General features: G+C 46.0%; 1 protein-coding gene across 1 annotated transcript; it reads left to right on the top strand.

Moving 5' to 3' along the window:
* Positions 1-36,541: 36,541 nt before the first annotated feature.
* Positions 36,542-67,055, top strand: LGI2 (leucine rich repeat LGI family member 2). The gene is given in 11 exon segments (XM_035726386.1): positions 36,542-36,628; positions 36,630-36,751; positions 38,666-38,737; positions 40,958-40,974; positions 40,977-41,028; positions 41,583-41,592; positions 43,059-43,120; positions 48,377-48,448; positions 49,135-49,304; positions 55,513-55,677; positions 61,673-67,055. Coding segments are annotated over 11 exon segments (1,647 nt in total). The 3' UTR covers positions 62,491-67,055.
* Positions 67,056-72,089: the final 5,034 nt, after the last annotated feature.

Genomic DNA, 72,089 nt, shown 5'->3' with positions numbered 1-72,089 from the left:
TGCAAGGTGCCTAAGACCACACAAGAGGGGCTGAGATGGGACATAAGCCCGAGTCTGTCCTCAGTGCCCTGCTTGTGGCAGCTCTGCAGAAAGGCAGCTGGGAAGAAGCCAGAACAGACTATAGTCAGTGGTTCTCAGCCTGGATGCACATGAAAATCTGCTGGGGAGCTTTTAAAACAGCCCTGGTGCCCAGGCCCCACCCCGGAGAGGCTGACATAACTGAATTGAGCTTCGGCCTGGGTATCAGTATGTTTTATAACTCCCCAGGTGACTCTGATGTGCACCAGGGCTGGGAACTCTGGCTGGATGGTGTGGACCTGGGGTTAAGTCCTGAGGTGACCTAGACTGAGGTAAGACCCAGAGACAGGACAGCCAGCGAGTGTGGTAGGAGGTATTTAGGGGTGGGGAGGGGGTGCTGGGAAAAGTGACTGGGATCATTACTACTCTATTCCCCATTCTTCGTATTGCTAAGTGACTCTGCATTCAAGATAGACTTTGAGAGCTTTAAACACCATGTTTCCTAGATAAAGCACCAAAAGAGAGAATCAGACCAAACTTTATGTCCTCAGAAATTTAGGGCCAGAATCAACCTGACTGCCATCCGACCCAAACTCCACTACCCAGCCCTCACTCTGTCTGGGAGCCAGGGTAACCCAGACCTTGGAGTTAATCCAGACCTGATTTTTAAAAAAGTCATTTATTTTTAAAATTATGCTAAAATCGACATAACATAAAATTTACCATTTTAACCATTAGTAAGCATACCGGTCAGTAGCATTAAGTATATCTACATGGCTATGAAGCCACCACCACCCTCTATTTATAGAGATTTTTTCACCTTGCAAACTGAAACTCTGTGCCTGTTACACAGTAACTGCCCATTCCTCCCTGCCCCCAGTCCCTGATGACCACCATTCTAGGTTTTCTATGACATTGACTACAACCCAAACCTAGTTTTATGACACATTAATTATAGCTATATCAGCTCAAATTCAAAAATAGTCACTCTGTTTGCATGAGCAATGAATTGCTTGGCAGCCATGTCAGTAACTTCAATAACATCCCTTATTATATAGGTGTTCACAGTGTGGCAGGAATGGTTCTAGGTCCTCATACTGACAGACCACCTTGTCGAGCCTCTGTGACAGTTAGATGGGGCCATACAACTGGGTCTGGCCAGTAGAAAATGGGCAGAAGCGATGCATATCATTTCCAGGCCCAATGCTGAAACCTGGTGCACGATCTACCACACTCTCTTCCCCTCCTACAGCAGCCTCATGTTTAAGGTGGCAGTGTCAAAAGATGTGGGGAACCTGAATCCTTGAATCCCTGCTTGGAGCAGAGCTACCAAGAATTGGTGCTTAACCTCCATCAAACTGGCCTAGGAGCAAGAAATCAAACAGAGCTCTTGAGCATAGTTGTTACTGCAGCAGAGCCTAGCTTAGCCTGCCTAATACACAGTGGTTAAGTCACTTACAAAGATCTTCTAGCTGGCGGTCACCGCAGTCAGGGTTCAACTCTAGCTCTTTCTGATACCAAATTTTGTGCTCTTCAGCATTATACCCTACTACTGTCACGTTATCCTATATTGCTCCCAAACTATTTATTTGAGGTTAAAGGTATGGTCTTAAAAAAAAAAAAAAAAAGATAATGCTTACCACAAAAGAAGCTAGGCATTTTAATGTTTCTCCACACCCAACTGGCTTTTTCTACATCATGCCCCCCCTTCAAAAGAAAAATAAAACAAACTTCTGCCGAGCTCCATCCATCCAATTGATAAAAATCCTAGCAGCCTCTGGGACTCACATAAGGCAGACATTTAAACCTATTCTTCTTTAAGAGATTTCTCTAGCAATTTATTTTCTGTCACTGCCTGCGTTTCTGCCTATGAAGGATGATATTTTGTTCACCTTTGGTGCCTTTACCCCATTGTATTCTGTAGTAAATGTCCCCAAACAATGCTTTCGCACTATCCAGTAGGTAGGGCTGTCTTGACTGGCTATCACCCAGCAAGTCTGCCTTTTCCTGTCTTTGGTCTAAACATTATGTCATTTCTTTTTAACATATCACCCGCCACTATCTCCTGTTGAGTGTGTGTGTGTATATGAAAAAAATAATGTTTCAACAGAGTGTTTCTTCTCTATCCCATATCCATACAACACACATCACCACACACACAGCCAGTCCAGTGTTTGATAACCCTTTTAAAACTTTGAAGAGGAAAGTATAGAAAATTCACCAAGAGATAGCACATAAATATGGGAACTTAGAAAAGCAGAGTTGGATATAGAGCAGCAAAGTGTGAAGAAGAGAAATGCCAGGAAGCTTTTCACATTATGGACTTAGGGATAGCAAGGGGAGTACTTTTTTACCCACCACTGAAATAGAGTAGGGCGTTCAGATTTAGCAAATAAAATACATACATTTACTGTAGGCTTTTTAGATATTTAGTGCTGTGGTGTGTACATTCCACAACTTACTCACTGTGTGGCTTTGGGCAAGGTGTTCATCTCTCTGGGCCTCATTTTCCCCATCTGTGAAATGGAACTAGTAACATCTACCTTTCTGGATTGTTAGAGGCATTAGCCAATTGTATGTAGAGTATGTGCCCTTCCTTCCTTCAAATCACTATTCCTGTGAGTGAAGTATTGCTCTTCAGCAAATTCTGTCCTCATGAAAGCATGGAACAGCCCAAGGCACCAGGAGCCTTCCTGAGGAAATGAAGTAGGAGGTCGGGAAGGGCCAGGGGAAAATGGAACCCAAGGGAGATGCAGAGGATCCAGAAGAAACCTTCCCTTTCCTTGAACTTTGCCTTGGGTGGGAGGAGCTGGGCTTCTGTTTTAGTGGTAGGTCCCTATTGAGAAGGTACCTTCTGTTTCCTCCCACACCACCATCTCCTCTCTGATTTGTTGATTCCTGCATTTTTCCCCCTGGAGGTCCCAACCTCTCAAATCCATTAGTTTCTTCACACGTTATTTGGGTACCTACCACATATATTCCGGTAGCAGGTGGCAGGAGGTGGTGAGTGATATGCAGGATTTCAATAAGACCAGAGTCTTAGCTAGAAGGAAAAGCTCTGATGGTAAAATTTTGGGAACTGAGAGAGGCACTTCTGAAAGGAGCAGGAGTTTTCCAGGGACTCTTGAAATTACGTTATATAATTCTTTTATTCAACTGGCATTTTTTGAGCACCTATAATGTCCTGGTCCATGTACTAGGGATTGAAGAGAAAGAGTGAAAAGACCCAGTTCTAGGCTTAGAGTTTCTTGTGGCCCGCTAAGCAAAGTGTTAGAAACAATACAATGTGGGAAGTGTAAGAGCAGGATGCCATGGGAAGACAGAGAAGGGTCAGTCAATTCAGACTCGCGGGGATCGGGGAAGAAAGACTTCCTGGAGGAGGTGACATTTGACTTGGGTCTTGAAGGAGGGGTGGGTATTCAGGAGGGGGAAGAGACCAAGGAGAAAGACATTTCAGGCAGAAAATACAGCACATGCAAAAGTATGGATCCACTCTGTAAGATCCACTTGAAAATAATAAAACGACACCCAAACTAGTGGTAGCCAACATTTCCAGAATGTTTACTATAAGGTAAAGCACTTTGCATGTATGATCTCATTTAATCCTCAGAATAGCCGCCTTTGGAGATAGGTGTTACTCATTTTCCCATTCTGCAAATGAGGAAACTGAGTCATAGGGAGTTTAAGTAATTTGTCCAAATTTACACAGCCAGTTAGGACCTGAGCTTAAAACTGAACCTAGCATTTCCAATTCCCAAAGCAAAACTCTTAAAGCCTCTTCCACACTTCCTCTGAATCTTAATTTGGAGTGTTGAGGCCAAGAGCCCAGCATTCCTTAGTCATCTGGTGACATATTTGTTGCTTTCTCTTCTCTTTCATGTGGGAATCTGGCCCAGTTTGAGATCCAGCAGCTTGGTGTGTATCAGGGTGCCTAGACTTCCTTCCTGCCCTCCCCCTGCCCAGATTTCCAGCCATCCATCTCCACAAGCACTGAATCAGAGGAAGTTTCTGGGAAAAATGAAATTGATGGCCATAGTCACCTCTGGGTCTTGAATGAGACTGCAGCCATACTTGACTTGTCATGGTCTCCCCCTTTCCACCCTGGGCTCCCCAAGCACTTAGCCATCCCAACTGATTCTTTGGCTGCTGGAGATGAGAGCCCATTAGGAGTCACTGCAGTCTGTTAATTTGCCTTTCACTGTGGGTTGATTTTTCACTTGTTAACTTTCCTTATCTCATTGCTGTAACCCCTCCATTTAGAAATAAATAATATTGTCAAGCTAAGAAAAAGAAAAAGAAAAAAATGTGTTGGTCCTGTCGCTCTTGAATTCATTGCCTTTCCTGCTCTGCTCTGTATCTGCGGGAGCTGCGCTTGCGGGCTGTTCTCCTCAGGTTCCAGTGCAATTGACTTCAGCTGTCTTTGGCCAGTGGGAGGCAGTGGTGGGAGCTGGGAGGGAGGAAAGAAGGCAGAAGCCAGGTTATTTCTTACTCCTCTCTGCCCCCAGTGAACCTAGCAGTAGCTATTTCTTCTTCATGACCTCGTTCTCCAGGGATCTACCAAGGGCCTGTAGGGGAACCCTGGCTTGGTAACACCACTTTTTCCCTTTGTTTCTCCCACCTAGGGGATGCCTCACCATCCCCTGTTTTGCTTCTCAGCTTTCTCGTCAACCGGGCAAACAATCTCCTGTATTAAATTCCTTCTGTTTCAAATACTTAGAGTGGTTTCTGTTTACCTGGCTGGAGCTGACTGACAAAGAAAGGGAAGCCAATTTGCTAAGCAATGACATCTGGGACCCAGGACCCAGGTCAATCTGTACACTATTAGCAATCCAATCCAGTCTGATTTGGTTCCATTCAATTCAACTCAATTTAAGTCAATTCAAATCAACAAATGTTTATCGAGCACCTACTTTGAGAAAGGCATTGTACTTACTAGGTAATTGGGATACAAAATAAAGAAATAATAATCATTAAAAAAAACCCTGCCCTCAAGGAGTTGATGGTCTAATGTAATAAATAGGCAAGAGAACTAAGAGTTAAGGTATTCTATGTAATGAATTGCAATAAAGTGCTTTATTAGGTGAGCCCTTGGGAGAGGAACTTCAATAGATGAGGGTTGAGAGAAGTTTCCCAAGGAAGCCATACTCAGATAGAAAGATATGGAATAAAGGCTACCAGGCAAAGAGAACACCCCATAATATAGGTGAGTAGATGGGCAATGAGGAGGTTTGAGAAATCTAATTTCCAGAAAACAATATGACAGTAAAAATCCAGCCTCTAAAATCCATCTAGACAAATGGATGAATAGAGCAGAAGATTTATCCCAGAAATAAACCCTAGGATAAGATTTTTATTTGATAAATGTAATAAGATAGTAAATAAAAAATAGCTAAAGAAATGGTATTGGGACCATTATTTAATTATCAGAGGGAAAATGTAGATTTCACCTCATGCTTTTGACCAGAAGTACTGATTGGAGAATTAACCTCTCCCTTCAAGAAGCCAGAAAATCTAGAAGACACTGTAAGTTAAAGGTAATAGGATTTTGGGATAGAAATGGACTTTCTAAAGCATGAAACATATGATAAAAAGAAAGACATCTTTGCACGAGTTAAATATCCTATGCAGTATTAAAATTAATCTAAAATGAACTGGAATTGAAAGTTTGCAAAAAGAAATATGACAAAGGATTTGTATTCTTAATATATAAAGAGCTTTTACAAACAAATATGAGAAGGCAAACAGTCCAGTGGAGAATATAAGCTAATGATATAAATGTGCAACTCATATAAAATATATGGAAAAATTTCAATCCATTAGTAATCAAAGATAACAAAATAAAACAACAAGATTTTTTTTCCCAATCACATTGGCAAACTGTGTTTTGTTTTCTAAATAAAAATGCTGCTGAAATGTCCACAATAGCCAAACTGTGGAAAGAGCCAAGATGTCCATTGACAGATGAATGGATAAAGAAGATGTGGTATATATACACAATGGAATATTATGGAATGAGATCTTGCCATTTGCAACGATGTGGATGGAACTGGAGGGTGTTATGCTGAGTGAAATAAGTCAATCAGAGAAAGACAGGTATCATATGACCTCACTGATATGAGGAATTCTTATTCTCAGGAAACAAACTGAGGGTTGCTGGAGCGGTGGGGGGTGGGAGGGATGAGGTGGCTGGGTGATGGACATTGGGGAGGGTATGTGCTATGGTGAGCGCTGTGAATTGTGCAAGACTGTTGAATCACAGATCTGTGCTTCTGAAACAAATAATGCAATATATGTTAAGAAAAAAAAAAGAAGATAACAGGAGGGGAAGAATGAAGGGGAGGAAATCGGAGGGGGAGACGAACCATGAGAGATGATGGACTCTGAAAAACAAACTGAGGGTTCTAGAGGGGAGGGGGGTGGGAGGATGGGTTAGCCTGGTGATGGGTATTAAAGAGGGCACGTTCTGCATGGAGCACTGGGTTTTATGCACAAACAACGAATCATGGAACACTACATCAAAAACTAATGATGTAATGTATGGTGATTAACATAACAATAAAAATTTAAAAAAATGCTGCTGAGTGTGGTGGTAAGAGGGTGAATTATTACATTTCTGAAAAACAATTTTGTGGCATGTATCAAAGGTCTTAAAAATGTTTATGATTTTTGTTCACATTTCAAAATCTATCCGAAGTAAATAAGCAGAGATGCAACCATCTTGGAATTACTTACAGTGAAAGGTTGAAAATAACCTGTCTTAGGCAGCTTTTCTGTGTAACAAAATCACAGCATCTCATGCCATGCAACAATTAGGATACCATGCAATAAAAGCTCTTAATCACAATGTTAAGTGCAAAGAAAAGCAGGAAACCAGACAAGAAAGGGACCAGTCTTCCTGGAGGTGTCAGGGAAGTCCTAAAGAGAAGGTGATATTTAAATTGGGTCCTGAAGGATGAATAGGAGTTTACCAGGTAGAGCAGAGAAAGGTCCAGGCAGAACGATGTGTAAATGTAGGGAAGCCTGAAGGAGTACATTTAAGGAACAGAAAGGAGTCTGATGGGGCAAGAGCTTAGATGTGCTCCTTGGGGTAGGAAGGAAAAGTGAAAGGGGAAAAGTCTGTTGGAGGCAGAAGGGTTTAGGTGCCATCCTGAGAATCAGGCAGTGCACAGTCAGTTTGGATTTGCAAGCAGAATTGTGGAAGCATTCGTTCTGTTTCAGGAAGTTCACAAGGAGAGAGACCAGCCAAGACTTGCTGAGGTTTGGCCCAAGGCAAAGGTGGGAGAGGGATTAGAGAGGATAAAGGAGTGGGGCTGCCAAGGCCTGGGTAGCCAAAGATGTAATTCCTGGATTTGCAATTTTTTGAGACAAATGAGAACAAATAATTGGAATACCCTTGACACTTGCACTCAAGAATGTGAGAGGTACTGAAGAGGAAGGCAGTAAAAATAGATACTGGGGAAGTAATGGACTCAAACAATAGAGATTCCAGAAGAATACCTTCACACCTGGTGTCAGCCTTATCCAATGAAAACAAATCCTCTCGTTCTCTCTGGAATGCATCTGGGTAGCTCAGTCCGCTCCTGAGACCCTGAGTTTCAGTACCGACCTCATTCTAGACTTTTCTCTCTCAGTTTCCGCCATAGTGACAGTGGGGAAAATGAAAGTTCATGAAATACTACCTTTGAATCTGCTGCAGATGAGAGAGTGCAGTTGGTGGCCAAAATCAAAATATGGATTTTCTGTGAACGTCTACAGTAGTCCCTCCCTAAAACAGATGCATAATTTTGGACACCGGAAATTGGCTGTGCGAGGCACACATGCGCCCCACTCAACCCTAAGCACCCTGCCTCCATTTTTGCCTTCCTTTAATGAGTGGCCATTTGCAAAGCTGATCTGAATGCCCATGACAACAGTTGCATATATTACCGTGACATCCTTTATATAATCAGAAAAAAGGAGAGGGCTGGGGGTTGGCTTGTAGGGCGGCAAGCTGTGTCCGGTAATAAGGCCTTCGGTTTATAGGTTAATTTTTCCATCAGCTGAAGAGGCTGCCTTCTCGGGCATGTCGGAGAGAGGAGAATTTATTACCCAAGGCACTGCTGTCATTGGGAATGCAGGTAAATAACTGCATTGCAAATGTGGTGTGAAGGGGACACGCTTCTGCTCAAAGTTGGCAGGCAGAGGTGTGTTAAGGAGAGCTCAAGACCTAGGAGACAGTGTGGGGGGAAAGACCACTCAGCCTATGTATTTGGACTTTTGCCATTTGGGGACCCTGTCACAGTCCCCTGGGGAGTCCAGATACGCAGCCCTGGTTAAGCCCAGGACAGAGAGCTGATTGCACGTTTTGGAGCCTGTTTCCAAACAGCCCTGTCATTATTACTGAGGGCTTTAAATAAGCAGTAGCCTGGTGACAAAGGGATTTAAAATGCCAGGAGTGTGATTGTTTAGTAAAAGCTGGCAATTAACCTCCATGACCCCTATTATCCACTGGTTTTCTCAGAATTAGGTGCCAAGCCCAGATGAAGTTTCGACCCTACATTATAGGCTAACAGTCTATATAGTGACAATTAACATTCTGGGCCCAAGTCCCCCAGGGGGCAAAGCTTGAAAAATGTCTTTTTCTAACTTGTGTTCCTCTGTCCTCCCCTAAATACTCAACTTTGGGAGACCTCTCATTATAACTTCATCTTGTGGGCACCCCATAATTTTTTAGGGTAAAGCCAAACTCTTGCAAAGATATGGAGCCTCACACAAGATTCAAATTTACTTCTCTCTGACATAGCACTTTAGTTGAGGAAGATGGTACAAGTTGGGTGGACAGCTCTGGTCTGTTAAGACCTGGTCTTTGCAACCTGATCATCCCTTTAGATCAGGAGTCAGTAAATATTTTCTGTAAAGGGCCAAACAATAAATATTTCCTGCTTGTGGTCCAATTATCCTCTGTTGTGACTTGTCAACAGGCTATATACCCACAATGGACCTGGTTGAGTGCCAATAAAACTTTATTTTCAGAAACAGGGTGTAGGTGGGATTTGGCCTGTGGGCCATACATAGTTTTGCTCACTCCGAGCTAGACCAGTGGTGTCCAATGGAAATACAATGGGAGTCACATGCATAATTTTTAATTTAGTAGCAACATTTTATTTATTTTTTATTTTTTTAAAGATTTTATTTATTTATTAATGAAAGACAGAGAGAGAGAGAGAGGCAGAGGGAGAAGCAGGCTCCCAAGGAGCAGGGAGCCTGATGCGGGACTCGATCCCAGGACCCTGGGATCATGACCTGAGCCGAAGGCAGACGCTTAACCATCTGAGCCACCCAGGCCCCCTAGTAGCAACATTTTAAAAAGTACAGTGAAGCAGGTGAAATTAATTTTAATATTACATTGTATTTAATTCATGCCTGAAAGTTTATCATTTCAACATGTGATCAAAATAAATAAGTATTGATGAGATATTTTACATTCTTTTTTTGTTATTAAGTCTTCGATATCCTGTGTATCTTACATACGTACAGAGATCTCAGTTTGGAGGAACCACATTTCAAGTGCTTGGTAGCCCATGTGGCTAGTGGCTCTCATATTGGTGAAGCCCGAGAGGTTGCTCTTGTCTGCCTGGTGAAAGCTGGCTCATTGGCACCACTTTTGCATTCCAGCTCATGGGAAGAGGCAAGGGGAGCACACACCCGGTTGTAGAGTCAAACCCCAAATTGCATATCACTTTCTTTGACCTGATATTGGTAAGAATCCAGTCACATGGACATGTCATGCTCAAAAGGAGTGTGGGAAATGTAGTCTGTAGCTGGGTGACCATATAGCCAGCTAACTCTTGGCAGGGCCCATTCTATCACTAAAAGGAACAAGGGCGGGGGGAAGATTGGTAGATAGCAAGTTTTGCCATACCATCTAAGTTGTATTTAATTGTTCAACAGTCTTCTCTTTGATTCTGAAATCATACTCTGCTCTAGGTCGGTCCTGAAAGTCCATCTGTTGGGATGGGAGGGAGGGGGGTTCCTGTTTGAGATCCCCACCCATCCCTCTGTTTTTCTTCTGAACACTTCTCCAACTCCTGCACCAACACTCCACCCGTATTTCTCCACCTGCTGTCATAACAAACTACTACAAAGGGATGGTGGCTTAACCGAAGGTGATTCTCTCACAGCTTTTGAAGCCAGAAATCTAAAATCAAGTTGCTGGCAGGGCCACCTTCCCTCCAAAGTCCTAGTGTGGCGGGGGGGAGAATCCTTCCTTGCCTCTTCTAGCTTCTGGCTGACCTCTCCTGTCCTTCCTTGGCTTGTAGACCCGTCTCTCCGATCTCTGCCTCCGTCTTGACATCACCTTCTCCTGTGTATCTATCTGTCTCTCTCCTTTTCTTATAACGATGCCAGTCATTGGATTTAGGGCCCACCCCAAATCTAGGATGCTTTTTAAATTATACCTGCAAAGACCCTATTTCCAAATAAAGTCACATTCTGACATTATAGGGGGACATGAATTTCGAGGACGCTATTCAAGCCACTACACTACCTTGCTAGAACTCTGAATTATGCCAGAAGTTTTTCAAACACCTTCCTCCACCATGGCCTAGAATTTCTGCTGCTCAAAGCCCCTTGCATGTACAAAGTTCAGGGCTGGAGAAGAGCCTGGGGAGCATTTTGAGGACCTCGCAAACGGCAGGAGGATCCAGCAAAGACTGAAGAAGGATGTGCAGAGTAGAAGGCCCCTTAGCACTGGAGGTGGCAGAAGGAAGTGGGACAGGGAAAGCAGAAGCAAAACTACCTCTTTGCATGCTTCCACTAGGATAAGTGTACCCATCATGCCTCAGGGGTGGGAAAAACATAAAACCCCGCATCCTGAGATAAAATAACAACAACAAAACAAAACAAAAGAACAGGCTCGCGCTGCCTAGTTCTAGTACTCAAAATAAATGAATCCTTGAGCATTTCCTGGCTGTTGCTGATTACCCACCAAAACACCTCTCTCCCTGACTTATGCAATGCTGATTTCCACAGATGTGAAGATGGTAGTCCTGTCTGAAAACTGCTCTCATTCCACCATGAATAGATGAGTGCAAAGTTGGTAACCTTGGTGGTTTTGCAGGTTTTTTCTTTTAAATACCTGTTGTGTTTTTTTATTTTCCGGCTTTCTCACAAAATTCTTTCTTGCTGTTGCCTCGAGTCTTCCATCCTCAGGTTCTGAGCTGTCGAGTGGTGAAAATGGTGATGCTGGCCAGGATGAGCCCTTCCTCTCGCTCTGCAAGTCCTGTTGATTTTGTCTCTTGTCTCTTCATTTTGTCTACTTCCCTGCACCTCCACTCCACCATCTTTTTTCAAGTATCACCTGGACTATTGCAACAATTCTAACAGGCCAACCTGAAGCTTCTTGCCTCCCTATAATCCAATATATATATATACCAATCTATCTATCTATCTACCTACCTACCTATCTATACACATACCAATATATAATCCAATATGTATACCAATATATAAATACATACCAAATTTATGTACACCAAGACTGTTCTAAAAAGTTTTATATACACCAGTATTAATTAATGTAATCCTCTCATTAATATCCTCATATTTCACACAAGCAAACAGAGAGATTAAGTAACACAGCTAATAAGTGGTAAAGTCAGGACTTGAACACAAGGAGTTGGGCTCCAGAGGCCACGCTCATACCTACTGCTCTGGACAATGGCCTAGTGGCCTCTGAAACCCTCCACGATGCACCTGCCACCTCACCAGCCTCCTCATTCCCTGCACTCCAGTTACACTGGCCTGCTTCCACTTCCTGTACCCCTTCTGCTCTCACCCCAGGGCCTTTGCACACACTCTGCCCTCTACTGAGCATGCTCTTCCTTCCCCTTTCAGCAGAGGTAACTCCACCTCACTTCCTGGACCTCGGTTCAGGAATGCCATGCATGATTTCCTCCAGTAGATCAAATCCCCTCAGAGAGGCTCCCAGAGCACTGAGAACCTCCTCTGCACAACATATACCCCATTTGTGCCTCTCATCAGTTTGGGTTGATTACTTGCTAATGCCCCTGCCTCCCATCTTCCCACTCCTCCAACCCACACGGAAACTCCATGAGGACAGAATTCTGCTCTCCGCTGTCCCTCCAGGGCCTGGCCCAGGCTCTGGCTCACAATATTTGCAGAATAAGAAAATGGATGAGGAGGATGCTGATGAATCACTGATGCCTGATATTAGGTTAAAAAAAAAAGTCCTTGCTGCCACAGCTTACAAAAAAATGAACAAGAGACACAAAGGACTGAAAGTATGGTTTTGTTGTACAGGGTGGTGCTGGTTATGGTTCTTGGCCATTGGCCCTGATGTGTACAGCAGAGAGCAAGCGGGTGGTCATGGAGAGAGCCTGGGTCTTGGGTCCAGAGAGACCGTGATTTGAAGTCCTTCCTCGGGGCTGATGTTCTGCCACATTTCTGTGGATTTCAAATGCTCTTTTTTTTCCTTCAAATTTTAATGTTTTTGAAAGCACAATTGATCTTACAACTGAGCTGTACACTTAATGAAGTGTATTTTTTGTTGGTCCCCGTGAAGCAGTTATGAAATCAATGGGGAGTCCCACAGTCAATGGCATTTTAGAATTGCGGTAATTCCATTTGTGGCCTTGGGTAAAGTCTTTGCTTTTCTGAGACCTAATTTCCTTATCTATAAAAGGGCAGAGTTGTCGTAAATATTGGAGATGTATATAATGGCCTCTGCACAGTGACGCGTGGCTTTAATTCATCAATAGAAAGTCTATTATGACTTTCATAAAATATGTGTCAGATGAGTGTTTTGCAAGAATAATCCATATCCTGGTATGGTCAGTGACACATTTGGCTACTCACAATTTTAAAAAGGAAAGAGAAGATTTTAGGGGCTCTTTCTTCTTTACATTTTAATTAATGCTGCACAAAACCTTTTTCTAGTATCTTTATGTTATGAGACAAGACTTCACCAGTAACTGCCGTGGGGAGAGAGGTGCTATTGAACTGGTCACTAGGGTGCACTTGTTCCTTCGCTTTCTGAAGACTACGAATAGTCTCCATAGGACTTGCTTGACCCTTACATTAAAAATTATATGAAATTTGACTCATCTACAAAGCACCTTTCTCTCTCTTAAACTCAGGGCAATTACTTGTTCTATTTCTACAACTAATGCTCTTTTCCAGTTTATTCTTGGTGGGCATTAGTCAGTGCCTCTATATTCTCGGAAAGGATTCTATTTGCTATGAACCAGGAACTGGAGTATCATATCAGTTAGTCATCTGAAGTCTTCATTTCTGTCACTGTTTGTGGTTCATCGACTTGAACCGGGACACGGACAATGACATAAATGAAGCCTTCAGATGATCCCGTGAAAAATTATGCCTTTATGAAGGACCTCCCTGTACCCTTAAAAATAATCACAAGACCAATAGCTGTCTTAACCATATTTAACTTGGCAGACGAATGAGTACTAAGAATAAATGAGAAAACATATATTCGGATTAGAAACAGAAAAGCAACTGCTGAGTAAGGGCAGAGAAGGAGTATAAAGTGGACTGAGCACATTTTTCAAGAAGAGAGTTAAATCCCTTTCCTGCTGATTGGCGGAGTCAGCCATAGCGAAAGACAGACTTCAAAGCATACCTTTTCCATAGACCAGCTTTTGTGATGTCGGCAAATCATTTTTCGTCTCTATTTATGTTGCTATGGTAAGGTTTTCCATTATCTGTCATTCCATTATTCCTCAACTCTTTTAAGAGTTGATTTAATTTTTGGAAACCGCAAAAAACATTGAGAGCTAAGTTGGGTGAATAAAGATGATGATAAAGTAGAGTAATGAGTGTGTGTGTGTGTGTGTGTGTGTGTGTGTGTGTGTGTGTGCATGGTGTACGAGATCTTCCAAACTGACCATAAAGCAATGAAACTGGTCATAGTGGGTTAAACAGTGCGCCCTCCCCCACAGAAAAGGTCCACGTCTACGTCCTACGCTGAGGAATCTGCGAGTGTGAGTTCATTTAGGGAAAGGGTCTTTGCGGAGGTAATTAAGGATCTCAAGATGAGATCATCTTTTATTATTTGGCTGGGCCTTGAATCTAATGACAAGTAGCTTCTAATGAAGAGACAAGGGGAGACAAGAGACAGCCCAGAGAACACCGTGTGAAGACAGAGGCCGAGGAAGCAGCCATGAGTCCAGGAACATGGAGCAACAGAAGCTGAGCAGACAACGAAGGGTTCTTTGAGAGCCTTCGGAGAGAGTACAGGCCTGCCGACACCTTGACTGCAGGTTTCTGGTCTACAGAGCTAAGATCATAAATTTGTTTTGTTTTCAGCCACCATGTTTGTGGTAATTTGTTATAACAGCTCCAGAAAGTTGATACACTGGCTTATTTTTTGGCTTGAAAATGTGGTTTTGAGACAATTCTCAAAAAGAAAGGAATTTCAGAACTAATCTGAGTAGTGATATTTATCATTAGAATAAGTGTCTATTTTCCTCTAAAGTCTATTTAAAATAATTTATCCCCATCTGTATCCGTCGTGGTCCAACTAGGGAAATTGAAACCACTGTGGGTATTTATAGAGGGTAAATCTAATGCAGGAATTTGCTTCTCCACTGATGAGAGAAGCCAAAAGGAGACAGAGAGGCAACCAAGAGATTCTCAGCAGCAGGAGGCCCTGGCTGGCCCTAGGGAGGAGGTGATGGCCAGAGGTCAGGGTCACCAACAAGAAGCTGGAACCATGGTGGGCTTATGGAGTGGGAGATGCTACCTGCAGTGGAGAGGGAGGGGAGAAAGGCCTTGGCTTCTCCATTCTTGTCCCCTTCCATCCTCCTCGGTCCCTCCCATTGCTGAGCTCAGTCAGCAGTTCCCTCACAGGGAAACCTAAGAAACCACCTCCAGGGGACAGAAGAGGGGAAAGCACAAGGAATGGACTGAGAACTTGGCTGCCCAGGACCTGGAGCCTGTCATGGGGACACATTGCAAGAAAAATGCTCTAGAAGGTCAGACGGCCATTCTACTTATTTCCTAGAAGATTTGGAATCATTCCAAATCTTTTATTTTATTCCTCCCTCTGTGGCAGACAGGATAACGGTCGCCCAAAGATGCCCACAGGCTAATTTCTGGAAACTGTGAATATATTACCTTATTTGACAAATGTGACTTTCTAGACATAGTTAAGTTATCCTGGATTATCCGGGGTAATTATAGGGGGCCTTCTAAGCGGGAGGGAAGAGGGTCAGAGATTCAGAAGGAGATATGACAATGAAGGCAGAGGCTTTGCCGATGGAGGGAGTGGCCACGAGCCATGGAATGCAGGCAGCCTCCAGAAGCCGGAAAAGGCAGGGGAAGGATCCTCCGCTGAAGCCTCCAGCAGGGAATGGCACCCCACCAGCACCTCGACCTTAGCCCAGTGAGACTGATTTTACATTTCTGACCTCCAACTTTGTAACATACTCAATTTATGTTGTTGGAAGCCACTAAGTTTGTGGTCATTTCTTACCGAAGCAATAAAAAACTTACTAGTTTTTTACCTTCTGTTGCAAATAGCAAAATAAAACATCCAACGTTATTATATCTCCAGCTGACACGATGTGCAAATAGCGCAAATGGGAGACTGCTCTTTCCTTCCCACTCATTTCTCAATGGACCTCTCTGCCATGGAAGCTCTGGGAAAGTTGAAGGCCAAGCAAATGATGGTGGTGACTTCGTGCAATCCTGAGAGTTACAAGCCACACTGTTTGCAGTGAAAGATGTTACAGCTATCTTGTGTTAAAAGTTTGATTTGCATCTACAAATGGTATGCCGTCGAATGCTTCTAGTCAATAGGCAATCCCATTGCATTCTGACAGATGCCCCTTTTCGACCCTTTGGCATAATCGCTTTACTTTGGTGGGTGGTTAACATTACTTTGGTGGTATTTATTAAAGCTATAAAATGTCACATGCTATTACTGGAGTGTCTTCATTAAATGAAACAGGCTTGATTCAGATAGATTAAGTGGGAAAGCATATTTAATAAAACAATAGCTCATGTGTTTGCAGGGGCTTTTAAATCTAATTAACGGCAGGGTTCATGGCATTGACATTCCTTTCTTCTTTCTCCATGCAAGGGGGCGGGTGGGGGGGAAGAAGAGAAAGACAAAGGCCAAAAATAAGGAGACAGATTCTTTTGAAAATAAGGGATAACGCTACAACCCAGCAATTGCACTACTAGGTATTTACCCAAAAGAAGTGATCCAAAGGGACACCTGCACCTCAATGTTTATAGCCGCAATGTCCACAATAGCCAAACCATGGAAAGAGTCTAGATGTCCATCGACGGGGGAATGGATAAAGAAGATGTGGTTCATACATATAATGGAATATTACTCAGCCATCAAAAAGTGAAATCTTACCATTTGCAATGACGTGGATGGAACTAGTGGATATTATGCTAAGCGAAATAAGTAAATCGGAGAAAGCCAATTATATGATTTCACTCCTATGTGGAACTTAAGAAACAAAAAAGAACATAGGGAAAGGGAGGGAAAAATAAAATAAGACAAAATCAGAGAGGGAGACAAACCGTAAGAGACTCCTAACTATAGGAAACAAACTGAGTGCGACTGGAGGGGAGGGATGTGGGAGGGTGGGGTAACTGGGTGACGGGCGTTAAGGAGGGCACGGGATGTGGTAAGCTGGGTGTTATATGCAACTGATGAATCACTGACCTCTACCTCTGAAATCAATAATACGCTATATGTTAATTAGCTGAATTTAAATAAAATTAAATTTAATTTAAAAAAAGAAAATAAGGGAAAACAGACTAATAATAACAGTAGCAACAGCAATAATAATATATGACTTAACTCTCTAGAATCTATGCTATGAGGAGGACTGTACACACCCTTTTTGTTTGGTTCGCATGACGTCATGAAAGAAGTGTGATTAGCCACATTTTGCAGCTGAAGCAGCTGAGTCTCGGTAGATCAAGTTCATCCAGGTGGTAAGCACGTGAACTGGAACTCTGGAATCAAATTTTTTCAGTGCTATATTTGGGTTTTTGGGGTTTTTTTGTTTTTTGTTTTTCAGCTTGGCTTTCTATCATTTGGAAAGGGGAGAACAACTTCACTCAACAAAAATTTATCCATGGCATGCATTTGTTAAATATTTATCACATTCATGTATGAATAAATGAATGAAAATTTCCACCCAGCTACTGCACACCTCCAGGCAAGTTACCTGCTAATTCTACACCTGAGCAATGTGATGCAAAGAGGCAGAACTGCTTCTGGTTTGGAAAAAAGTGAATGACTTGAGTTCATTCATTTGTTCATTCATTCATTTCCTCATCGAACAGACATCGCGGAGGATTTACCATAAGCCGGGTACTGTGCTGGTCAACAGGAGTTAGGGGTTAGAAAGACATAGTTCCAGGGCACCTGGATGGCTCAGTCAGTTGAGGGTCTGACTCTTGATATGGGCTCAAGTCATGATCTCAGAGTTGTGACAGAGAGCCCCATGCCGGTCTCCGTGCTAAGCGGAGAGTCTGCTTGAGATTCTTTCCCCTTCTCTCTGCCCCTACCCCTGCTCGTATGCACACACACTCTTCATAGAGCCAGGAACTTCAGCCCACCCCGATGACTGGGACAACGCCATAGACTCACAAAGCCTAGACCTGAATGGGACCTCGGAGAGCATCTTCAAGTGAAAGAGCATTCAGCTGACAAGTTGGGCTGTAGTTAAGGGTCAGATAGGCCTGGGTTCGATCCTGGATCTGCTGCTTACTAGCTAGACCTCACTTGCTGCCCTTATTCACTTGGGGAGATTAGTACATACCCTAGAGTGTTGAAATGAAGTTCAGAAATGACATAAGATGCTTAGACATAAGACGACATAAAGTGCTGGCTTAGGATCTGTCCATAGGAAGCACTTGGTCAAGGTTGAAATGAATGTCACTCTCTCTACCATGTTTTTGATTCACACGGATGGCCTCCTGCCTTTAGTGAATGTTTCTGTTTGTGCCTCATTTCTACTCGTCTGTATTGCAAGTGCTTTCAAGTTTGGTGAGACAAGGTGTGCATATAAAATGTTGGGACTGCATATTTTTCAAAACTCTTTAAAGTATAGGTTCTAATAAGTAAATAAATAAAGTGCAGCTTCCAGATCGCAAACCTCCTGGTACCATGACTTGTTGGAGCCCCCCGTCACATCTTCCAGAGAACCTTCTCCAGGCTGCTGTGAACAGTCTATTCTCTACATGCCAGATCTTGTCCTTCCCCTGCTTTCCAGAGGCTTCCCATTGCACTTAAAATGAACATGAGTCGCCTACCGTGGCCTGGGAGGCCCCTGCTGGCTTCTCTGCCCATTTCCACGTTGATCCACCTGTGCTAGCCAACTCAACCTTCTTCCTGCTCCTTGAATACAGGAAGACCTTTTGCCTTCTCTCCCTTCCACATACATAGTAGGATCTTCCCAAACTCCCTCAACCCGCCCTGCCTTATTAAATGTCACCTCCTCAAAGACAGTGCTCTGTTCCTACTCTCCAAGCCTTTGTCCGCTTGCGTTCCCTTCATGATACCGACCACCAGGCACTGACTTGTTTATCCTCTGTCTCCCACACTTGGATAAGTTCTGAGAACACTGCTGCCTTCACTTCTGCATTCCCATGGCCTAGAACAGAACCTGCCCCATAGCAGGTTTAGTAGACATAAATGTCTACTAAATAAATAAGCAAATCCTTCACAACAGTGTGGGGTTTTTTTTCCATTCAAGGAAACCCACTCAATAACAAATTATGAATATCTAATTTTTTATTGTGTATGCTTGAATTATAACTGTTTAACAACAACACCAAAAAAGCATTAGATGCTTACTGTTCTCCCGTCCCATAGACCTGTGGGCTGCATTGGACAGAGTAGCCAGAAGATAAGTGTTTATGCCCCACACCCCCAAAACACCAGCGAGGAAAACGTCCTTAAGCCCCGTGATTGCCCGTGAAAAGCCCAGACAGACCAAATGAAGAAGAACGCCAGTGCCAAGGAAATTAAATCTGCAGCCAGAAAAGGCAGGCTCTATAATTCTACAAAGAGGTGGCAGTACGTGGAACATACAACACGCACAAGGGTGTGGTTTAGAGGTCTTCAGATCTGCCCCTGTCTTTCTTGGGCACTTGAAGAAAGTGACTTGAAAGTAAAGTAGCCTGGGTAGCAAGTCTTAAGGCTGATGGTTTGTTTTGGAAACAGATGCATTGGAACTTTGATCCAGAGGCTGATATGGAAGAATGGCACGAGGCGATGCAGATCTCAGTGTGCAAACTGGTTCTTGGGTGACGGAAACATCTTATTTTTATGTATAAAGCACAGATACACAGACAGATTTCACAGGGAGGGGAGGCATTAGGAAGAAAAATGTCTAAATATTACCCAGATATAATTCACCTAACAACCCCTGTGAGGTTGGGACTGTTTGACCACTTTGTAGACGGGGAAACTGATTCTCACATAGAGTAAGGGGAGCACTCAAGCTCTCCCAACTGTAAGCAGGGAGCAGGGACTGCAAGTTCCAAAGCGCCATATTGTTCCAGAAAAACGCATTTCTCATGAAACCCCTAGAAGGTGCTTAGGTTCACGCAGTGCTGTTGGAATACTCTGTTAACAGAGTAGTAAATAAAATTGGGAGCTGGGTATCTTTCCAACTTCCCACCAGGAAGCTTTCTGATGTCTCAAGGGTTCCAGAGCTCCTGCTTTGGGGACCTGTTTGTCAACACATCTGAGACCTCCCAATTATGTTGTTAGTGTTCCGTGTCTCCTTATGAGAACATGAGGTGGTGGGGCCTGGAGGAATTACACGGACATAACAAAGCACGAGGGGAGATCTAAAGGAAAACAAGAAAGAAATGCAAAATGTAAAACCATCAGGCTCTCTCAATGTAGATCTCTGGGCCTATAAAGACAGTGAGGCCAAGCTCTGTCCCATATGGGCTGCGTGACCTGGAAAGTTACTTAACCTCTCTGAGCCTCGGTTTCCCCATCTGGGAGAAGGGTGTGAGGACTAATGACATATTCTATGAGAATGGACCTCCCAGGCTCTGCTAGGGAAGAGGCTCATGTCTCCATGTCTGGCCTGCTATACTCTAAGATGAACAGTTTCCTTTTTCTGGGAGTCCTTCCATTTCATGCCAATGTTTGATATGTCCCAAATGATTCATCAAGTGGGCAGGATGAAGCTCACTGAGTCCTAGTGTAAGTTTTCAAATGGATCCATTTTCTGTGAGCATCATAAGGAGCCATCAGCAACCACAGAACTACTAGCTGGGCAAAGAGCAAATCAGGTGAATGGAAAAATCATGTAAAACCTCACATTATTTTCAATACTCTTGAATACTTTAAGAGCCCCTATTTATATGCAATTGACATAATAATTCCTAATTACTTTTCCTCACTCATTAGAGCACATCTCTTGAGAATCTTTACTCAGCCTCCCTATTTTAAGGCTAGTTCTTTTCATTCCATGTACACGAATGTAATTAATTTCCATTTTTCTGATGCACAGGAAGTAACCCCCCCCCCCCCCACGTTACACTTCGCACTTTGGTGTCATCATTCTGCAGCCAAATGTGCCATTTTGTTGCCTTTCTTTCTTTGTCTGGTTGGTATGGGTCCTGCACTTAGGAGGCAGTGGGGACTGTTAGAAATGCCACCTGCCTTGGAGTCAGAAAGAAATAGGTGAATCCTAGCACTGTTGCTTCCTGGCTGGCTGAACTTGGGAATGCTGTTCAAGCTCTCAAAGTCTGTCTCCTTAACTGTGGGTTGAATATGGTGACTCCTGACGTGTAAATTCATGAGATCTTGTTGGCCATGATAGTTAGCATTCTTCATAGCAGGTGGCAGAAAACTCAACTCAAATTGGCAAAAACAAAATAATATAATTTATTGGTTCATGGAACAATGAAAAAAAATCCAGAAGTATGGAATGTCAGAGATTCAGCCAGCAATGTCAGTAAGTGACAACCCTCAGGTCCGCAGTGGGACAGAAAGGAGGCGGTGACCACTGGTCACATCTGCCTTCAAGACTGACGACCCACTGTGTGCCTGCACTCTGCAAATACCCAAGGAAAATGATTCTCTTGGTACTTAACTCAGTTATTGCAAAACTTTTAAGTGTGCTTTGTAAAATTTGGATACGTGAATCTACTTTCCACTGGAAATTTTATGAACTCTAAATACAGATAAAATATTGCTGATGAAAATTTAGTGCTATAAGGATAAACTATTTGAAGTATAAAATACACCAGTATATATATAAGTGTAAAGTTCATCACTGAATTCCAAAGGCTGAGAATGGAGAAAAATGAAAATATCTCGATAATTTTTATTTAGATTACATGATACAATGATAATATTTCAAACATCTTGATGTTAGGAATTAAACTGTGTCCCGCAAAATTCTTACATTGAAGTCCTAGTCCTCAGTACTCAGAATGTAACTTTATTGGGAAATCGAGTCACTGCAAATGTAATTGTTACAACGAGGTCATACCGAAGTAGGGTGACCTTGTCGGGCGTCCTTATCAAAGGAACAGCATGTGAAGAGAAAGAGATACATACAAAGGGAAGACAATGTGAAGACCCAAGAAGAATATCACCTGCAGGCCAAGGAATGCCAAAGATTGACAGTGAACCACCAGAAGCTAGGAGAGTAGCATGGACCAGACCCTGCCTTCCTAGACCCCGGAAGGAACTAACCCTGCGGATACCATGATTTCAGACTTCTCCCCTCCACGACTATCAGAAAAAACATTTCTGTTGTCTGAGCAACCCAGTTTGTGGTGCTTGGTTATAGCAGCCTTGAGGAACTAATGCAGTTGAGTCGAATAAATATATTATTAAGGTTAATTTCACCAGTTTTGTTCTTACTTTTTAAATATGTAGTTAATAAGAAGTTAAAATTACACACGTAGCTTGCATTATCTTTCTACTGGACAGCACTTTTCTGGGGGAAAAGTGCAGGTATTAAAAACACAAAGACAGGACCACTTGACCTACTTAAGGGAGCTCAGGAAAAGCTTCCCTGAAGTGGTGTTTAGACTGAGGTCTGGACAATCTTTGGGGCTTCATGAAGTGAGTGAATGGTGAATAGGGTGTGGAAGGGCAGAGGGCTCCAAGGAGAGGGAATGGTTGGTGTAAACACTCAGGTAGATAAAAGCCTGACTCTGGCCTGAGCCCTCCCCCGTAACGACATGCCCCCAGTTGCCAAAACACTCCTTTGGTGCATTCAGCTCCCATGGGGTAAATTCCTCCCTGCAATCCCACCCCAATCTGCTGAGAGGTTCCAGAGTGAAACACCATGGACATGGAATAGTAAAGAAGAATCAAAGAGAGTCAACAGTTGATGGGGAACATTGGGTGCAAATGAAAGTATGAGTAAATAATTCTAATAAACACAGATGAAAATAAACAGTTCAGGCACACGTGGAAGACGAGATGAGCCTGTTATCAAGTTTAATGATTTCAAGTTACTAAAATATGTCCCGTCATCACTCAAACACAACAACTCCAGTGTACCCCCATGAGTCAGTGGTGGCTGTGACTTCCAGGTGTCTTTTCCATGACAGCCAATGGGACCTGTTGTATTAGATAATTGGAGATAACCATCCCAACCACCCCATAAGGATTTTACTGACTCGAACCTAAGCAAGACCCACCAAATCTAATCTCTATGCCCAGAAGAGGAACCCATCCTCCCCCCAAACAGAGGATGTGAACCCAACACTCCGAGCTGAGAATGTGGATGAGCTGGGAACTTTACTTGAGAAGGTAACAGAATGAAAGGAAGGGGAGAGAGAAGAGTCATGTATTGATTTCCAAGGTCAGTCTTGTGCCTTTAAATATATCTGATTTCTTGTGAAAGAATTTCCTCTATACTTTGAAAAATGAAAGTGTAGATGGTTAGCACTAGAAGAACATCTTTGAATCAATCTAATCCTCCTTCCATGCTCTGTTGAAAGGTTGAACTACTGAAAGTTCCTACAGCATCATTCATTCATTCATTCATTCATTCAAATACCTATTTATGGAGCCCAGAGAGGTTCAGTGATTAAGGTCACAGAGTCAGATGGTGACACAGTCTATCTTTTTTGGCTGGAGCATCACTCCCCATGATGATAGCACAACAACTTTCACACTGTGTGACAGGAGCCTCCTCATCTTAGACCAGAGATCCAAGCAACTCCAGGAGTCTAGAGCATTTTTGGTCCTCCCTGACTTCTCTTTGAGGTTTTTCCTCTTCATTAGGGCCCATTCCAAGTGCTCCAATCCCAAAGCTGTGCGGGACACTCCCTCAGTCACACAACGGGGATGCTGGCATGGACATTGGTCCTTCCTTCCTTCTTTCATGTATTCATCCAATAAATATTTGAGAATCTATGATGTATCAGAGACCGTGTGAGGCACTGGGACCAGGACAGTAAAGCAAACATGATCATCTCTGCCCTTGGGCCCCAGAAACATACCGCCTCAATGCCATCCGCACATTGCTCAGTCTTCAGTATTTACTATTCAGTGCCAGTAGCTTTTCTAAGGCCTTCCGGAGACAGCAGAGAATAAGACAGGCAAGGTCTCTGCCTGCATGGAGGTGACATTCTAATGAGAAAAACAACATTAAACAAATAAACCAGCCAATGAATCTATACTATGGAAAGCAGTGGGAAGTGCTTATGAAGGAAAAGCTGTGTGAACGGATGGAGGGTCACGGAGATTCCATTTTAGATGAGTGGAGGTGGGGAGGCTTGGCGAAGACAGGATATGGGAGAAAAGATGAGAATGAAGTGTGGGGTGGTCCTCTGTTGAATGAAGATAGGTGATGGGCTGTTATTCCTCCCAAGGGCAGACGTGACAACGAAGGAGTCCTGTGTTGTCTTGGTCCCTGGCCTGCCTGCGTGGGGGAGGGGCTTCTTAGAGAGGAGGAGGTCTTCTCAGCATCCCTCCGCCTGCTCCCCCACTGATGAAGTTGTGTGTGATGTTGCCCAGTGTCCTCTTTGGCTGGAGACAGAGCAGCTTGGGGACTGCGGAGAGCCAGCCGGAAGAGTCAAAGTCAGAGTAACAGAAGGGAGACTGACCACCACTCGAGATCACATTCCTCCCGCCTCTTGGAAGTCCTTCATCCGTTTAGCAGAGGGGAGCATCATTTCCCAGAGCTGCTTGATCAGAACCTAATTATCCCTGGAGCCATGAGTTTGAGCAGTGGGGTTCCTGTCACCTGGCATTGGGAAATGGGTCAGCAGCCAGGACAGAATGTGCTCTCTGCCATGTGGGCAGCATCACCAAGCACACACCGCAGGGCCACAGCCCCGGTACACAGACACTTTCCCAACTGGACACACCTTATTAAAAAGGGAATCATGGACACTTGATCTCCTTGGGTGGAGAACGGCCATCTGGACCTACTACTTACTCTCCCCTCCACCAAACCCAGAGGGCAGCTCTTAGCCTGTGACCTTCTCAGTCTCAGCCCTGGACGCTGCCTCTTCTAACTTGCTTTTGTCTGTCCAGTGCTGGACAGTTTACGCTGCTCCTACCTTCCTGCTCGATCTTCCTGAAAGCCCACAGCTTCATAAAGTCAACAGTTCTGGGGGCTGGGGGGCTGGAGCTTCCATACAGAGACACGAAACCCAGAGGCGTCCTGCTGATTTCCAATGCCCAGCAATTGGTTCAGGGCAGAGCCAAGCCCCAGACTCTTCCTTCTGCTCAAAGTCACCTCCATCCTCTCTCTAGTTTGCCCTTTGCTGTCTCCTTCACTGGATTTGGTCTCTGTTACTGCTCCTTAAGAGGTGACTACAGTTCCTTCCTCAGCCGGTTCTTGCTCAAGCAAGGCCTCCCTGTTCCATGGAGACTTTGGTACATTTGACTTGAACCTCTGGCCTGTGAAAGGCCATGCTCTGCCCATGATTGCCGCAAGTTCCCAGGGCTTGGGTTGCCAAGGTCCCTCTGCCTTGGGTCTCTGCTCTGAGCACAGAGTCTTTGTGTCATCCAGTGTGGGTGACATGAAAGCTTCTTCTGTTGGCTTTTACCAAACAAAAAACAAAAAACAAAAAAACACTCATCCTGAAGCTTGTGTGTTTTGGGTGGTTATTCCAAAGATCAGGGAGTTGTGAGGAAGGGCTCCTAGCTAGCAGGAGCTTCTTCATCTCTCAGTCTCCATCCTTCCTTCTCTCCCCTTATTTCTCTGGCCCGCTTTAACCCCCAGCAAAACATTCTGTTCCTCTCCTCCCACGAGGCATTTAACCAACCTTTGGAGTCTCATGCTCATACTATTTTTCCAAGCAGACCCATTGTTCTCCATGGCAAACCCCCAGGTGTCCACCTCCTTACACAGCAGTGATCTCTTCCCCATCTCTCCCAGACCCCTCCCTGACCCTGCTGTCTTCTCTGCATTTCGAAGCAAATTTCCACCTGGCCCCTGGGCACGTCCACCCGGATGTTCCAGTTCTAGACCCTCTGTTCTTCTCCCCCAGACCCTCCTCCTTCTTCACCCTCATCCTGTAGGGTGCCCTCCATGGCCAGCAGTGTCTCAAATTCAGCCACGCTAGGGACAGCGTAGGAGTGGGGATGGACTTTCAAGTCAGATGACCCGACTCTGAATCCTGAATCCACCACAGCCTCTGCAACTTTAGGCAAATTACGTAAGCTCTCTGAGCCTCAGACACTCCCCCTGTATGTTGGGGATCCTAATACCTCCTTGGTGGAGATGCATCAAATCTTAAGTTAGACAAACTTATATAAAGTGCCTGGTACAAACAGGCATTACAAAAGTGCTAGCCGTTATTCTTGCCTTTGTTATGTATCAGTGGCTTTGCTCATTCTATTCCCTCCAGGCAGGATGATCCTCTCTTTGTATCTGTCTGCTCAGATCCTACCCATTCTTCATGGCCCAGCTCCAGCAATCCGGCCCCGGGAAGCTGGTCCTGGGAAGCCTTGCAAATTAGGAGAAATCACTCCCTCTTCTGTGCATTTATGGCTCTCTGTGCTACTAAATCCTGTTCAGCGGTGAGCGTGTAAGAAGAAATCACTGCTCATAGTCTCTCGGGTCCAGAAAGACCCGAAAATCTTTGATAGCAATTTTTCTGGAATTCCTCAGTTTTTTTTTTTTTAACTGATCAAGCCCAAAGGTCTCTCCTTCCAATAGCAATTGTAATATGATTTCTTTCATTCCTCCTGTTATTTATCTGTTGCTTAAGTGTCAGCTCTTTTTTTAAAAGATTTTATTTATTTATTTATTTGAGAGAGAGAGAGAGAGCTAGGGGGAGGGGCGGAGGGGGAGGGAGAGGGACAAGCAGACTCGGTGCTGAGCGTAGAGCCCAACACGGGGCTCGATCTCATGACCCCCGATATCATGACCTGAGGAGAAATCAAGAGTTGGCCACTTAACTGATTTAGCCACCCAGGTGCCCCTAAGTACCAGCTCTTTGAGGGCAGGGCTTCAGTGTCAGCAAACTTTATAGCCTTAGTCCTTCACCCAGGCTTTGCCATATTCAAGTAGCTCAATAGATAGATTGAAAGTGCCCCATAGATGCTTATGGAATCAACTGATGATGTATAAAAGAATGGAATCTAATAAGCGGCAGATATCAGCTCCTGCTAGGCAGTAAATTTCTAGGAAGCAACCACTGCTAATATTCTCTTGCGTCCAGAAAGGCCTAGAGATCTTTTATAACAGCTTTGTACCACATCCCCCGTAGTTCCTGTCAACCATCGAACCCAAATGTCTCTTTTACTATTTTTAGCAGATCCCGAGAATCACAGCTCAGGTCTCTCCTTGGGAAAGGCCAGGAGTGTGCTTAGCTGTCTCCAGCGATCAGGTCCTTTGGGATCCTCCTCGGCTTGCAAGCCAGGTCACTCTTCTCTCTGGAAACTCCTGGATTTGACTGAGCAGGGCGGTGGCACAAGGGCTGGCCATTTCTGCCTCTGGGAACTGCTGTCAAAGGCTGGCTCTGTTTCGGAGCCCCCTGCCAGGGCTGGCTGACATCTGTGGGGTCTGAATCACAGTCTAATGGTTCTCCTACCCCAGCCTGTTTCCCATCTTTTCTTTTACAGGCGTTACCCCCCTCAAGTCCCCCCCAAAAAAGCCTTTGCACTTTCTTTCTATTCCAGCTCAGCTTCTGCTTCGCAAAGATTCCAAATAGCACGCCACTGCAGACCAGTGTCCCAAGAGAGCTTGGATGGAGCCAGAAGGGAGAGTGACCTCATTTTCCGGGAGCCATGAACATTGACGGCACGTGAGGAAATACAGAATCCTGAGCTGAGCCAACATCACCAATTTCAGCCTTCAGAAGCCTTTCCAGTGGCCTGCCCATATACCAGGAAGGACAATAAAAGTCCTTTGGTTTTTATGGGGAGATCCAGCTGTAATTACATTGTCCAGAATATTACAGTAAAATCGATCAGAAAGCACGCTATTTTTGGGGAAATTTTTCTGATTTCCCAAATGAGTCCAAAAACAAGACATTATTGATGAATCCTATTATTCCTCTCAGCGGAGATATAGATAAAAATAAGTAGTGCTGCCTTGGAGTGTCCCCCTCCCCCTCAGTGGAGAACCTGTGGGATGGGGAAGGGCGTGGAGCCTGGCTGGGGGTGCTTTATCCAACTGGCCGTGTTGTGGTCTGGAGGCTCCACGATTCACCCTGCTCTCCAAGGTGACCACGTCTGTTCCTCCCTCTGCTCTTGTCAGCCTTCAGCAACTCTCTCATGGCTCCTGGGGATTGTGGCCAAAGGTCAGGTGTCCTTGGCAGCGAGGGGACTTTTGTAGGGGACCTTCATCTGCCCGTCGCTCTTTTGCCCTCAGCTAGTGCTTCCAGGGATATTTGGAGAGGTCCATCTTATAGGTCACGTATATCATCTAGAAATCATCTAGACCCACCTCTTGAAGGCTTGAAGAATGGTCCTATTCAATATGGCTTTTGGACAATAGTCCATCATGAGAGAGAAGCTTTCATCGAAGGACATTTAGGTGGTTTCCGTATCTTGGCTATGGTGACTAGTATTACAATGGACATGGGTGTGCAGATATCTCTTTGAGATTCCGATTTCATTTCCTTTAGCTAAGTATCCCCTAGTGGGACAGCTGGGATCATATGGTAGTTCTATTTTTAAGTGTTTGAGGAACATCCGTACTGTTTTCCGTAAGAGCTGTACCAATTTACATTCCTACCAACAGTGGAAAAGGGGGGGGGGAAAGACGCCTTCAAATAACCTGGGCAAGATAGAGGAAGGAATGTCACTGTTTCTGCTTTCTAGACTCTTGTGGAAAGCATTGATATGTTTATTTCCAACTCATCCCTGACCCTGGCCCCAACGCCCCCCAGCAGGATTGTGATGGAGTGACACATGGACATTGGCTGCCTGATCTTGGGGAGGCCATTTACTTTGTCCAGGCCTTGGTTTCTCCATCTGAAAACATCTTCTGTTGCAGGGTTATCGGGAAGCTGCAGCTGAGATAATGAGGGTGAAAAGGCCTTGTTAACTTTGAAACCACCGCGTGAACATCAGACCTCATATGACACCTTTCAGAGCTACTTCAGTTCTCCTGCCAGGGAGGGTAAATATCCCAACAGGGACGCTTGAGATAGAAACCCTCCCTGGACTTTGTTTTTGGGCAAGGCTTTGTCTGACATGAACCAAATGGCCTGCTGAGGACAAACTCGGGATTTACGACTGCCTTCCTCCTGAAATAACCACTCTTGAGTGTCAGCATTTGGGCCAGTGGACACACTCCTTTTCCCTTCCTTAAGTGATGGATCACCCACTCTCCCTCTGAATTAGCAGTCTTCGGGAGCCACGTAAATTCTAAGCTCTGATGATCAAGAACAAGGAGGCATGAGGTTTGTTTAAGGGGGGGATATTTGTCCCAGCACACGGCTGGATCTGGTCTTGCCCTGCTGTAAGGGGAGTATGATGGGAGGGGACTGGGCTGGAGTTGCCACCCTCCCAGCCCCTGGCGAGGCTTCTGAGATTCTGCCCAATTGTCGGGGGGCTGCTAATCCAAGTGCACAGGATGTCCACCTGGATTTGCTGCATGCACAGGGCAGGCCAATGGGAGCAGGAATCCACAACTGGATCATACTTGCCATGTCCATCATTGTATTCTCAGAGTCTAGCACAGTGCCTGGCCAGTGGGAGCCACAGAGGAAATATTCCTTGAACAATTAAACCGATCTTTCCAGTTTTCAGATAAATGCATGGATTCTCTTTCTTGGGGGCTATGGAAAGAAAGTGTTGGGGAAGAACCAAGACACTTCTGAGGTACTAGCAGGCTTTTTTTGACATAGAAATGTCTTATTTCTTTGGATACATTTTAAGCTTCTTGAGGAGAATCTATCTATATCCATAGACATATCTGTAGCCACAGTGATTTGTGGTCCTCAGTGAACAGGGAGAGACCAATTAGCTAAGTGCTTAATTAACTAACCTGTACTACTTAGAAGAATTTTCACATTCTTCAAGTGATTTCATGATTCGAGCAACCCAGGGTGATGGGCATTGTCCTCTCCCATTTACAGAGAGGAAATCAAGGCTCCGCGAAGGTGACCTGACCAGGTCTCTTTGGTGGTAAATGGTGAAGCTGGGATTCAAACCAGGCCCTCCAACAACACATTCTGTGATGCCTCCCACTGCCTCAGCGCTTCTTAGCACCAGATTCTGAAGAGTGCGGGAAAGGGCAGCATGGGGAAGGCTCTGAAGGCAAGTTCTGGACGCTTTTCTTCAGGACAACTCTTCCTGGAAGACATGGGTGGGGTGAAGAGGAGGCCCATAGCTAGGCCTGGAGGTAGCAGGGGAAGTCTTAGTCTATTTTCTGATTTCAGGGACTCTGTCTGAAATGTCCCCCTTGATGTTTAGCTTATGCCTGAGAGCTATGCTCAATCACGAAGGTCCTTGGGATTGACAGTCCAATGAATAAACAGCCACTGGGATTAAATGTGGACGCATTTCAGATATTTCCTTCAGTACACACTTTGATGTGGGCTGGGGTCAGTTGAGCAGAGAGGCGTGAGACCACAGAATAACTCAGATGCTATAGAATGGAAAAATGATAAGCCCCAAGTATCTTTAATTTAGTCTTGATTAAAATTAAGTTGAGATGAGAAGCCATAGGCTTCAATAGCAGAAATCTGGAAAAGATATATATCCTCTGAGAGTACAGAGCATTGAATTAACCATTGCTTATGGATAACAGAAGAGCTTAGAGGATATTTACAGACCCATTATTAAACATTTTAGTTACATCTGTACTCATTTGGAAACACGTCTTCTTAAAGTAGAATTTCTGTCTAAGTCTGTTTGTTAAGAAGAGCAAAGAAATTTCCCATAAAATTATCATATTGGCATATACATTTGAGATTGTGGAAGACTGTCACACAGAAAACTGTCCTTGTCTTAAGGGATAGACTTCATTTACAGACCCACTGTCTGTGACTCACAGATGTACTTCTAATCAACTCAACCCAACTCAAAGATGGGCACACGTTCTTGGAACTAGAAATGGAGCTTATAAGTCTGGCTTGTAAATATAAATAAAGAGATGTATTAGTCAGCAGTCTCCAGAGAAACAGAACCAATAAGATACATATGAAAAGATTTATTATAGAAATTGGCTGACGCAGTTTTGGAGGCTGAGAAGTCCCATGATGTGCTGTCTGCAAGCCGGAGACCCAGGAAAGCTGTTATTCAGCTTTGTCTGAACGGAGTGGGGGATGGGCAGTGGGAGAGGGATGCGGGCACACTGGTGTAAGTCCCGTTGAGTCCACAAGCCTGAGAAATAGGAGAGCCAATGCCCGAATTCGCCCTTCCTCCACCTTTTTGTTTTATTCAGGCCCTCAGTGGACTGGATGAAGCCTGCCCACACTGGTGAGGGTGATCTTTATTCATTCAACCAATTCACATGCTCATCTCTTCCTGAAACACCTTTGGGTAGACATACCCAGAAATAATATTTTACCAGTTATCTGGGCATCTTATGGCCCAGTCAAGTTAGCACATAAAGTTAGCCTTACAAGTGACTCTTATAAAATAGAGCGACTTGGAAAATAAAGTTACTCGAACTGGTTAACTTTAAAAAAAAAAAAAGCGCAACATTTCAGAAGTAGTAGAAGAAAACAGATGATGAAAATGAGAGCATATAGTAATGAGGAAGAAAACAAAGTCAGAGTAGAGAGAATCAACATAAGCATAACCTGATTCCTAGAGAAAACTAATAAAATAGACAAAACTTCGTCAGTATTGCTCAAAAAGAAAAATGAACCCGAAAATGCAAAAATTAAAAATTTTCCCTGAAAAGGGAAAGAAAAAGGACATTACAAACTTGGGGAATGAAGGCAAAGAGAATTGAGGGACACAGCTGTGGACATGGAGTTTTACCTGCTTCCTAGTTTCATCTTAGCATCAGGCATGTGGCCTGATGTCTGAACGGACTAGTTAAGATTCATTTGGTTGCAACAGAGCAAAACCCATACCTTGACTAATGAAGCAAATAAGGGAATTTATGGTCCCACATCACTGCAAAGTTGAATGGGATGGCTTGATCAGATGCCCAAACAATGCCATCGAGATGTCCCCCCCAGGTGGATGTCTTTCTCGGGATATGCAGTTTCTCAGGCTTGTGACCACAACTCCTAGGCCAGTGGGAAAGCGAGACTGCTTCTTGACATTTCAAGCAAAAGCCCTGACAAGGGATTTTGTTAGCCTTGATTGCTCCAGCTGGATGATGTGTTCTACCCTGAGCCAGTCACTGAGGCTGGGAGAATGGAATGTTCTGGAAAGCTCTAGTCTTGACATGAGCAACAGGAGATGGAAGTATTGATGAAATAAGTCACATGGATTAAATGTTGAGAAGGAGTCATTCCCTCCAAAGCAAAATCGTGACCTACTGTCATGAGAAGAAGCAGCTGATCCTGGGTGAGAAATATTCCACACTGGTGTTGGGGCGGAGGTGCAAGAGTCACCAGAAACCATGGGCAGCGTCCTGAGGGTCTTTCTGCTGATTGAGGAAACCGTATGAGATATCCATAGGCAGCCCTTTGAGAACATGACTGAATTCAAGAGGCCAGTCGGGGCAAATTTGGAATGAATTCCAGACTTGTAACACTCACTGAGTTTATGAAGAGGGGAAATGGCGGAAGGCAGAAATGGCATCCACATTTGATGAGCAGCCAACCACAAGAGTGGCATATTGGGGGTGATGTGGTCAAAGAGGGATTGGCACACTCTTTGATAAAAAAAAAAGTGAATGAGACTTTTTAAAATTTTTACTCCAAGGACTCCAATTTATAGCCATTCAAACCAAGTGCTTTTGAGGTTTGGATGAATAATTTTTCTTCCGTTGTTACAGCAAGCCTCCAAGCCAGGAGTGTTTGACATTAGGGAAGCCTTTCCAAAACTTACAGTTCTGGGGAGAAGACCAGCTGGGGGTGGGGGTGGAGTTTGGTTGGAAATAGGGAAGGGGGATTAGAAGCATGATGAGGTCTCCCGAGGATTCTTACAAGATTTACAGTTCGGCTTAGGATTTGAAGATTATTTTTGGTCTAAAAATAGATCCCCAAACTGCAATATTCTTAGATTCACGCTCTTCTGTAAGATTTCTGGTGCTCCTTTGCTGATTGCACCTGAGAGATATTTTTCTCTTGAATGTCTGTATGTCCAAAATATCATTCATTCACTCATTCATTCCTTCAACCAACCAACATGACATTGAGGACTTACTGGGGTAGAATCAATGTTTCATCCAGGGTATGAAGATTTCCCATCCACCGCCCCCCTATCATTTCCTTGCTATCCCCACTGGTCAGTTAGCTGCCAACTCAGCCGCACGTGGGTGTCTCCTGGACATTTCAGAGGCAACATCTCCAATACTAAACTGTTTATATCATTCTCCCGGCCAAACTCGCTCTTCTCGGCTTTCTCATCTCAAGAAATGGTGCTTCCATCCCCCACTGGCTCCAGTGAAACCCTGGGAGGCATTCTTGACATTTCTTCGCCTTCATGCCTAAGTCCAACCCAGCACCTAGGGGGCTCTCAATCAATATTGACCGAAGGAACTGACAGGTGGTTGAATGAGAAGGGGGATGAACAGTGCTTTGAGCAGCCCACCCCTGCCATTCCAGCCCCTGCAGGAACGCCTGCTCGTGTCATGGAGACATAGCTGGAGTAAGCGTACATCTGAATGAGCATTTTTACATTTTGAAAAACTCTTGCTATTTCCTGGAAACAGATTGTGTCTCTCTGATTGTCCATTAAGTTTTTTTTTTTTTTAACTGCTGAAGATCCTGGAACCAAACCAAAGTAATCTGCATGTCCATTTTTATATCTTAATTTATAGACTGCCCCTTATAATTTACAAGCTTTCACTTGGTGTCTCTAACAGAGCCGAAACAAATTTCAACCCAGCCAGTTCTGCTACCCTACCTGAGTCTTCCCTCTGTGCTCTTCCCCTCAGGAACTTTCTAGTTTTTCAGGTTAGGGAGAGTAAGGACAATAATAATGATGATATGTCACATTCACTTAGGGTGGGGGGGGAAAGAGAGAGGAAGGTCTGATTACCCCTCCATTTTACAGATGAAAAGATAGAGGTTGGAGATGGGACCGATAGGACCAAAGCCTTGCTTACGAAGAGTGAAGCTGGGCCTAGAATCTGAATTTCTGGAATTCCTCATGCCAAGGGTCTTTCCAGGACACTAGGTGAGGGTCTTTCCACCTCGGTACCAGTAATATTTTGGTCTGGATCATTCTTTGCTGTGCGTTGAGGGATGTTTAATAGTATCTCTGGCCGGTAGCAGCCACCCCACTGTGAAAACCCAAAATGTCTCCAGACATGGCCAAGTGTCACCGCTGATTGAGAACCACGGTGCTAGACTGTGTCCTTGCCCTTGATTAAAATGGAGGCACAAAAGTCAGGAAAATCCATTTCCTTTTAGAGCGCCTCTTGGCCTCCATCTCTCTCCTCCAATCCCAGGGTTTTGCTGGGAATTGCCCTGCCTGCAAGATCACATAGACCCCTGGACAAATACCCAGTCCCTCCTGTGTGGCATTGGGTGCTGTGCCTTCTTGGTCACAGTGAACTCCCGGGGGTGGATACAACCAGGTGAGGAAATTGAGGCTTAGAAAGGTTATCACTTGCCCACAGTTATAGCCGGTGCATGGCAGGCTGGGATACTAACCCAAACCTGTCTAGTTCTGGGGACGGAGGGTTTGCCTTCTCTACCCTCCCCCCACCTCCACTCCACTCCACTCCAGTCCACGCCACAGGGCTGAGAACCGAAATTTCTTCTCCTGGGGCAGCAGGAAGTCACCGCGCTAGAAAAGCCTCACCCCTCCTCTCCATAAAGCAATAGCCCATCCCTCCGAAGGCTGGTGCCTTCCACACGTGCAGGACACACATCCGTGATGGACGGTGGGTGCCCGTGCCTGTTGCCCTCCCGAGAGTCTGTGTCCTCAGCCCCCAGCACCGGGCCCTGCTGGGTAAAGCCTCTGTGCAAGGCCTGCCAACACAGCAGAGAGCGCCTGACTCAGCAGCCAGCTCCAGAGTAGGAGCCTCCTGGCTGGGTCCTGTGTAACCTTGGGCAAGAGAAGAACAGCTCTGAGCTCAATTTTCCCATCTATTAAATGGGAAGACCCCCTTCGTGGAGTAGATGTGGCAATTAGATGGGTGATGAATGTAAACTGATGGACAGGGATGCCAGTGCTGGAAAAACAGTGCCCTGCAATGAACGTCCAACTCCATCCGTGAAGTTGCCTATAACAAACCCGCTCTCAGCTCCCGAACTTCTTCTGGTCAGCCCGTAACCCCCATGCACCATGTGGAGTGACTTCTTTAGGGCTCTCTGCCCAGCTAGACGTCAAGCTCCCCGAGGATCCCTATGGCCTGTCCCCCCCCCCCGTCCCCTCCCACAGTGGCCAGCCCAGTTTGTGCTCAAAATTTTTTTGTGAGGGATAGATGACTGATGATTCCATTAGTAATAACCTTTTCCAGCAGGTACTGCCTTTTCTGGGTATATCTCTCTCTCTCTTTTTTGAAGATTTTATTTATTTATTTTATTTATTTTAGGGAGCGGGGAGGGGTAGAGGGCGAGGGCAAGAGAAAATCTTAAGTGGGCTCCATGCTCAGCACTGAGCTCGATGCAGGGCTCGATCTCAGGACCCTGAAATCAGGACCTGAGTCAAAACCAAGAGTCCCACACTCAAACCACTGAGCCACCCAGGCACCCCTCCGGGTATATCTTAACAGACAAAATGATTTTCCTTGGTTAGTAGCTCGGATGGTGCCCTTGATTCCCTACCCTGAGCAGTTTGGGCTCTTTGCCATTATTTTGGTTCTGCTCTGGCCATTTTCTCTGCTTCCCCCAGTTCACACCACCTTGTGGTAAGATTCAAGCTCAGTGTCTCAAATGTGCTGAGTGTAAGAGGGGCTCCGTAGGGTCCCAGTCCCCAGCCTGCTCTGATCCCCATCTCTGCCCAGCCACTTACTCCTCCACCTCCAGCCAGCTACTGTGCCTCGGTTTCCTCATCAGTGAATTGGAGAGATAAACGGGACCTGCCTCCGAAAGTTAGCAGAAGACGAAATGTACGGCGCCTCGGACGTGTGGGACCCGCAATCTCCACGGATGTCTCCTTTCACTGGGATGGGGGGCACTGCCCCTGAGCCTGCGGAGCCAGGGAAAACTTTCGGAGGTGTAGCTCGTAGCAAGCCCTAGGCCGGCCCCAGAGCAGCTGGCAGGGGCGAGTACTGCTGTAGCCCCTCTTCGGTCCTGCGTTCGTTCAGCAGGAAAGGTGGCGGGCTTCAGTCACCGCCTTCCCCTCTCGGGGGGGGCGCTGCGGGAACGGGCGCCAGACCCCGCCGAACTCAATGGCCAAATTCACTTCATTTCCTCGCTTAAAAAATTAATAAAGGCTGCTCAAAATTCTGTACTCTTCAAAGCACCCAGCCATCAAGGCAGTTACCCCGGTTCCTACTTTTTTTTTTTTTTTTGGCCTCACACTTTGTCCCAGCTGAAAGGAGCCCAGTGCCTCCCCCAAATCCTTTGGAGCCTTAGGAGCGACTGCGGGGATCTGAGCCCCCCGCCGCTCAGCCTGGCCCCCGGAGAGGGGGGGGTGTCTCCGTCCAGGGCGGCCCCTCCCCCCAAGGTCACCCAACTTTTTCCCCGGGCCCCGCGGCTCCCCGGGAGGGTCGGGAGGGCCCGGTCCGGGCGCGTGGCGGGGGGCGGGCACGCGGCCCGCATTAGTCATTGGCCAGAGCGGGCGGCGGGCGCGAGTGCTGATGTCAGGCGGGCGCGAGTGCGGCGGGCGCAGCGGCGGCGGCCGCCCAGCAGCCCCGGCTCGGGTGGGGGGGGGGGCGCGAGTGGGGGTGGCGGGCAGCATGCTGCTCGGCTGCGGCTCGGCCTCCCACACCCGCGGCGCCCTCGTCCTCGCCAGCAGCGGCCGCGGCGGAGCAGCGAGCGGCGCCCGCGTTTGCGGCGGTGGCGGCGGCGGGCGCCCGGGCAGGGAGCGGGCGGCGGGGGACCCGGCATGGCGCTGCGGCGGGGCGGCGGCGGCGGCGGCGGCGGGGCGCTGGGGCGGCTGCTGCTCTTGCTCAGTGCCGCGTGCCTGATCCCGCCGGGGCGCGCAGGTGAGGCGGCTGGCGCGCTGCCCCGCCACTTGCAGCTGTACCAAGGAGTCCATCATCTGCGTGGGCTCCTCCTGGGTGCCCAGGATCGTGCCGGGCGACATCAGCTCCCTGTGAGTGAGTGGGACCCCTCCGGTGCCCGCCCCCACCCCGCGCCCTGCCCGCCGCCGCCGGGGAGTTGCCTCTGGCGCTGGGACCGCGCGACCCTGACCCCACTTCCCAGCCTCTTTTTGGGGCGCGCTGTGGGACGTGGGTGGAGTCTCGGGCCCTGGGGACGGTGGAGGGAACCCGAGGCCCAGAGCCTGGGAACCCAGACAAGTCCCCGTGGCAGTGTTGCTTAAAGTGTGGCCCGCGTGCCACCTGCCTCAGACCCACCTGGCGGGATGGGGGGGAGGGGAAAGCTCGTGTCAATGCAGATTGCCGGGCCCGCGTTGAATGAAGCAGGGTTTCAGGAGTGGAGACTTGGAGTCTGCATTTGGCGTCCCAGGTGATTCTGGGAGTGCGTTAAAGTTTAAGAGGGGTATTTGGGGAGGGGTGGTCTGGTAGGGGCATGAATGTGCAGCCGAGCGTGACTGGAGTGAAGGTAAACAGGGGAGGGATGAGGCCTCACCGGCCCACCTCGCGTCTGGGGCGGTGGTTTACACCGTGGCCTCCTCCCGACCCTTCCACACTGCAGGTTGGGAAGAACCCAAGTAAAGGCATGCAGCCTCTGCAAGTGGGGGGCTACCTCCTGAGGCCTGGAAGAGGGGAGCACAGGGCTTGGCAGAGCTTTGGGGCATGTGGGGCACCCAGGCCAGTGGCCAAGTGCTGGAAGGCAGCCTGACTTGCCCGGAGTTCACAAGCTTCTTGCCCCTCTCTCCCCACCACACATTATGCTGGCTGCTTTTTCAGCGCTGGAGGAATTGACAGGAAGGGTTCCACCTTATTTCTTCACCTGCTGAGAGATGCTTTCAACCCGCCCTCACACAGCCACTCTCCCCCACAACTGGCTCTCCTAATGGCAGTGGAAGGGTCTACCCGGCCATATCTTTACTGCTGGGAAATGTTTCTGGCTGAAAGCGCTTCCTCCTTCCAGGCCAGGGTGCTGGGGTGATGCCCACTCAGTCACAGAGGCAGGGAATCCCAGGGGCGAAGTTGCTCAGGTCCCCTGTAGGACACTCCCCTGCTTCCCACCCCTGGCAAGGTCCGGGGGTGAAGGGGTTCCCACTGGCATTACAGAAACTCAGGATGACCTGGCTGGCAGGAACGGGGGGCCTTTTTGATTACTGATGTTGCTAAGTCGTGTGACATGGAGGATTCCAGAAACTGGAATTCCCCTTGTTAAATCCTTTAGAACAGCAGCTGCTTAATTGATCTGCCTGTTAACTGAAATAATTTTGAACGAATGTGTGGCCGGTCCTGCTGTGGCGAGAAAGGATAGGGGACCTGGTGGCAAAAATAGTCAAGCGGCTTGCCCCCTCATTGACCATTATATCTGGCAGATGGCATTGCCTCCCACCGCACATTCAAGTTCAGGTGTCTCTTGAGTTTTCCCCCAAGGCTTTCACAGTGCATTTAATCAGAAGTGCTCTGAGTGTCTTTCAGAGATGTGCTCCCAAGGGGATGCTTAATCCTACCCCTTCCCCTGCGGACATTAATGCTGTGTCTACACAAACAGAATCATGGGCAGAGGTGAAGCAACTATCCATTTTCAGCCAGGGCCTCCTGTAGTTAAGAAAAGGAAGTGAGGAGATTGATTTAAACTTGCTGAGATAATGTCTGTGGAAGGAGCTAGACTGATGGTAAAGGTTTCTATTATTCAGACTAGTTTTCATATTGATCCAGCTCATTGGGAAACGGCTTGACTCTTCTCATTTCTACCCCTGAGAAGCCCCTGGTTGACTATTTTAAGCCTCATCCTGCGTGGAGGAGTTTGAAACACAGGTGGAGGATAAGACTGGTTGCCCAGCCTGCAATCAGTTCTAAAAAAAAAAACAAAACAAAACCCCAAAACCCTAGGCCTTGTTTTGCTTCTCTTTTGCCTATAGGAGCCTGGTAAATGGAACATTTTCAGAAATCAAGGACCGAATGTTTTCCCATCTGCCTTCGCTGCAGTTGCTGTGAGTATGGGAAGTTCTCTCTGAAAATGGGGATCCTGAAGGTGCAGTCCTGGGAGGAGCCACCTCTGCCTCTTTGGTGTCAGTCCTTCCTTAAACACCCCAATAAACTCTCGGTGTTAACTGTCCTGTGGTGTCCCCACCTATCTGAGTCTCAGGCTCTTTGCTCAGTGTCCCTTCCTTCTTTGACACACGTTTTTCTCAAGGACTTTATCATAGATTCCAACACCTGTATTTGGCAAACTGTGGGACATGATTACACTGAATGATGGCCTGAATTTCACCTAAATGAAGTGTTTCCCAGACACCTCACTTTAAAAGAAAACCTACATTTGGGGGCGCCTGAGTGGCTCAGTCGTTGAGCGTCTGCCTTCGGCTCAGGTCATGATCCCAGGGTCCTGGGATCGAGCCCCACATCGGGCTCCCTGCTCCACGGGAAGCCTGCTTCTCCCTCTCCAACTCCCCCTGCTTGTGTTCCCTCTCTCGCTGTGTCTCTCTCTCTGTCAAAGAAATAAATAAAATCTTAAAAAAAAAAAAGAAAACCTACATTTTAAACTCTTTATGTGTCTCTGGAAGTAAAAGTATTTTTAGTTGACCGACTATGTAAACGATTGGGCAGCATAATATATGTTTAAATGGAAAATTTTATTTAATCATCCCTACGAGGAGAGTATTTTTATTTCTCCCTTTGATGGACAAGAAAATTAAGGCTCAGAGAAGTTAAGTAACTTGTCCAAAATCCCAGCCAGAATTCTTTTTTTTTTTTTTTAAGGATTCATTTATTTATTTGAGAGAGAGAGTGTGAGTTGGGGGAGGGGTAGAGGGAGACAGAGAGGGAAAGAGAGAATCTCAAGCAGATTTTCCGCTAAGCGTGGAGCCCCTCACGGGGCTCCATCTCAGGACCCTGAGATCATGACCTGAGCCAAACAAAATCAAGGAAATCAAGAGTCAGATGCTCAACCACTCAACCAACTGAGCCACCCAGGCGCCCTCCCCTCCTCACGCCCACCCCCAAGCCAGAATTCTTTTTTTTTTTAAGATTTTATTTATTTATTTGACAGAGAGAGACAGCGAGAGAGGGCATACAAGCAGGGGGAGTGGGAGAGGGAGAAGCAGGCTCCCATGGAGCAGGGAGCCCGATGCGGGGCTTGATCCCAGGACCCTGGGATCATGACCTGAGCTGAAGGCAGATGCTTAACAACTGAGCCACCCAGGCGCCCCCCCAGCCAGAATTCTAACCCACACTCATAAATGCTCTGCATCCAGCCACTCTTGGCGAGTACTCATGTTTTGCCCGGTATCCCAGTTCAGTTATTGTTTGCTGATGAAAGAAATGTCCAAAAAACAGTTTTCAAAAGCAAGTCAGTGATAGGCAAAGTCATGAGTACATAGCTCATTCTGTTTGTTCTGTTTCTTAAATTTGAGATGAGATTAAAAATAAGCAATGTACTACAGAAAAATATGAGGAAATAGCCTTTAGGAGGTCACTTCTCATCCTAAATAAACTTAATGTTGATATTTTTGTTCTTGAAATGTTATGGACCTACGCATAACATTGTACTTAACATTTTAAAATCTGTAATTTCTTGGAAATTTTAGTTCTATTAAAATATACTTTCCATATGCTAGGAATGCAATTTTGGATATCTCACCAAATAGACTTAAGTGGTAACTAATAGAAACCTATGTGCTGATAAAGAGTGTTCTGAAGATTTCTTAAACTTTTTTATTATTTCTCATGGGAATGTATATAGAGAAGAAAGGATTTTATTTATTTATTTATTTATTTGGTCTCAGCTGTGTGACTTTGGTCAAGTCACTTAACTTCTCTGGGCACAAATTTCCCCCTTTAAAAATCGAGTCGGATTGGGTCCTTTTAGATCTCTGATTCCAGGATTGCTTGTGCATGTTAAAGCATTCACTGGCTGTTTAGTTGTGGTGAGTTTAGAATGTTTTGAGATACAACTATCAGGTCTTATTTACTGAGACCCACCGGGGAGAAAGGGTGGAGCAGTGGGGGTGACCAGAAAAATCTAGCCAAAAGGAATCCACTTGCCACCATCCATCAGCATCTGTGAATCGGGCTGTGCACCTAATGAGCCAGTCTTAGGCTGGGAAGAGCCATGTTTGCCATGGATCAGAACATAGCGAAGAAACTGAAAGAGTTTCGCTATGTTACTCAAGGTGCCCATCTCTGCACTGAAATCCATCCTCTACTTTCAGATTGCTGAATTCTAACTCATTACCGTCATCCGGGATGATGCTTTTGCTGGACTTTTCCATCTTGAATACCTGTAAGTTCTGTGCTTTGTCTCTTTGCTGAGCCTTTGGCATGTCCATAGAATCGCTGTCTTGCTTTCCAAGCAGGAACAGCATCTCTCAGAGAGCTTAGGGGTGAAGAAAAAGGAGAAAACCCCATTCTCTTTTCAGCACTGACCTTTTAATAGTTTACTTGTGTATAAAACATGCTGGGACAGGGGGAGGTTGGAGACAAAGCGGGTGAAAGCAAAACAAAGAAGGAAAGATATTCATTCATTCTCTGCTGACATTTAATTTGGCATGTAGTAAGCACAACTGGAAATTGCGTTGGATATTTTTACCTCTCATAACTAGGCATGGATTTGCTGATGAGCCAGAAACAAAGCTGAAGGATTCTGAGCGTTTACTTATTTTTAAGTAAAGTCTCCCTATATGGGGATACACCTTCATGTTTTTAATTTGAACTCTCCTAGATCCCGTTTGCAGTATCTCCTGTGGGCTGCTGCTGAGAGTCTAATTTTATTTTTTCTTCTTTAAAAGAAGAGGGTTTTTGTTTTTGTTTTTTTTTTTTTCCTTTTCAGGTGTGCAGTTTTCTTCCCGTAGCAATGAGCTTTGCCCATGTTCTGATTTCGTTTCCTGATTTCTTTTCTGAATTTGCCCCTCCCTGCCCCTTCATGTCCGTTTCCCCTTAAAAGCTTTCATCCTTGTCTTTTGTAACTTTGTAATAATATTAATCCTGCTATCAGATGGGGATTTCCTTACTTAGCATTCAGAGGGATTCTTAAAGCCTCGTCTCTGCTTTCTTATCTGAGGTTAACAGGTAGATGTTTGAATTCTAAACACACCTGGGTCTAAAAAAACTCTGCTGATTTTATGTCCTTAGGAAAGAGGTCTCTGAAGGGAATTCTTCCTCCAGAGTACACATAATAAGTATACTTTCCTCACAGCCTTGATGGTATACGTAATATGGAAAGCAGGGTATGACGGAAGCTAAGCCTAACCAGGTTCTATCAAAGCACACGAACAGCTGGTGGCGGTAGTGAATGTAAAGCTATCGGTTTTTCTCCTGTGAGCAGTTCATCTTACTGCCAAGGTTATTGAGGGGAAGTTCGCTTATCAGTCTATACTGAATTCTATTACTGAATAGACCCCTGATTAAAAAAAAACAAAACACATCAAAGATGTCAGTACAAGAATCAAGAACGATTCACTAACGAATGGCTTCGTGTTGCAAAGCCTCTCCCTTGGACTATCTCATCAAAGGCCCTCTTACATTTGATGTCATGGGATGCATAATCTAAAATTAGTTCCCTGTAGTCCTAGGGAATAGTTGGAGTGCATTCGCTTCATGTATTTCCCATAAAGACTTTAAAGCATGGTCAGAGTTATTACTGCAAGGTCCTGTGTGCAAGCCCTAAACCATTTTAGCACAGAGCAAGAGGTTTGGCCCATGCTCAACTTCATTATATTTCCTATTTTCTAGTGGCTTAGAGATCTTGAGAGAATCCTGCCTTGTTACCCATTTGTTCAGAGATTAGACTGTGTAGGACATGGCTGAAGTGAAGTTTGCCAGAAGCCAAGCTTAATGGAATTCTCCCTCGGCAAAAACTTGAAGGCAGAGATGTAAAACAATGAGTTCCCCTCAAGAGACAATGATATTAATGAAAGTATTAATAGCCAGGCACTGTGAAATATAAGAAGGTAGGAGTGGGGAAGATGTCTGGAAGCATTCCAGTCTTGCAGAAGATATAAGAATTTCTTGCTTTTGTATAGGGCTTTCTTTTCCCCCCCAAGATGTTTTTACCCCATGTTGCCAGCTCTGAATGTGAAGCTTTCCATGCTGCTTCTGGAAGGAGCGCAGAAACATACACTTGTGTGCATGCATTCTTGCACACAAACCCAGCTCCCATTTGGCAGCCAGTGCAGCTGACCTAACCCTCAGAGATGAGGTGTTTTAAATTCATGCATGTTTTCAGATTTTTGTTTTGAATATCACTTTTTAGAGATACTAAGTCGAGAAAAATTCCGTTGAATGCTACTGCTTTTCTCTTTAGGTTCATTGAAGGGAACAAAAATAGAAACCATTTCAAGAAATGCATTTCGTGGTCTCCGGGACCTGACTCACCTGTAAGTCCTGTGAAAAATGTTGCGGGGTCCTTTAATGGGTGGCATAAAATCCACTTCCTGGTGCCTTGTGCTTTCTTGGCTGTACTGTCCATATTGTTAACATTCTCTCAAGGAAACTAATTTCCAGGTTGCCCCAAAGGTTTCTGTGTTGTTGATCGGACACCAGCCTAGTGTCATCTACCCATGCACTTGGCTTTATGATCTTTTCCATCATCCTGATGAGCTGTTGTGGACCATGTGACTGTACGTGCCGTAAGGAGTCCGCTGAGCATGAGGGGAGGGCGGCCGGTTATGGAGGAGGTGGGGAAGGAAACCTCCACCCACCCACACCTGCTGTGTGCCGGGCACATGCCTGCGTGCTTCATGAGCCTTCTCTTCTTTATCTTTCACGATACTTAGTGAGTCTTCCATTTTACAGATTTGGGAACTGAGGCTTCCCTGACTCATTGAAGAATGTTGAGTGCGGGATCAAAATTAGGAAGAAGTGGAATAGAGACATTTTCGTGGTTGCTCTAAATTTGAATGCAGATAGCTTTTTCTTTTATGTTGGATTAATCTGCAGCTTAAGCTAAGCTCTCTGGCTTCTTAATAGCTTTCTGGAGGAAAAAAATTAAACAATTGATTTGAATTGGCATATCAGAATGAAGCAAGTACACACACTTGGCAAACTTAGGAAGCTGGAAAACATTGTGGCGGTGTTTATGAAAATGTAAAAATAGTCATTGTCTTGGTAGAAGCAATTTATTAACCAGGGCCAGGTCCCATGTGCATGATAGATATTTTGTGATTGAGTAAGATAACATGTCTCATCTAGGTGATAAAAGGAAAAATTGGGAGATAGGGAGATTGTTGAGTGGGGGTTTTGGGCAGGGGTGATAGATCTTCAGCAGGTGCAGCCTTGACTGATACACATCTAAGGAGATAATCATTTACATCAAGTCCTGATACAGCCAAAGGTGTCTGTCGACAGGCTCAGGGAGCACTTGATTCTGGAAGCCTACCAAGCAGAAGCCCTGCCTGAGTTAAATAAAGTTCCTAGAGTAAGAAGATGAGGGAGGAGCGTGGGAGGGAGGTCCAAACATCTGGATCGGCACTATCACTACCGGAGAGTTTCAGACTTTTGTTGCCATTATTGCTCCAGGTTTTCCTTCCTTTCTGGAAAAGTCTTGTTTTGTTGTTGTTGTTGTCTCGTTTTGTTTTGTTTTGTTTTGTTTTTTCAGATTGAACCCAGATACCAAATCCCCATATTCCTGTAAAGGTTAAGATAATGGATTTGGAGTCATGTAGACTTGGGTTCAAATCTCAAAGTCATCATTTATTAACATCGCTTAGCCTTTCTGAGCCAGAGTTTCCTTATCCTGAAGATGTGGGTGATTACACTGACCCCATAGGATTATTGCACATGGTGGGTTAATGCTTGCTTGCGAAGCATCCAGCCCATTACCCTTGGTAAATGCTCAAGGGCTCAAGGTATGGTTGGCGTTGCTACCATCATCATCATCAACAGCAATATCATTGCCTCCGTCCACTCATGAAGAAGTCTCCATTTTCTCTATGGACTGTTGAGGACCCTTGGCAGTGCGAGCGGCCAGACAGGGTCTGCTAAGAAGACAGCTGTGGGTGTCTGGAGAGGAACAGCTGTAGCCAGACAGATCTGGTTCCCAGAAGTCAGGAATGAGGGGCTTTGTTTTTGAGCAAAAGCTCTGGGCAGATCATGAACCTAAGCAAAGCCCATGTGACTGACTGAATTAGCCCAGATGTCATTTTCATTTGACCAATTGGCTATGGGTCATTGGTCTGAACACAGGTGTGACCATGCAGGTATTGTGCATGCATGTTTGCATATCTTCGCACAGGTTTGCTCAGGGATGCATGGACTTCTATACATGGGTAGATATGTGTATATAGTGTGTGCGTTCATAACTGTGTGTGCATGCTTGTTATTTGTGCACACAACCACATGTATATACAATGCGTGCTTATGTGTTAAGAGGCACCTCCTATTCTGTGTGACATGTAGAAAGCAAGAGTCCTTTGGGTACTTTTTTTTTTTTTTTTTTTTTTTAGAAAGAGAGAGAGAGAACATGCAGTGGTGGGGGAGGAATAGAGGGAGAGGGAGAGAGGAATCAAGCAGGCTCCACGCCCAGCGCAGAATTCGACCCAGGGCTCTATCTCATGACCCTGAGATCATGACCTGAGCTGAAATCAAGAGTCAGATGCTTAACCAACTGAGCCACCGAGGCGCCCCAGGTCCAGAGTACTCTCCCAATGCAATAATACACCTGTTCCAGTGTGCATTGCCATTCTGTAGTCAAGCCTATAGAACCCGCCTCTCCCCAGTTCTCCATCCTCATTTCCTGAAATGTCTGCAGAGCACTGATCTCTCCGTGGACCCCCGTGCACACCCGACTCATCTTATAACGGCTTTTCCTCACATCCTTCCCTTGCCTGGAATGTTGTTTCTTCTACCTTCCACCTCCTATAATCTGCTTTTCCTTCAAAGTCCAGATTAAGTTCTGTCTCCCCTCCTGGAGCCATTCTTGATCTCCCCTCTGCCCTTCCCAGAGCCCTTGCTCTGGTTCCACACACCCAACACTTGACTGTGGCAGTGGCCATACTGGTTGGTACTGTTTCATGATGTCAGTTTTATCACCCCACTCCCCAACTGCATTGAAAGCTCCCTGAGGGCAGGGCCCAGGCAGATGGTTCATTAGCTCTGCTCTTCCCCCAGGCGTCTAGCTCAGGACTGAAAGCCAGCACGACATTCTTTCTGATTACCTGGTTGATCAATCGGTTCCTTACTGAGTTGGATTTTCCTTACATACTCTGCTTCTGGGCAAATCAGGGGACTTTCAAAATTGACTCCTTAGGTTGGAGATGTAGGTAGTAATTAAAGCATTTAATGCATTGTCTAAAGAATGAACCAGTCCTCCCCATTTCATCCCAGTTTCTGTAAACTTCTAAGCAAAGGGACCAAGAAGTCACTATCTGGACTTTGATCTGGTTTTTATCTTTTATGACTTTTTCCAACACCTACAGGCTCACATTCTTGTTCTCGAGAAGCATAGATCAGCTTTCAACGCATTGAAGAAGCGGTCCCAATCTGTAACTAAAATCTAGGACATTTGTTTTCCAGCAGTCCTATAAAGCCCAAGGGACAGGTTGCTGTTAAGTAGTTTTAGAAATGAAGTAAGTGCCATAAATTTGTAGACAAAATGAAGTGGAAAGTGAGATGTTATGCACTTAGCGTGAGTGGAGTGGATAGTCCATCTGAAGAATTTGGCTTTCTGAAATCTAAATTGAACACTTGGAAAGGTTGCTAAACATAGTGCTTTTTTTTAGCTTTGACCATTCCATCTATTCTTGTCACTTCAGTACTATACGTTTCAATTAACTAAAAATGTTTAGCTAAATAATTAACCTTTAATTAGCTAAAAAAGTTGTTTGGACTTTCCAGAAAAAATGGCCCTCAACCAACAAAAAAGCAAAACAAACTTTTTTTTTTTTTTTAATTTCAGAAAGCTACTTCTAGGGCATGTTCTCTCTGATTCCATAGTCGGCCTATTTTCCAACATCTTTAAAGATGTACCAATAAATCATTTAGGAAAGAAAGGTAAAATAATAGATGAAATTGTATTTGAATCCATTTGTGGTTACCTAGGTGGGAAGGCACATAATTCTGAAATGATTAGGTCTCCCCATAGTCTCTTGGTATCTTGCAGCAAGTATGTTTGGGCAAAAATGGGCTCAAAGTTTTCTCTGAGAGCTGATGCTAAGGAGGGAGGAATGCCCTTTTCTTTAATTCCTCTTTCTGCAGTGGATCACTGTGAGGCTACGGAAGGCTAATTTCATATATATTTTAAAGAGGTTGGTGCTGACTCGCCTGCGTGTTTATGATTTATGTGTCTTGCTGTTTGTACTCCCCCGTACAAGAGAAAACAAAAGTAGACATCAGTTTCTTGGCTGACTCCCGTTAGAGCGTGTTGCCCAGGGGGGAAGCACAGACTTGATGTGCATCTTTCAAGACCCAGCATCTTTCTACGTCAGCCGCCCAGCACCACGGACATTCATCTTCAGCAGGATGATGACAGGGCACTGCATGATCCTGAATCATCAGGAAAAGAGTTGATGATATTCGTTCTTCCTGGAGAGGGAGAGCAGACTGGGACATTTTGGAAAGATCTTCAACACTGAGAGCAAAAATGCAAAATGGTTTCTGGTCAACATTCGTTAGTGAGAAGATGCAATTGATCACAATCAGTTGTTCTCTAAACATTGTAGTTCTTTGCGCTTTTATATTATCATGGGGCTAGAGCTGAGCACCGTTATGTGAAAGAGAATTTACTGAATCCTTTCTTAGAGTCACAAGTCATAGAATTCACTTAGATGGGCTGTGAGGGAACTTCTTGGACGAGACTATGCACCTTTTCTTTTATCTTTCTCTCTTAAGTGCTTCCTTCATTCACTCAACAAAGACTTAGTGAGTTCCTGTTAGGTGCCAGGCACTGTTTAGATGCTGGGGATACAGATGTGGACTAACCCAAAGTCTCTGTCCCCATGTTGCTTATGTATAGGGAGAATACACAGCCAATAAATGAAGAGGTAATTAAAGTAGGTAGTATGCCAAGGGACAGTCGTGGAGTGAGGATCAACAGAACAGGGAAGGGAGACGGTAGAGGTCAGGGAAGGTGTGATCGTTGAGGACAGACCTAAAGGAGAGCGGGCTGTGTGCTGGAATGAGCTGTGTGGGTAGCTGGAGGAAGACCGTTCAGGCAGACGAATCACAAGTTCGGAGGCATCGGGGTGGGAGCATGCCTTGCCCGTTTGAGCAATAGCAAGGGGCCCAGTGTGGGTGTTCTGAGTAGTCAGAGATTCAGTCGATCGGTAAGTGGGAATGGGGGTAACTTGACAATGGAGAGTCTTGTACGCCATCAAAGGGATTTGGCTTTTATTCTGAGAAACATAAGATGCCATCCAAAGTTTAAGAAATGTATATAAATAAAGAGCTTAATAAATGCTTCTTTAAAAAACAAAGCAAAAAAAAACTTATATTGTACTTCAGCATCTATAATGCTGTCTTTGTACAACAAAACTCATTTCTTTATCTCAGTATCCATATGCAAAGCCAGAAATTGAACCGGGTTGTGCTGAAGAGGGTTAGAGCTCTGTTTTAAATCATTAGCTTTGTTTCAGGGACTTTGGAGTGACAAGGCATGAGGATAATAACCACATTAAAATATGACTTTCTTGTTCTAGTTCTTTGGCCAATAACCACATAAAAGCACTCCCAAGGGATGTCTTCAGTGATTTAGACTCTCTGATTGAACTGTAAGTAAGGAAAATTAAGTTTATGTGTGCTTGTCATTGTGCCCCAGTTAATCATGTCTTTAAGCCCCCTCTCCCCGTCACTGCATTTCTTGTATGCTGTAGTTAGGAATCGGTGACAAGAGTGCATGGTGGGAAACAGCATACATACAGTTTATATTGTATTAGTTAGATCTTGCCATGTTGGAATACACTTAGTAGCATTAGGCCAATGGTAAGGTAGGCTTGCTGGTGTGAGGTTTCCCTTCTCAAGATAGCGGATCCCTTTGTTTTATCTTCTAGTGTTTGTCACCTCTCACTGGACATTGATCAACAAGATCTTAAAGTTTTGATCATGTTCACAAAAGTGATCTTCTTAGAATGTCCTGATTTTGTTTGTGAGAACCTGCGTCTTGGGGGGGAGGTGGTGTTCTAATGTCAACCCTGTCCCCCATCCCCCTCTCCAGCATGGCATGGTGACAGTTTCAGGACAGTTTGGAGACATGGTGATAGGTTAGCTCTGTGAGCTCTCTGCAGGCTCTAGTTAAAATCATGATAAGTATAAGAAGTAAGATGTATTAAATACAAATTTTTGAAATTTCATATAAGTATATGAGGATGTTAAATCCTGCCGGAGTTCCATATGACCGCTGAAACATTTCAGGCCTGTTTCTCCGTCGATGCATTTTGTGTTTCATTTTGTTTCTTAGCGATTTAAGGGGCAATAAATTCGAATGTGACTGCAAAGCCAAGTGGTTGTATTTGTGGTTGAAGATGACCAATTCCACTGTCTCCGATGTCCTCTGTATCGGTCCACCAGAATACCAGGAAAAGAAGCTAAATGATGTGCCCAGCTTCGACTACGAATGTACCACTACAGGTATTCAGAACCTCTATCATTGAAGACTGTTATGGAGGATAATAGCTTTGTTTTTCTTTTAGGTCATCCACAGGGAATGGAGAAAAGCGGGTGTGAAGGTGTTCTGTCCAGATTATTTTAGGCAACGTTTAAGCGTTCTAAAAGAGATGAATTGATGCGGTCAGGAAAATATCTTAGCAGTTTGGAAGGATTTTTGTTAACTGCCCTTTGCCTTAATTTTGATTCTTTACACAATTCCAATCTCTCTGACTTTTTTTTTTTTTTAAGGGCCAAAGTATAAACTGATGAGTTGGGCATAAACACATTTACAAGTCAGGTTTCACGGAAGGTCAGTGCAGAGAGGCCCGCATTCCTGCTCTCGGGATCTACTCTGGTCACTCCTCTCCTGATTGAATAATGTGAAGTTTACTGAATATTCAGCTAATAAATACCAGCCTTTAACTTCCATAAATTCCTTTTGTAGTTCTACGTACAAAGAGATAACTTGGTGAATTACAACAAATGGCAAAATAGAAACATGAGGGAACAACTAGCTATCTAAAGAAAAAAAAAAAACTCCCGTTGAGGAAAAATGTACAGAAACTTTGATTTTGCATTTTTCCATGGCCTGCCTCAAGGTTTCCGTTTATACATTTTACAGGTTATAAGACAAAATTAAAATACTAACTGCTTCCCCTGTCGCGTCTCATGGGGAGCAGGGGCGTGTCTCCGTCTGAGAGGCCTTGGTGGAGTTCCTCCGGCTTCTAAGGCCAGCTTATACAAAGGAAAGCAGATCAAGCCCCAGTAATGAAACCTGCTTACGAAACTCATAAAAATAACCATTTCAGCTGGAGCTGATACCTACAAAGCCTCAAGGCATGTCAGGGGGAATAACAGGCATGAGAACTCAGAAAACAGTGACAGAAACTCAAAAAGGAAAAGGACAAACAAAAAAAACAAAACAAAAACCCTCCAGGAACCAACTGTGACATTTAGGCCAGTCTGCTGCCCTCCAAACAAATAAACAAATAAGAACCCACAAAGTAAAAACTATTTCTAGATATCTTCGTAAGTAAGGGACTTGGCAAGTTCTCTCTCCTGCCGGGAGAGAAAGCCACAGACTCGTGCTGCCCATGTCTTCCAGTTGGAAAAGGGCCTTACTCAGCTGTGTAATTGGGAGGGTACCCTTCGGCCAGCAGAGACCACGAGCAGGTTATTGTTATATCACAGAGCAGCGCAGTAAATCAGAGCTCAGAGTCAATGACATCTGCACCAAAAGGTGGCATTCAAGGCCATTTGGTGTGAAATGCCAAACCACAGCTCCCGGGGCTCCTTTCTGCCTCCGCTCCAGTTTTTCTGGAGAGTTCTCTATCTAAACCTCAGGTGAAGTGAGCGCGCTTTTTCATTGTTCTCTTCACACCTGGCCAGAGTGGCTGAAAATTTTGCCAGTCTCTGGGAAACATGACATGGGCTATCCAGGGCCTGGGAACAGGGAATAATTTATATGAGAAAACAGGATTTCTGATTTTTGCACCCTGGGGACGGTTATGAAAATGATCTGGGCCCTCAGAATTGTCTCAAGGGTAAAGGGGGCTTGGAACCAAGGTAGCCAGCTCTGGAAACCTGTCCTAAACCCAGAACCCATGGGGCAGCATGAGCCCCCTAACATTTTAGGGCATCCTCCTCTCTTATATATGTCTTTGCTAGAAACCTTCCTACTAAAATTTAGATTAGTCAGCACTACTCCCTGGTAACAGGCAGGTGATGATTCTGTCTCTGCTACCGTTTTCTCCCTTTAAGACCCACGAACAAATTAGCTTTCGCTTATGGTTTCCTCCATCAAGAATAAGTGGCGTACCCAAGCAGCGCCCACTCCCTAGATATAGTCCCTGCCTTGTAAGAACGAAGTCAATAAATTCTGATTTTTTTTTTTTTTTTGGTGCCTGTCTCCACTCATATCAAGCCTCCTCCTTTGGTGCTTTATTAAAGGTTGGGAGGGAAACGCGTGAGGCTGGAAGGCAGATAGAAAGCCCAATCTAAGAGCTTGGGGACTAGTGAGGACGGCATCCTCACTACATTTTTGGGAAGAAGTGCATTCGCTGAGGGCATTATTTTTCTCTTAGCTCAGATTTTTGGGAAAGGCGGAAATTCTTCAGGTAAGGGAAGGAGAGGAAGATCCTATTTTTCCCAGAGAGAGGAAGGTTCTCTTGCCATTGTGTTGTGGTGCCCGTGTATAATTCACCCGGCAGAACCACCGCCGGACTGTTTCAGCTTCTGGCGTAATCACAATCCTTCCCTAACCCTCCGCTTTCAAGTCTATTTTTAACCACCTCAAAAATCCCTGTCATCTACTCATGATTCCCCGTGTTAGGTGGGTAATTCGCTAAATTCCTTAGAGGGAGTGCATTTTGCATCATAATTGTCCTGTTAGCTTCCCTATCGCTGGGCTGATGAAATGCAAAGAGAAATAATGCATTAATGTGCAGTTTCTCTCCCAATAGGATCGGCATCATGTATAATTTATTTCCTGCAAGGGCTATAAATAGCTGTGTAAAAATCTGTTGATTCCAGTGGGAGCAAGGCCTAAATTGTAAGCGTCCCACTGACATCATGAACTTAATCCAACGTGAATGGCCGCACTTTGTGTGGAGCGTGCTGTTAATACTTTAACACTCGGAAATTGATGTCATATCAATGTGTGTATTGTTGGAGATCTTGGCACGACAAATGTGCTTTCGCCGGTCGTGAAAGACGGATTAAAATGGGGACGGGAGAGGATCTTTACATTCCTCCAGCCCTCCCCACCCCCCACCCAATACGTAGTGACCAGTCATTTTCTTTTCTTCCTTTCTTCCTTTTCTCTTCTTCCTCCTCCTCCTTTCTGGGGGTCGGGGTGGGGGACAGGGAGAGGGACTCTCCTATTAAGAATTAGATTTATAATTCAGATGATTTAACAGTCTGTGTTGTGCCAGATAGTCAGCATATAGAAAATATTATGAAACCAATGTTTTGGGAAAACAAATGAAAATAGAACCGTTAAAAGCGAGATTTGTAAAATGCTGTCTAATTTTGGCAGCTCTCTTTCTTTCTGGGTTTTTTTTTTTTTTTTAAATAAAAAACTGAAACTTTTTGGTCTGCCCTTTAAACAGCCTGCATTTTTCAGCGAATGCTCATGTTTCCGAGACGTCGGCGTGCAGGCGGGAGACGTGGGTTGGAGGCAAGGCAGGACCGTTTGGAACCTTCGGGGCTTGCGTTAGCAGAAGGCAGCCCGAGAGGCAGAAGGGGTCTGTGGCTGTCCCAGAATTAAAAGGCCGCAGCCGAATTCTCGGAGTCCTTTTCTGTCTCCAGAAAAGGAAGCAGACGATGACTGCTACCATTTCCTTTTTTCTGTGTATCTACAGGTTGAGTTTTGTCCGTTTTTACTCTTTGATGTGCTCTAGTATCTGGGGGGTTTGACAAGGGACGGGGCTGGGAGCCATCGGGATCCTTCCTGAGCGTTCACGCAGCAACTCAACACGGTCATTGTTCTACAGCCTACAAAGCTAAGGTATCAAACTCCCCATACACGACTCTAATGCTAACGCTTACACGCTCTTCCATAGTCGCTACGGCAACCTCACGAAATAGGTGTCACCCTTATTTCACTGATGCGGACCCTGAGGCTCAAGTTTCTTGCCCAAGGTCACAGAGCTGCAGATACAAGTGGGAACCCGAAGCCTCGCCTGTCTTAGCTAAAGCCTCAGCTCTTGCGGCTGCTGTGCTCCCGGCTCTGGGGGTGAGGGGACCCTCCGTCCACTACTGTCACTTGTCCCTGCTCTCCCTCGGCGACTTCGGGCTGTCAGGCGCAGAGGCGGCCTGCTCTTTCCTTCCCCCTCCTGTCCCTGCACCTGCGTGCATCGTTCCTTCATCCCCAGCCTCCTCCCCACACGGTCTGCAGAGTGGACCACAGGGTGGGTGAGGCCAGCCCTCCCACACTCCTATGCCAGCAAGCATTTATGAGGCATCTACTGCGCACTCAGAATGGGGATGGGAACACCTCCAAAAGTGAGCATGTACTGAGCCCTCACTATGCTACGCACCACTCTGTGTGAGTAAGAATTAAAATATCCAGTGAGGACACTAAGCCAGGCAGAGGTGCCATAACTTCCCCGAGGTCACTCAGCCAGACGTCAGTCACAGCTCTGCCATGTCATCTTAGATGCCGTTAGGATGGACACTTCCTCAAGAGACAGCCCAGGGATGGCTGGGACGGAGGAGGCAGGCAGCCCTTTCTCAGACCTCAATTCCATATTTATGAAGCCCTACTACGTGCCAGGGCCCCGAGATGGGCGCTTCCACCAACATTACCAATGCGTCCCTGCCATCAAGCTAGGCAGGTAAAAATTCGTCGCCCCCGTCTGGCACCGAAGTAAACTGAGGCCTTGTCAGGGAAAGGGCGCAGCCTCGGGCCTCAAGTGCAGGGGGTGGTTTTCAGGGGGTCTGAACCCAGGCACAGGGCTCTTTCCTGTGCCGCATGCCATCCTGGTTCCCTCAGCCCTGTTCCCTTCTCCCGCCCCTCACGATACCTGCTCTTCTCATTCCCGAATGCTCTACCCTTCCCACCTCAACCCTTGCTCGGCGTCTCTCAGGCTCTCCCTTCCTTTCCTGCCTCTGCCCCATCAGCGTTATCCTGCCTTTGCTCACCACTGAGTGGCTCACCCCTTTCCTGTCTTTCTCACTCGACCTCTTTTATGAGGCTTCCTCCGAACCAGAGTTATTTCTTGAGTGGCCACCATGGGCTTATGCCGTGGGAGGCTCTCAGGAGGGTGGGACCCAGGCCTGACCTCAGGAAGCCCTTGGTTCAGGAGGCACAAGACGCTGGCTGTGCGGGCGCACACGCTGTCTGAGCTTCAGCTTCTGGCTCTGTGAAAGGGCTCAAGGCTCTAAGATCTTTCCCATTTCTCCAAAGCTGACTCTGCAGTTGCCGTGCTGGAGATTCGTGAAGAATGAGATCGAAAGAGCCATGCCTTATGATGGACCCAGTGAGGGAGGAGAGAGTCCTGTGCATTGGATCTGGGACGGCTCTGCAGGAGAGATGGGGCCGGAGTGGGCACAGCTAAGGGGTGGGTGGGCAGGGCATGGGCCGAGCCAGGGTTTTCTCAGAGGAACGACTTCCCTCCGCCAGACGTCCACCATCATTTGACCTTGGGTGTGCTTAGCCTGCCAAGAAGCGGTGCACATGGAAGCATCTCTAGCCGAAGAAATAACTTACCTTCAGCTTTCTTAGTGTTTTGTTCAATTGTTTGTTTTAATTCTTTCTTCGTTGCTTCCCTAGCTCCCACACACTACCCCTCCTTGCATCCCACGGCACGCTCACCCTGTTCCTTGGTAAGCTGGTACCTCCCTTCCAAGAGAACACAGTGAGTCAGCGGTAGCTGAGGGGGCCATACCCCGAGGAGTGCTGACTTAGCACTAAGTGTAGGAGTAGAACACGTGTTCCGATAGGACGGTTCCACATGGCTTGAAGATCCAACAGACTGTCATTGTTCGCGGACCGCGGGAGACTGTCCACATCGCAGGCATAACCGTCCCTCACCCCCAAGTCCAACAACCAATAAACGTCCTTCGGTTCACTTCCCTGCTCTGCGGGCTTCACAGATCTCTGGGTCTGTATCAGAGGGCTTGGTTTGGTTCCCCGAAGTGCAGCGTGCCCTGTGGGAGTTTACCTTTGGTTTTGAACCTGGAGTTGGGGAGCGTGGGAGTGTAACCACGGCCGAAACAATCACCTTGGCAGGTAAGCTTGAGCAGCGCCCCAGCAAGCAAAGCAAGACAGGTTTTTTGCTTCCAGGGCCATCCCGAGAGGGCTAGAAAACAGCATTTCCCAAACCCATGCGACCACTGCCAGTCTCTTCCCAGAGTGATTTGCATCTGGGCAGTGTTGAGGCAGTGCTGTTCCGTGGCATCTTTGTGCTGGTGTTTTCGAGAGCCAGGTCTCCCCAAATTTGTTTTAAACTTTGCAATCCGGCAGCCAAGCTGTGAGCTATTCATCATCCTGTCCAAGGCAGAACCCTTCTGGAACCTTCCAGAGTAAAACATGCTGTGATATGCGTGTTGCTTCTCTCCGGTCCCCCCTCCTCCCTGCTCATCTTTGGAACCAATGCTACAAAGGGTAGAAGGGAAATGGAGGGCAATAATTCCCACAGGGGATCTCATGGAGACTTTTTTTTTTTCTTTAAATACCCATTCCCAGATTTTGTTGTTCATCAGACTTTGCCCTACCAGTCGGTTTCGGTGGATACGTTCAACTCCAAGAATGACGTGTATGTGGCCATCGCTCAGCCCAGCATGGAGAACTGCATGGTGCTGGAGTGGGACCACATCGAAATGAATTTCCGGAGCTATGACAACATTACAGGTGTGTTGTGACTTCAATCAGATGTATTGACGGCCTCAAGCCGGTGAGAGAAACAGCATTCTGGCATCCCAAGGAGGGGAGGCGTGGCTCTCTGACTTGGCTAGAGTTGGGGAACACGTTCCAGCCCACCCTCTTCTCTCTGATTTCTTCTCGACTTGGTCAGTTATTGGTGAGAACAGAAACTGGGGGTGGTGATCTTATTTGTCGTTTGTGATCCTTTGAAAGGGGAGAGAGGATGGGTTTCATATAGTGGGAGGCATTTTCCGGTAGTGGTGAGAAGTCACCTGAGAATCCCTTAATCCTGAGCGCTTTGGGCAGCCTAAGACCGCAACAGCTTTTTATACAGCTAAATGATACCTTTGACTTCTGTTATGCTGATCGTTAACTAATGTGCTAACACATGCTCATGCACACATGCGCATGCACAGACACACATCCATCCATGCATGCACACAGACACACATCCATCCATGCATGCACACACAGACCGCATCCATCCACGCACACACACACAGACCGCATCCATCCACACATGCACACACAGTCACACATCCATCCATTCACGCACACACAGGCGGACATCCATCCAGGCACGCACACACAGACACACATCCATCCAGGCACACACACACAGGCACACACCCATCCAGGCACGCACACACAGACGCATATCCATCCAGGCACACACACACAGGCACACATCCATCCATGCACACACACAGACACACACACATCCATGCATGCACACACACACAGGCACACATCCATGCATGCACACACAGACACACATCCATCCAGGCACGCACACACAGGCACACATCCATGCATGCACGCACAGACCACATCAATCCATGCACGCACACACAGACACACATCCATCCATGCACACACACACAGGCACACATCCTTGCATGCACACACAGACCACATCAGTCCATGCATGCATACACAGACACACAACCATCCATGCATGCACACACAGACACACATCCATCCAGGCATGCACATATCTGTGCATGCACACACAGACACACATCCACCCATGCACACACACACACAGACACACATCCATCCAGGCATGCACACACAGGCACACATCCAGGCACGCACACACAGACACACATCCATCCAGGCACGCACACACAGACCCACATCCATCCATGCACGCACATACAGACACACTGTATGGCTTGTTCCTGCTGTCCTCTTGCCAGGTCCTGGTGATCACTGCTTCCTTTAAATAAGTGCAAACAAAATAAGAATAAATGGCTATCTAAATTCATGCCTTTGGGTTGAGGCCTAGTTAATGCTTCTTTCAACACTGTCAGGAACCCAGTGTCTCAGTGCTACTAAAAATGGGCCGTCTACTTGCTTTTTATTTTTTTAATTTATTTTTTCCTTGCTTTTTAAATAAGTAGGTTAAGTTGATAACGTTTTAAAGACTTCTCATTTATCAGGTGCAATCTGATAATAATATTGACTTTATAGACAGCACCACAGTAGCCTAATTGTGACCCCACAAGAGGATTTCCTTTAGTGCTTCCCGATTTGGGGTCAGAGCAGTATTTTGCTGTTGCAGCATATCAGGTAGACATTCTGGATCAGGAGGCTCCTAGGAAGCTCGCAGGTGCAAAGTGGTTTTGCAGCAGGTGCAGGGGTGGAGGGAGGCAGGGAGAGCGTGGTTCCACCCCTCCCAGAGCAGAGATGGTAATGAGCCTGATCTTGGCAGCACTGGGAGGTCTTTGAGGTGCACAGGCGCCCCAGAAGCTCCAAAGATGCCATGTCAGATGCGCCTCCGCGGTGCGGCCACCTGGCCTCCTAGTGCTGAGCTCACACTCCCGAGAGCAGCCCCACCCCCGCCAAGCATGCACTCAGCACAGAGCACCGCAGGTGAACCTGGCGAGAAAGCTCAGGCATTTGGACCCTAAACCTGGTACATATTAAAGGAAACAAGGAAGGGGAGACCCGCTATCCATGTGCTCTTTGCTTCCCTCTTTTTCCAGACTTGGGAAATGGGTGAGGGATGAATGGGCTGGCCCCCTGGCCTCCCCTCCTCCCACCCCATGCTAGGAGATGGGAGCAGAGTGAAGCTTTGCTTTATGCGGGGTGGGGAGTGGGGTCCACACCAGGGCTGGTTGCCAGGCTGCTTGCAGGCCCATGAGGTGCCAGGAGCCGGTTTGTCTCATTGGAAACTCACCACAGCCCCTTGAGGTCTTAGCGCAGGTTGCCTGCCTGCAGGTAGAGGACAGAAGCCCTGTTCAAGAGAAAGGGGGCATAGAGATGATAAAGAGCTCGGCTTGTGAAAACTGATGGACGTGGATTGTACTCCGGACTCTGCCAGGCACTGAGATATAATATGGACTGTGGCCTCTAGGGCTCGGTCTCCTCATCTGTAGGATGGGCAGCGCATGTACTTTATATGGATGCTGTGAGGAGTCAGTGAGTGCCAGGCACCAAGTGAGCAGTTCTTTTTTTTTTTTTTTAAAGAATTTTATTTATTTATTCATGAAAGACAGAGAGAGAGAGAGGCAGAGGGAGAAGCAGGCTCCCAAGGAGCAGGGAGCCCGACGCGGGACTCGATCCCAGGACCCGAGTGAGCAGTTCTTAATGAATGTCAGCTTCCTTCTCACACCTTCACAGATGGAGAGATCAAGGCTCAGGCGTGTTGAATCACTTTGGGGGCAAAGCCCAGGGCCTGTCACTGCTGCATCTCACCCCTTTCTTCTCTTAGGTTGACCTCGGTAGGAAGGGACGGTACTGCCCTCTGCTTGCCCTTCCGACAATCTGCAGCTGGTTGCATCCCTACGTGCATCAAGTCATTCATTCATTCATTCATTCATTCATTCATTCACAAGGATTTCTTGAGCCTTTAATCCGAGCTAGGCACAGTCTAGGTGCTGGGGTCACAGCCATGCACGGGCCAGATGAAAACCTCCATCCTCAACGGGTTTGTATTATAATGGGAGCAAGAGACAATAAAAAAGACAATTATAATACAGCTAACACATCAGATAGCAACACACTAAGAAGGGAAAGGAAGAGGGTGCTGGGAGTTTTGAAGAGCTGGCCATGGGAGTGTTGACATTTTAGATTGTGACATTTAGATAGGCCTCGTGAGAAAGGTTGTTTGGAGAAGCCAAGTGGGACATGAGGAGTTGATCCATGGGGACAATGTGAGGAGGAAGCAGTCCAGACAGAGGCAAGAGCAAGTGCAAAGGTCCTGCGGCGGGTGGCTATCTTTCCTGTTTGGCTCCTCCAGGGGGCACAACGTTTACCCCAGCAATGCCTACCTTTAAGAACACTGCCAGATGGTTTTCAAAAAAGATTGCTCTACAAGGAAACATGTTACTTAAAATAATGAAAAGCTAGAAATAACTGCAATGTCCAACAGTAGGGGATTTGTTAAAAATAGGATACACCTGTACAGTGCAATACCTTATAGTATTTAAAAATCAAGTTGTAGAAGGTGCAGTAGCAGGGGAAAATGTTCACAATGTCATGGTCAAATAAAAAAAAGTAGGTTATAAAAAGCCCATGTATCCTATAAGCCCAAGTTTATTTATTTATTTATTTTTAAAGATTTTTATTTCTTTTTTTGAGAGACAGAGAGCATGAGCAGGGGGGAGGGGTCGTCAGAGGGAGAGGGACAAGCAGAGCAGGGACCCCATGCAGAGCTCGACCCCAGGACCCTGGGTCCGTGACCTGAGCCGAAGGCAGACGCTTAACCTACTGAGCCACCCAGGTGCCCCCCAAATTTATTTTTAAAAAGCACATTTGAGTATGTGTGTAGAGTAACGATTAAGGAAGTACATCAAGACGTTAAGTGTTATTTCAACTTTGCAGTACAAGTAATTCTGATTTTCTTTTTGGTGCTTTTTGGTCTGTTCGCAGCTGAGTGTAAACTGGAGCCAGACTACCCAGATTCAGATCCCAGGCTCTACCACATACTAGCTGTATAAGTTACTTCACTTCTCTGTGCCTCAATTTTACCCTTTACAAAATGGGGATGATGCTGATGATGATAGTACTGGTCTTATTGGGTTGTGTTAAGGATTAAATGAGTGAATACATGTAAAATGCTTAGTATAGTGCTCGGTCATAGTACACACTATAATTGTTACCTATTATTTTTGTAAAATTTGCTTTGGGGAATGTTGAAAACTTTTATACTCAGGAAAAAAAAGGAATAATTAGTTTAAACAAAATAATTTGTTTAAACAAAAGAAAGGAACCAAGTTCTTGCAAGAAGGCCAAAATAGTGAAAGAGAAAAGTAAGTATCACTCTAAAAACTACCCACTGGCTGCCCCCAAAGTTAATACTGAGGACAGGAATTGGATAATTACCCTGTAATTTACAGACTAAATTCACTTTGGTCCAATCGCCTAGAAAATCAGGGGGGAAAGAAATAAGTTTTAATCCAATGACCTAGTTGGAGGGTCAGTCCTCTTTGGGTTGTGGGTGGTCCATTGCTCGCTGGCCGGCTGAGGAGGCTGGGGGACAGTCTGGGGGTCCGGGTGCAGCGTGGGAGAAGACTGTAGGCGGTGGTCCAGACAGAAGACTTCCCCTTTTCCAGCAGAGTTCCGGTTCTGGGCCGCCTGAGCTAGATCATTCTCGTCATTGACCATTCTTCAGGTACTTACGCAGCGCCTGTTATAGGAGATTTTAGAGGGGCGAGGTCAGGACAGTCGTTTCAATTAGCCAGTAATGATAGCTACTAATTGTTGACCACTTCCTGTTTGTGGGTGCTGTGTTCTAAAAACACCAGGAATTTTCTCACTTAGACTTTACTGACCCTGGAAGGTCAGCGCTAATAGCGCCTCATTTTATAGATGAGGAGCCTGAGCCCAGACAGTTAACTGGCACAGGGCCAGAAAGCTTATACGGTATGGGCTGCATTTCAAACCCTGGGCCACCTGGTCTAGAGTTACAGGGCTTAACACTTCTCTGTTCCGTCTCTGCCTCTGTTCAGCTTCCTTTGGCTCCAGAAATCAGAAGGAGCCAGATATCTTCATTACATTCTTTTCCTCCTGTCTCTGAGACCTGACTCCTACCTTTTTACCCTCCCTTACCCCCATGCCAGGAACAGAAGCCCATCTGTCTCATTCCACTGTCCGGAGTTGGGAAATACTTTTTTGAAGAACATGAAGACAATACCTTTGGTGTTGGTGCCTTCCCTGAATTGTACTCCGGCCTCTAAAGATACCAGAGACCAGGAGACCAGCCCTTAATGGAGACACATTTTTTTTTAAGTTTTTAAAAATGTTTTAATTGTAGGGAAATATGCAGAACATAAAACTTACCATCTTAGCCATTTTTAAGTGTACTGTTCAGTAGCATTAAGTGCATTCACGGTGTTGTGCAAACAATCTCCGGAACGCTTTTCATCTTGAAAAACTAAAACTCTCTATCCATTAAACACTAACTCCCCATTCTCCCCCAGCCCCTGGCCCCCATCATTCTGTTTTCTGTCTCTCTGAATCTGACTACTTTAGGGACCTCATGTAAGTGGAGTCAGATATTATTTATCTTTTTGTGACTACCTTTATTTCACTTAGGATAATGCCCTCAACGTTCATCCATATTGTCATGTGTCCTATGTGAGGATTTCCTTCCTTTTTAAGGCTGAGCAATGTTCCATGTGTGTCTACACCACATTTCGGTTATCCATTCATCCATCAGTGGACACTAGGGTTGCTTCTACCTTTTGGCTATTGTGAATAATGCTGTTGTGAACATGTGTGTGCACATCTCTTAGAGACCCTGCTTTCTTTACTTTTGGGTATGGACCCGGAAGTGGAATTGCTGGATCACATGGTATTTCTGTGTTCAGATTGTCGAGAAGCCGCCATGCTGTTCCGTGCGTCGGCTACCCCATTTTCTCACATTTCTTTACATCTGTCCGCATTTGCCAGCTCACGAGGGTTCCAATATCACTACGGAGGACCATTTCTCCCTGCGGTGCCCTAATGCCCTCTCGTTTCTCTTGGGGCACAGGTCAGTCCATTGTGGGCTGTAAGGCCATCCTCATCGACGACCAGGTTTTCGTGGTGGTGGCCCAGCTCTTCGGCGGCTCTCACATCTACAAATACGACGAGAGCTGGACCAAGTTTGTCAAATTCCAGGACATTGAAGTCTCTCGCATTTCGAAGCCCAACGACATCGAGCTGTTTCAGATTGAGGACGAGACGTTCTTCATCATCGCAGATAGCTCTAAAGCTGGTCTGTCCACGGTGTATAAATGGAACACCAAAGGGTTCTACTCCTACCAGTCTCTGCACGAGTGGTTCAGGGACACGGATGCAGAATTTGTTGACATAGACGGGAAGTCGCACCTGATTCTGTCCAGCCGCTCCCAGGTCCCCATCATCCTCCAGTGGAATAAAAGCTCTAAGAAGTTTGTCCCCCACAGTGATATCCCCAACATGGAGGACGTACTGGCCGTGAAGAGCTTTAGGATGCAGAATGCCCTCTACCTTTCCCTCACCCGCTTCATCGGGGACTCCAGGGTCATGACGTGGAACAGTAAGCAGTTTGTGGAGATCCAGGCTCTTCCATCCCGGGGGGCCATGACACTGCAGCCCTTTTCTTTTAAAGATAATCACTACCTGGCCCTGGGGAGTGACTATACATTCTCCCAGATCTACCAGTGGGATAAAGAAAAGCAGCTATTCAAAAAATTCAAGGAGATTTATGTGCAGGCACCTCGTTCCTTCACAGCTGTCTCCACTGACAGGAGAGATTTCTTTTTTGCATCCAGTTTCAAAGGGAAAACAAAGATTTTTGAACATATAGTCGTTGACTTAAGTTTGTGAAGAGGTGACTGGTGAATTTAAGAGACACATAGTGCTAGCTTTCACAAGAGAGGCCCGAGAAACAAACACAAGGCCAAGTTCAGAGCTCCGCAATTAAAAACGCACTGGGGAAATAGAAATTTTCAACATTTTAGAACTCACATTTCAATCAGGGATTGCTTTTATTGGCTAACTGCATGACATGTCCATTCTCCCATTTCAAAAGACATCTTAAAGCCTGTTATCTCTGAGAAAAGAGTGGAGCATTAACTCTTACCATCTAGAAAAGTAATGTGCTTTTTTCTTTTTCTTTTTTTTTTAATGAGGAAGGAGGAAATCGGATAAGATGGGGCGGTTCTTATGATGAAATTAAAAAAAAAACAAACCACCAAACTATGGGCCCTTCTCATTCCATTTCAGCAATCTTGTTGGGTAAGAATGCTTAAAGCCAAAGTCAGCTGAAAAAATTTGCTGATGATTCATTTAAAAATCTGATAACACTCAGCAATACTATTTTGAGTCATTTCAGTTTCCTGAATGCCCCTTCATAGCAGAACGTTGGCTGTTTCATTGGCTCGGGCGATGCTCGTGATGGGGGGTGTTCACAAAATAACGTTGGGCGTTGCTTCCTTTGCCACAAAGAAAATACTCTGCTGACACGCGTCCAGGCCCAGCATGGGCCATAGGCCCATGAGTGAGACAAAGGCGGTTTCCCCTCTTCCTTGTAGTTCAGAGCCCACCCCGTGGCGCCTGGAGCAATATTGCTTTTAGATGCCCTCCATGACTTGGCTGCTTCCCTGAACCCATTCTTTGAATTTGTGGGTAACCAGCAGACAGGCCAAAGACTGAACGGTGCTTTTCATCCCATCCTTTAAAGCAATAGAACAGGGCTTTCCAGCTGATGAGCATTCGGTAGAATTTCTGAAGCAAGATTTTGTGGGATCAAAGAGGACTTTACACAAGTCTCGTTGTACTTTGAAACCTAGAGGTGGCCCTTTGATTTGTGCATGTCTGTGCCCTCTGGGCAGCTTCCTGTTTCGAGTCATTGAGTACCAGCCTACCTTCCTGCCTCCCTGCCTTCCTCCCTACTCCTACGTCGGTCCTGCTTTGTTGATGTGCTGTTGCTGCCGCCGCCAATGCGGACAGGCTGGGGCACCACATTGCAGAACCCAGGGTGCTCCTGACACCGGTGCCCCTTCCTTTCCCAGTAGTTTAGCCGAGGAAAACCCCCTGGGGCTCACACCCTGACGTGGGACCACATACTGGCAGGGGGCTCATCCTGAATAGGCTGGGGCGGGGAGGGGGGCGGGCTCGGGCTGATCACTGGGGACCAGCTTTGGAGCTAGACACACAGCATCCCACAGACCAGGTCTGCGCTCAGGGGGCCAGAGGGTCTATTTCAAACTGGCCTTCTCTGGTGTGGATTATTGGGAAGCCCATGGGGTCTGGTTTTGTGGAAGCTTCCCAGTGGATGCTCTGCCTAATTAGCTGGTTCTCTTGAAGTGGATTTTAGGAGTGACTCTGAAAGAGCCCCCCAACAGCATCTCTGGTAGCCCCCAAGTCAGCACAATCATGTTGTACTGGAGTGTTATTTTTTAATGATCATTTGCCAAGTCATGAGTTGGTAGATGTTTTGCCGCAGATCTGAGCACGGTGTTGTTTCGGGTTGAAGCGATGCAGATCAAGGCAATGAGTAGCCTCGATGCTGGCTACATTCGGAACTGCAGACTGCGGGCTTCCAGCCTCAGACACCGGGGATTTTAAAGAACTCGGTCACCCACACGGAGTATAGCGTTGCTGCTTGAAGCTTTCCAGTAGGCACCAACCGAACAGGAGAAAAGTGGCTTGTTTTCATTTTTGAAGCATCAAAATCCAGATTCTTTTGCCTTCCCGGTTGATTTGCATTGACTGCAAATGCCCAGATCCCTGCATCATCGGTGGCTGAAAGTGGGACAGCTCTGCTATTCCTCTGGCTGTTGAGATGGGCAAGCAATTCTTTCTGGCACATGGAACCCCTCAGGCAAGCCTGGGCGGAAAAACAGGCCCTTGGCAAACAAGGTAGGGGGCATTTCGGCAGCCCTAGCACTTGTGCGAGCTCGAAATGATGTTCCCGAGTCCAGCCACTTGTTGAGAAGGCAACCTGGGCATCTTTTCGCAGGGCTGCCCATGGGGAAGCATCACTGGCTCCACAGCTTCCCCTCTGAGGGGGTAAGTGGCTGGAGAAACCGTTGGCATTCACCGTTTCCAATAATGAATCTGGGAAACTGGGAAGCCCGGGGTATGGGGCTGGGGACAGGGGTGCTTGCTGAGTCCAAGGGAGACATTGGCCGGTGGAAGAAAGATCTAAGGAACCGTAGGTGAGGTGAGGGCAAGAGGGCGGGTAGTCCATGCGGCTGCAGCCAGGTTCTCTTTTCCTTCTTAAGAAATTAGACAAGATCAGAATCTGCAGCCTCCAAGAGTCTCGGCACCGAGGGAGGAGGTATTTGTTCTGGCCGGCTTGCTAAAGGAGCATAGATGTTCTTGGCGTGAGGTGGTGGAAGCTTTGCTTCATTAATCTCACTGCTTCATCCCAAGAATCCCTCCAGTTTTAAACAATTTCTGCAAGAAGGTTTTCCCAGTAATAATGTAAGACAAAAGAACACCACCAACAACAAAACCCCCCAAACCCCAACAACAACAACAGAAACCCAAGGCAGAGAGACACGTGGGGCCATCACCTGTGGAGCGAGTTCTGGGAAGGGCTGCTCTCGTCCATTCCTTTCCCATCACCCATGGGTTGCCTTCTTGCTAGCTTGTTTCTTCTTTACAGTCTCTGTGGCTAGGGCTAAGTCCCCCCACGTAGCCAAGTGGCCACACCACACAGCCTTAAAGCGTGGGATCAGGAACCGATCTCTCACGAAGACTAAAAACGAGCCTTTGGTGTGAAGGCAGGGTGTTCTCGGGCAACGGATAATAAGCCCACCCTGCATTTCAGCAAAGCTTTATGTTCTTTCAGTGTACATTTGTGTCCATCTCATTTGTTCATAAATAGTTCAGTTTATTGGTGGGCGGGTATTCTAATTTCAGGAGAATGAAATCGGCGTAAAAAATCTAAGTCAGTTGCCTGCTCGAGATTATCCAGTAGTGAGGCAAAAGCAGAGCTTTGCCCCTGCACAGCGGGCTTTGTATTTTCTTTGTGATACTCTGACATGCCTTCCAAATGAAGACTTTTTTCTCATGATTCAGAATATAGCAGTACCTTGAGATAAAATAAAAAATACAACAAATTATGCATAGCCAGAAGGAAAATAGAGTTGAATAGACACCATCTCATCAGCTGGTCCCTTTAACAATTAAACGCTACGGGATCGCTATTACACGTGAGGCCCCACTCTTGAAAGTCTTCCAGAAATTTCAGATAGTGTTCTGCTCTAAAGAGGATTTCTAGCCGGCAGGGCTGCTTCTCCACACACTCCCCCCGACCCCAATAGCGATGGGGCGATGTTGAGGTTGAGACACATCTGGTTCTTGTCACAATGTCCACAAGATAAACAAGAGAGTTCTATCAGGGAACAACTAAAAACTCGAATGCACAAGTGATGATGAATTGCTCCGGGTCATAATCAGCCTTTGGGGAGCACGCTGAAAATGCCAGTGTTGCATTTTTCTTCCCCATGGATTGAGAGGCTGTGTATTTTTAGGAAAGAAATCAGCGTGGGATGCTGGAGGTTTGGCTGCCAGGAACACTCACGATGGAAATTTCTCTGACCTGGGGTATAATGAAAGAGAGATGAAGGTCTGCAGGAGGGGAGTCTATCTGCATGCCACCTAAAGAAAATCTCTTTAGCCAGCTTCCTGATTCTTCCGAAAAGGTGTCAGCCCCTCTTCTGCAGTTTTGGAAGAGAGTTCTTTAATTAGGCAGTGGCCAAAGATTCTGTTGAGCAGGGCTCTGAAGTGGAATGCAATAATCTAGTTGTTGACGCTGTGAGTAAGGTGGTCCAGACTTAGGACAGTCTAAAGGGAATGGGCAGAAAAGCAGGGCAGATGGCTGTGGAGGAAACTCTTTTGGGAAAGTAGAAATAAACTGGAAGAAAAAAAGATCATCATGATTTCCTTTGCCTCAGCCAGGCAAGTAGAGGGTGGACCAACTAGGCAAATTAACAGCCAGTTATTAACGAAGAGAGCCCATTGTAATGCTAATTGAAATAAGAATTGTGTTGTAAAACTACTGAGATCTAAACCTAGCGAGGCACTCTTATCCTTAACATTATTCCATTACTTGTATCAGAATCTACCTTTTTCTCTAGTAGGAAACTATGCATTCCCTATCAATCCCTTTGACTATCAGGAATGTATAAGAACTGTGATAAAATAAGCCAATATGCCATTTGGTACCATTTTTATGTATCTTAGATGCATAACTTAGGTAAAATAAGAATAATTTATATGTATATGAAAGCAAATTTTGCAGTATGCAAGCTACAATGGATGCATTTAAAGGCTGGATATATATTTAGCTCTTTTTTGGTAAATACAGTTAACAAACAACATGCCTCTTAATTCGATATATTCTGTAAGTCTATGAATAAAAAGTAGCTCACGCCTAATGTGGCTTTGATCTCTGGTCTGCTTGAATATGGATGTCCACTCGGAGTCACAGAGCTGAGGGACTGATGGGCTATTGTGGAAGGGTGGAGTTTGCCCATTTATCTTTGTGGCTTACTCCCTGTTTAAATGGAAAATGGGTACCGCGGCGGACTTTTGCTTCTACTGGCAAACTAAAAAGTCACTAAAAAGTCACTGAGGTTCTTTACAGCCACACCTCTACCTGATCTGCCAAATCATAATCTTGACAGACTGACAAAGAACTCTAGGGATCTTTGGGCATCTGATTCTGCATGGTGAGAAGATGAGGTTCCGAAATCCCATTGATTGGGTTGAACCATGAACAAATTGAGGACAAGACTTTTGTCTTGTTCTCTGCATGTCTGGGCTCTCACCTGGTACACAGCAGGAGTGCAGTGCAAGTTTGCCTCATGTCTCCATGTCTTTAGACCCATTAGGTTTCATTGGACAAATGAAGGGTCAAAAACTCAAATCACATATGACTGTGTACTTACTGTGTATCAATTACTTTGATATGCTGTGGAGTTTTTTAAGATCTCTGAGAGCAGAGGGGCGTCTGGGTGGCTCAGTTGGGTGTCTGCCTTCGGCTCATGTCATGATCACAGGGTCCTGGGATCAAGTCCCACATCAGGCTCCTTGCTCAGTGGAGAGCCTGCTTCTCCCTCTTCCTCGGCCCCTCCCCCTGCTCAAGGGCTTGCGTGCTCTCTCTCTCTCTCAAATAGACAAAATCTTTTAAAAAGTACAAAAGCAGAGTTCTTGGCCTCAGGAGACTTAAAGCTAGTTAGGAAAAGTCACACTTGCTGGAAGCTATAGTTACAACACTAGGTCTAGTGTTTCTGCATCACGCAGCAGTGATGAAAATTGCTGACTGTGCAATGAAACAGGTAGTGGTGATAACCAATTATTTAACTACTGGCATGGCATATGTGTTGAATTAGTGCTCTATTGCTGTGCAACAAAAGACCACAAATGTCGGGGCTTAAAACAAAGCATGGTCATTCACTCACAGTCCCCGTGGGTCAGGAGTCCTGGCACAGCTAGGCTGGGTCCTCTGCTCAGGGTCTCATGATGTCAGCCAGACTGTGTTCTCATTTGGAGGCTCAACTATGGAAAGATCTTCTTTCAGCCTCATTCTGGTTGTTGGCAGAATTCATTTCCTTGCGATGTTGGGACTCAGGACCCTGTATTTTCTCCATCTCTTGACTGGGGGGCCTCTTTCAGCTTCACGGGGGCCACACACAGCTCCACACCGGTGGCCTTCCCCACTGATCCTCTCATGACAGAAGTCTTCTGCAAAGTCATCAGGAGTCCTAGGTGTGAGATCCCATCACCTTTGTCCTATTCTGTTAGTTTGAAGCAGGTCATAGGTCCTGCAGTCACTCAAAGTGGGTGGGGGATTATAAAGGGGTCCTTTATAAGGGGTCCCCTTAGGGTGTGTCCATCATAGGCACCAAGCAAAGAGAATGATGCCCAGCTGATCAGGTTGATACTAGCCATAAACAACCATTGACTTAGGCACAGTGCATGCCAGTGAAATATGAACTATGAATACAGATCATAAATTCATAGGAAGAAGGGTCGCTTCAGGCCAGAGCAAGTATTCTTTCGACCAGGATAGAGGGGAGAATGGCCTGGTTCCTTTTCATTATCGTTCTACCACTAAATTGTTGTTTTTCTATTTGTGAAGTACAGAAAACTGAATTTTTCCAGACCTGCAAGTCAGAAACTCATTAATCCCAATATTTCAGCACATTTCATCTTGGAGCTAAAATGCTGTGTAAATTGCTCAGTCTCGACCATGTGGTCATTAGCAAGGCAAGTACACTTATTTTCTCTATTTCTCAGAGAGCTAATTGAGGATTGTCTAAGAAGAATTGGAGGCATGAGTAATGTGTCACTTTCATTGATCACCTGTTCTTACAATTGGCTCCTCTCCCCGCCTCCCAGACAGGACAACCCTTTACTAACCAGAGCCTAATTGGCACAAATGACTTTTTCCAGCAAATTGGTAGCAGAGCTGAGACGCCAGGCCTGGGGTGAGCCCCACCTCTTGGTCTTAGCTCCAGGCAGCCTCTTGTTAAGCCTCAGCTTCTGCCTTCAGCCAGGCAACAAACCAAGGCAACACAGGGAGAGGCCTACAGGATTTTAAGTGCTATCCCCAAATTCCTGGCACTTTCTGAAATCTATATGTGAGCCCTGAAGAATATTCTCCTGCATTTGTCTCCAGGTGTCTACTCCAGGAAGTCTACTAGAGACCAAGAAAAAAAAAATACAGCTAAGTTCTTTCATCTTGCAAGACACGTTAGGGCAGAGGTTCTGTCCAGCTCTGCAAGCCCCACCTGAGCCCTTGCATCAGCCCCAGAACTGACCCAGACCCTCACTGGCATCTCCAACAGTAGGGCTGAGAGATCCCTGCTTATGTCACCACGCCCACTTAGTTCGGTCATCTCCCTGTTTGCTTTCAAGGGTTGTGTGGGCTGAAGAGCATGTGAAAGTAAGGTTGGGGCCTCCAGAGAAAATAGTAGTCTTGACACTTGTCCAGGCTCCCAGGCTCCACTCTGCTCATTCCTGATGTGATTTACCCTGGATCTCCTACACTTGTTTCTTCTAACCCATCTAGGCATTCTGGGCACATGGCAACCCCCAAATATTTTTATTTCAAGTTTACATCTTTCCTCTGTCCCTTTGGATCATAGCATCTTCTTGGCTCATAAATCATGTGAAAATCCAAATGAACTTTTTTCGCTTGATTCTTTCCAGTACCCACTGTGCGAACAGTGCTGTGCTAGGTCCCGAGAATACAAATATCTTAAAGAAGATACAAAAGCATTTGAGAGTCTTTAAAAGCAATGCTTCCTCGCTATTTTACATTTGTGGTGGGAGTTCTCAGGGAATGTAAATGTAGCCCGAGTAAATATTAAGACCCAGGCGATTCAGTCTCACCACAGTGCAGAGTTTAATGAAACAACCCCCAAACAAGGGAGTAATTACAAGTAGCTCTGGTCTCTCCTTGTGTCCCTGGAAGAAGAGGAAAGCTTGGTCATAACCCTCCACATGCTGCTGCTGCTGCTTCTTTTTTTTAAAGATTTTATTTATTTATTTGAGAGAGAGAGCGAGCATGGGTGGGGCGGGGGGCGGGTAGAGGGAGAGGGAGAAGCAGGCTCCCCCCTGAGCAGGGAGCCTCACTCGGGGCTCTATCCCAGGACCTTGAGATCATGACCTGAGCCGAAGGCAGATGTTTAATTGACTAAGCCACCCAGGCGTCCCCCGACATGCTGCTTCTTAAAACCAGTCTCCCCCAAGCTTCCTGCTCTCTAACATCTCACATTCTGCAGCAGCCCCTCCTGACCCTCCAATGTCCAAAACCCCCTCCCATATGCCACTGTTCCATCCACTGCCTGGCCTCCGTCTCATCTCTCCACATCAGTTTTCCTGGGAAGACAGTGGAGGGGAAAAAGGTCTGAATCTTCAAATGTTACTATATTTTATTCCTGCCATAGCACGTTCAGTAAATTTTAAGATTCTTCTGCCTTTGCTTCTCTTTTTCTGCACCGTGTTACCCATGGTGGTTTTAAAATGTGTTCACAAATTCTTTGGGGCCTGGCATTGGGGAGGTGGAGACTGATTTCCCTCCCATGAATGCAAGCTGTACTCACTGACTTGTTTCCAAGGAACGGAATGTGGCTGAAGTGTCGATGGGTAACTTCTGAGAATAGGCCTTCAAAGGCAAGGGGCTTCCCTCTGGCTCTCTCTTAGATAGCTCACTGGGGGAGGCCAGCGTCATGCTGTGAGGCTGTTCAAACAGCTGTTGAGAGGCCCACATGGAAGGGCCTGAGGCCTCTTGCCAACAGCCAGCACCACGGTGTGAGTGACCCACCTACGAGGTGGGTCTGTCAGCCCTAGTTGGGCCTTCAGATGACTACAGCTCTGGCTGGCATCTTGACTACAGCCTCATGAGAAACCCAGTGCCATTAAGCCACTCATGGATTCCTGGCCACAGAGGCTGGGATAATAAGTGTCTACGTTTTAAGCTGCTTAGTTTTGGAGTAATTTGTTGTGCAGTGATGAATGACCTATACACCATCTTTAATGGCTTGTAGGAATGAGAGTGCTGCCAAATGAACCCTTAATTGGAGAAAGTTGAGGAACCAGCATACACCACCCCCACACCCCGCACACAAGCCACATCACACACACACACACATATTACACATACACATGCACACACACACACCACACTACACCCTACACCACACACACCCACTGCACCCCCCAACACACACACACATACACCACACTATACTACATACCACACTGCACACCCCCTTCATTTCCCACTACACACAAACCCCACGCTACACCACACCCCCACCACACCCCTACCACACACACATTATACCATACACTGCACACCCCTTTACTCGCCACCACACATACACACCCCACACTACACCACACACCATGTACACCCCTACCACCCCCCCCACACACACTACACTATACCACACACCACACATACATCCACTTCACTCCATACTACACACACCCCTTACCACCCCCACCCCCCACCACACTACACCACATACCACACACACACATACACACCACAAACATACATACATACACACTCCACCACTCCCCCTGCCCTTCATATGCATTGTTTGAGGGACAGGCACCATTTCCACAGTACTCACGGAAGGGTGAAGGCATTTAAGCAGAGTCTTGACTGGGAATTGAATATGGAAGAGGAATGTAATTGCCTTGGCTTCCTTGACCATTCCCAAGAAGATTTCTTATTGACAGTGAGGCTTCTGGCCTGTGTTTTGTGGGTTGTGGCTGAAGTAGAGAAAGGCAATGATGCTCTGAAGACCATCCAGGGTACCTCAGAGATAGCTTTGTCGACTCCCGGGCTTGGAGGTAAGTTGGTCACTAGCTGCTATGGACTGAATGTTTCTTTCTCTTAAAATTCATATTTTGAAGCCTAAACCCCAATCCCCAAGGGGATTTGGAGGTGA

This window comes from Zalophus californianus, chromosome 2 (assembly GCF_009762305.2).
Source record: "Zalophus californianus isolate mZalCal1 chromosome 2, mZalCal1.pri.v2, whole genome shotgun sequence".
NCBI classification, from domain to species: domain Eukaryota; kingdom Metazoa; phylum Chordata; class Mammalia; order Carnivora; family Otariidae; genus Zalophus; species Zalophus californianus.
This window is presented reverse-complemented; position numbering and strand designations above follow the sequence as displayed.